General features: G+C 49.1%; 2 protein-coding genes, 1 long non-coding RNA gene and 1 pseudogene across 6 annotated transcripts; 1 reads left to right on the forward strand and 3 right to left on the reverse strand.

Moving 5' to 3' along the window:
* Window positions 1-30,826: 30,826 nt before the first annotated feature.
* Window positions 30,827-34,892, reverse strand: LOC128114285 (H-2 class I histocompatibility antigen, Q10 alpha chain-like). Of its 2 annotated transcripts, XM_052744167.1 has the most exons (8): window positions 34,682-34,892; window positions 34,213-34,482; window positions 33,731-34,006; window positions 31,934-32,209; window positions 31,691-31,807; window positions 31,481-31,513; window positions 31,285-31,332; window positions 30,827-31,146 (listed from the first exon to the last, which is right to left on the reverse strand). In XM_052744167.1, exons 1-8 carry the CDS (start codon window positions 34,875-34,877, stop codon window positions 31,142-31,144), a joined length of 1,221 nt encoding a protein of 406 aa, XP_052600127.1. In that variant the 5' UTR covers window positions 34,878-34,892; the 3' UTR covers window positions 30,827-31,141. The 2 variants fall into 2 exon arrangements, with proteins under 2 accessions (XP_052600127.1, XP_052600128.1); XM_052744168.1 differs by lacking the exon at window positions 31,285-31,332.
* A 15-nt stretch (window positions 34,893-34,907) lies between these two features.
* On the forward strand, window positions 34,908-55,538 carry LOC128114287 (uncharacterized). The gene is made up of 2 exons (XR_008219739.1): window positions 34,908-35,073; window positions 50,624-55,538. It is a non-coding gene; the product is annotated as an uncharacterized LOC128114287 (long non-coding RNA).
* Window positions 45,775-50,116, reverse strand: LOC128114283 (H-2 class I histocompatibility antigen, Q10 alpha chain-like; annotated as a pseudogene).
* Window positions 55,539-60,400: 4,862 nt separating the features above from the next.
* Window positions 60,401-65,192, reverse strand: LOC128114284 (H-2 class I histocompatibility antigen, Q9 alpha chain-like). Of its 3 annotated transcripts, XM_052744164.1 has the most exons (8): window positions 64,512-64,852; window positions 64,044-64,313; window positions 63,568-63,843; window positions 61,610-61,885; window positions 61,359-61,481; window positions 61,150-61,182; window positions 60,955-61,002; window positions 60,401-60,815 (listed from the first exon to the last, which is right to left on the reverse strand). In XM_052744164.1, the coding sequence occupies exons 1-8, from the start codon at window positions 64,705-64,707 to the stop codon at window positions 60,811-60,813; spliced, it is 1,227 nt and encodes a 408-aa protein (XP_052600124.1). In that variant the 5' UTR covers window positions 64,708-64,852; the 3' UTR covers window positions 60,401-60,810. The 3 variants fall into 3 exon arrangements, with proteins under 3 accessions (XP_052600124.1, XP_052600125.1, XP_052600126.1); XM_052744165.1 differs by lacking the exon at window positions 60,955-61,002; XM_052744166.1 differs by lacking the exons at window positions 60,401-60,815; window positions 60,955-61,002; window positions 61,150-61,182; window positions 61,359-61,481; window positions 61,610-61,885 and adding an exon at window positions 61,990-62,903 and having other exon boundaries at window positions 64,512-65,192.
* Between the last annotated feature and the right edge of the window lie 4,551 nt (window positions 65,193-69,743).

Genomic DNA, 69,743 nt, shown 5'->3' on the forward strand with positions numbered 1-69,743 from the left:
CCAACCAGGGACTCCCTGCCCACGCTGTAAGACCTGCACTCAGGCCCGGTTCCCTCACAGTCATTCCTCAGTAGACGAGATCCTCCCTCCCCCCACCGCCCCATCCCAGGCCTCCAGCCTAGTTCCTGGGTGGAGAAACCCAAAGGGTGGGAAGTGTGTAGAAGAAGAAAAAAAATATCTGACTTCAGGTTCAAAGAAACCTGGGAGGGACTGGGGGAAGGGTCAGGACAATGGCCTTGGCTGGACAATCCTGGTCCCCAGAGGGGGCAGCTCTAACCCTAAACAAGTGCTCAACCCTTGAATGGGCCTGGATGGCTCCCCTGGGGACAACTTCCTGCTCCCCAACCCCCCCAGCTCCAGATCCCTCACACAAAATTCCACTCGGAGCTCTCCAGCAAGCTCTCCTCCCCAATCCCTCAAAGACTGAACCTCAGTCGTAGGTACTCAGCTCCCCTTCCTCTAGGACTCTGGTGTCTAGCCTCGTCACCCACCCCTCCCCCAGCTCTCCAGGCCGAGGGATACCTTTGTTTCAGGGGACTCGGCTGGAGGAAAGATGCTGAGGGATGGGATTAGGAGGAGGGGTGCAGGAAGCCTACGGTAGCTCTCCTAGAGGGATTTTCTGGGCCTGGTCTGAGAATCCTCCAGGATCCCATTGCTGGCCTGGTGCTTAGTTGTGTTTGCAAGAGAATAGCCCTCAGAGTGCCTGTCTGCAAGGGATGATGTTTGTCTGTCTGCTCCGACACCTTGCCCTAAATGAAGGCCCCAGGGTGGATCACACAGTCCCCAAAAGGCTCTGGGCCAAAGCACCCCACAGTGTAGACAGCCAGACCAGAATTCTGAGCCTGGGTCCTGACCTCCGCTGGCTACCCCAGGGCCAGCCTGAGTAAAACTACCTGAGGCTGTTTTAGGGTCAGTGGCTCTAGATGCCTTTTGGGGCCTGAGTGTTCCTTGGGGAGTCTCCTGATGGTAGTCTTCGTATTTGTTTGTTTGTTGTTTGGAGATGGAGCCTTACTCTATATAACAAGCTGGCCCTGAACTCATGGCAATTCTTCTGCCTCAGCCTCCCAAGAGCTGTGATAAGTGGGATTACAGCATGAGTAACGACCTCACCCAATTCTCTGAGAGACTTTTTTTTTAATTACATTCTCTGTGTGTGTGTGTGTATGTGTGTGTGTGTGTGTGTGTGTGTGTGTGTGTGTGTGTGTGTGTGTACCACAGTGCACGTGTGGAGATTCCCTCCTTCCACCTTGTAAATCCAGGTTGTTGGGCTTGGTGGTGGCAGGGGCCATCTCTCTGTGACTTTCGATTTACGCTCCCTCCGGAGTCCGCTCATGCCCTTCACTTGCCAGTCTTCCTAGTTCTATACATTCATTGTAGTACTTGTAGACTAGTGTGAAGACCTACCAACCGTGAGGCTGGTGCTGTTTTCACAAGGCAGCCACGAACTGCCTCCTAGGCAGATTCAGGGAGGGTAGGACAAGAGGTGCCCCTCCCCACCCATCTTCTCTGCCCCCAGGACAGAGTCATCACACACCTTTGTCATGCATTTACCTGCCGTCTGCCCTGAAGACTCAGCCTCCCGGGGGGGAGGGGCAGGGGCAGGCTAGAATCCCCCACACCCAGCTCCTCCACCAGCCGGCCTCGACGGCCTAGAGCGCTCTCTCCACCGCAGGCCCAGCTCCTCCCCCGCTGCCCCTTTTCCCCAGCGGCCCATTCCGACTCAACACCAACCGTGTTTCATGGGTTATAATGTGTGGTTGCTCTAGGTGGTGACACCCCCCCACCCCCACCCCATCCCGGACTGGGCAAGAGGCACATTCTGAGTGCTTGGCTGCTTAGTGATGGGCTATCTGAGCCAGGCTGGCCTAAGCATTCCTGGAGTCTAATGCTGACCTTAACAGCAAGTTACGTTTGTCTGAAGTTCCAGAAAGTCTTCTCAGAACTGGCCGGAGTTGAGGCTCTCTCTGGCCTGGCAATGGACCACCAGCCCGTTGGCCCTGGAGATCAGAAGGCTGGTGACTAATCTGACCTGGCTTCTGGCCTCCTGGGTGTGGTGGTATTGTGTTCCCCAAAATATTGTGCACCCCAATAAACTTATCTGGGGTCAGAGACAGAACAGCCACAATATTAAACATAGAAGTTAGGCAGTGGTAGCACACGCCTTTAATCCTAGCATTCCAGAGGCAGAGATCTACCTGTATCTCTGTGTGTTCAAGGATACAACCAAGCATGGTGACTTATGCCTTTAATCCCAGAAAGCAAGCCTTTAATCCTAGGGAGTGATGGTAGAAAGCAGAAAGGTATATAAGGTGTGAGGACCAGAAACTAGAAGCATTTAGCTAGTTAAGCTTCAGGCTTTCAAGCAGCAGTTCAGCTGAGAGCCATTGGGATGAGGACACAGAAGCTTCCAGTCTGAGGAAACAAGACCAGCTGAGAAGTTGGCCAGGTGAGGTTAGCTGTGGCCTGTTCTGTCTCTCTGATCTTCCAGTGTTCACCCCAATAACTGGCTCAGGTTTGATTTTATTAATAAGAACTTTTAAGATTCCTGCTACATCTGGCGCCCAACGTTCATGGTCCGAATTCATGAAAAAGCTGCTTGCCTGTGGCCTTGTGGGCCCCAGCTCAGGTCTGAGTTACACTCGGCCGGTTGTGGTGGTGCACACTAGTTGGATTTGCTGAAGGAGGCAGAGGCAGGAGGATCCCGAGTTTGAGGCTGGCCTAGGAGGCTTGCTAAGAAGAAGCTTCGGCCGGGACCCAGCCACAATGGCGGTGGGACCATGGAGGCAGCGGCTGCTGCTCCGAAATGCTGGCTCCTTCTCATCGTGTTGGTGACTGCGGTGATGCTGCTACCTGGGATGAGGAGTTTACTGCTACTTGTTCAGAGAAAAATCACCAGGACCATCGTGTTACAAGAAAGCATCAGCAAAGGTCAGTTTGGAAAAGTTTGGAAAGACAAATGGTGGGGAGAAATTGCTGTGAAGATTTTTCTCTTCTAGGGAAGAACGTTCATGGTTCCGAGAGACAGATATTTATCAGACTGTGATTGCTCCAAACCACAGAGGAGGCAAAAAAAAATATATATATCTGCAGGGAACCATGACCACACCCAACAGTGACTTTGAAATCTTCAAAAGGAAAACAGGACTCCACAAAGACAATTCCACATGGACTATGGTAAAGCATTAAGCTGATTAACACCATGGAAAGATCGGCTTTGGACTACAAACTACTCAGGACAATTTTGAGATGGCTAGCTGAGATGATCCAGCCTGACAGACTACTCGAGCAAGGACTTGAAACAAGCCCTGCACTTTCTCAATATGCAGAGACTGAACAAATGATACAGGACTTGACAATTAACCCAAAAATTTTCTTTTCAAGATTCCCTAAAGATACCTTCACCCCTAGAAAGCAAAAAGAAAAAGAGAATAAGATATGAGATAGATCATCGAATCTACTCTGAGAAAAAAGATAAAGAAATAATAGGATAAATAGGTAGATCACTGAATCTACACCGAAAAGAAAAAGGAGAAGATATAAAAATGACAAAAGGTAGATTACTGAATCTATTATGAGAAGAAAAAATACTTTTAAAAAGGAACTACTTGTTTTAAATAAGATAAGTAATGAAATTTTTTGTCTGAGTTTATCAAATGTTACTGGACTGGACATTGTTAATATATATAATCGAGTTTTTTGTCTGAATCTGTCAAATGTTAATGGACTAGACATCGTTAATGTAATCCTGACTGTGTATATTGTATATACTTATTGGATATAATTTTTCTTGTATTAGTTATAAGCTTTTTTTTTTTTTTTTTTGGTTTTTTTTTTTTTTTTTTGGTTTTTCGAGACAGAGTTTCTCTGTATAGCTTTGCGCCTTTCCTGGAACTCACTCTGTAGACCAGGCCGGCCTTGAACTCACAGAGATCCACCTGCCTCTGCCTCCCGAGTGCTGGGATTAAAGGCGTGCGCCACCACCGCCCGGCAGCTTTTTTAATTTTAGACAAAAAAGGGGAAATGTTCACCCCAATACCTGGCTCAGGTTTGATTTTATTAATAAGAACTTTTAAGATTCATGCTACACCTGGGTCTTAGAGAATCATTATACTACATATGTATGTTTTCTGAGACAAGGTCTCCCTATGTCACCATAATATCTTAAATCCCCCAAATTTAAACCAAAATGTATTAACTCTCCATGTATACCCTGTTTTAGGATCCAGTCAAGCTCTGTCTAGACAACCAGGGAAGGCAGATGAGGCCCACACTTTCCAAGCCAAGGTAGCCCACTAACAAAAAGGTATGATGGGAAGCCAGATGCAACCCCAGGCCTTAGGAGTCAGAGGCAGTAAGACCAACAGTCCAAGGCCAGGGGCTGGAGAAACAGTTCATCATCATTTAAGAGTGTATACTGGGCCGGGCGGTGGTGGCGCACGCCTTTAATCCCAGCACTCGGGAGGCAGAGGCAGGTGGATCTCTGTGAGTTCAAGGCCAGCCTGGTCTCCAAAGCGAGTTCCAGGAAAAGGTACAAAGCTACACAGAGAAACCCTGTCTTGAAAAACCAAAAAAAAAAAAAAGAGTGTATACTGCTCTTCCGGAGGACCCTTTTAAATTCAGTTCCCAGCTATACCTAACAGTTCCTTGTTGGGTGGCTTATAACCTATAACTCCAGCTCTAGGGGACTCAAGTGTCTGACCTCTGTGGGCATCTGCAGTCACATGTACACATCCACACATGGGCACACACATATACAACGTGTTTTGTTTGTTTGTTTCCAGAAACAAGGTTTCTCTGTATCCTTGGCTGTCCTGGAACTCATTCTGTAGACCAGGCTGACCTGGAACTCACAGAGATCCACCTGCCTCTGCCTCCTGAGTGCTGGGAATAAAGGCAGGTGTGCACCATGACCGCCTGGTTTGATTTTTTTTTAAGAGAGTTTAAGGCCAACCACAAGAGTCTCCAGGCCAGCTTGAGCCACAGGAGACCTTGTCTAAACCAAAATAAACAAAGGCTTTGATGGGCAGCTTTGCTACTGGGAGCCCAGCCAGCCCTCACTGATTCTGAGGTGCAGGGTGACTGGAAACTCAGCTAAAAGGATTCACATGAAGGAGGACTAGACCAGAGCTGGGAAACCGCTTATTTTAGCTTCTGGGTTCTGTCTCCCTATGAAGCAAAAGGAAGAGAAGAAATGGGGAGCTGCAGAGACATGGGCTCAGCCAGGCCTGGCCATGACAGAAAATATTTTCCTTTGATCATTTACCCGGCTTCCTGCTGGTCAGCAGCCGCCCCCTCCAGCTGCCCTGTGGGACCAGCAATTTCTCTTCACAAATCCAGATGTTTCTGTCCTGGTTGTCAGGTGAGTGGGAAAGGGGAAGAAGCCACAGCTCTCACACCAGCTTGGATTCCTTAGCTGACCACATCTCCCTTTTCTTGTCTAGGTTTTCTTGCTAATCAAAAAGTCTTGCGGGGTGCCGGGCGGTGGTGGCGCACGCCTTTAATCCCAGCACTCGGGAGGCAGAGCCAGGTGGATCTCTGTGAGTTCGAGGCCAGTCTGGGCTACCAAGTGAGTCCCAGGAAAGGCGCAAAGCTACACAGAGAAACCCTGTCTCAAAAAAAAAAAAAAAAAAAAAAAAAAAAAAAAAAAAAAAAAAAAAGTCTTGCGGGAGGCTGAAGAGGAGCGTGGAGGTGACTCAGTGACCTTAAAGTAAGTTAGGCACTTACTGAGCCGAACAACCGGGATTTGATCCCTGGGGCCCATATGGTAACAGCATGTTGTCCTCTGACCTCCAGAGGCATGCTATGAAACGTGGGTGTACACACACACCCACCCACACACACACACACACACACATAAAATGAAATAAAAATTTAAAAAGATCTAGAAGGTAAAAGGTCAGTAGCAGAAAGATCGCTTGCGAATGAATGTGCCTGAGTCCCTGAGTTCAATCCCTGGCTCTACAAAAAATTAAAAAAAGGAAGGAAGGAATAGAAGATGGATAAATCCACTTCGAATAAATGAATTCTAGATTTCCTTTCCTTGTTCTGAAACAGAGTTACATATAGTAGAGGCTGCCCATGAACTCCATGTAGCCAAGGACCTTGAATTCCTGATCCTCCTGCCTTCCCAGTACTAGTGAGCATAGTGAAAGAAAAAAAATGCCTTTTAGACATGTAAAAATAGCTCAGTCAGAACCCTACTACACCCAAGGCTGCACCTGACAACCAGCACCCAATGATATCACTCACTCAAGATAACCACCCCCTTGATCTGTTCAGCACCTGGAGAGTCTCCCCCAGGATCCTGACCCTCGAATCAGAGACACTGTTAGTGACTGGACCTGACCTTCAGCTAAGACATGTTGCACAGGTGAGCAGCCTTGGGGAGAGAGGCTTAGGACTGTAGTTAGGAACTCGAGTGTGACCGTTGTGTGATGACCCTTAGCATAATAAAACACAACCTTTGTTATACTAACTACGAATATCTGCCTTTTGCTCTCAACACCAGTGCTGGGATTACATGTGTGTGTGCGCGCGCGCGCGCGCGCGCGTGCGTGCGTGTGTGCACGTGCGTGTGCGTGTGTGTGTGCACTGCAATGCCTGGCCTAACTCACCATTTTCTTCCAACTGCTGTCCCATTGCCACAGACCCCTGCCCCCCCACTCCACATTGGGGGGAGGGGTTCCCTTCGAGCCTGTGTAAAGAGGAATTTGGCTTTGGAGAGATGGGAGGGGTGAGATGAAAGCATCTTCTCTTCTCCACCTTCCACCTCCAGGCAGCCTTCCTGGGAAGGCCGGCAAGGTCTCCTCTCAAGTCTGATCAAGCTAGACACGAGCAGCCTGCAAGCCGGGCGGGTGTGGATTTCGGTTTGGTACTTGGATGCCCATGAGAAACACTTCCCAAACTGGGCAAGATGTCAGAGCCTATAATCTCAGCACTTGGAAACTGAGGCAGGAGTATGAGAAATCAAAGACTAGCCTCAGCTACATGGTAAAACTGCAAAACACAGAGAGGAGAGACTGGGAGAAAGGGGAAGGCTCGGAGGCCATGCCGACAAATGACCTTCACGTGGTATTCAGTTCCAATGCTGTGAACAGAACTACTGCTCCTGCCCTTTTACCTTGATTGACATGCCAGGGATCCGCCCATCTCCACCCATATCCTGTGCATGCAGCAGACATTATAGATACTGTACACAACTTTGGGAGTCTTTTTTTTTTTTTTTTTTAAACAGTGTTTCACTGTGTAGTCCTGACTGACCTAGAACTCACTTTGTACACCAGACTGGCCTCCACCTCCTGGGGATTAAAGGCGTGTGCCATGCCCAACCCAAGTTTTGAGATTCTTGACATAAGAGAATCTTTGGAGGAGTCAGAGTGGAGCGAAGTCAGTTTGTTGATGGAAGGACAGATGGACTCACTTGGGAGTCAAGTTCAGGCTTTAGGGGAGGTGTGCATCCATGTGCTTCAGCCTGTGACCGACTGGAGCCCCTGGAGTCACACTGGCTAAAAGAGGTGGTTACAACTGAGGCTAAGAGAAAAAGGGAAAAAAAAAAAGTATAAAACTTTTATCACAGTTAGGCGTGGTGGTGCATTCCTTTAGAGGCAGGAGAATCTCTGAGTTTGAGAGTGAGTTCCAGGAGAGCCAGGGCTACAAAGAGAAACTCTGTCTTGAAAAACAAAAATAAATAAGTAATTTTTTAATTAAAATTTTATCGTGTGTGTGTGTGTGTGTGTGTGTGTGTGTGTGTGTGTGTGTGTGTGTCAGCAGATGAGGATAATGTTAGGCAATGCTCTGTCTCCTCCCACCAAGTGGGTGCTGGGAATTGAAGTCCTGGTTGTTGGATTTGGCAACAAGAGTCCCTACCCACCATGCCCAGAGGCTGAAAGGGAGGTCCTGTGGCTGGCCTAGGGCCCTGCTCTGGCAGCCCTCCCCTAGAGCCCTCAGTACCTCTATCCCCCCTTCACTATCCCCGCCTGTCACATATTCTGTGTGCCCAGGCCAGAGGGACCCTCCTGGGTCTCTAGAGGGGACTTTCTGCTCTGGGTCATGACAGCATTTCCTGTCCTTCCCTTCTCTGTAACTCTGCCTGTTTCTGATTTGGAAGACTCCATCGTGCCGAGAAGGGCATCCCAGCAGTTATAATTACATGAGGATGTACCCTGGTGCTCTGGTGTCCTGGTGGTTCACAGACAACCTTGGTCTGGAGGGTGTGTGACTCTGTTATAAAAAGCCAGGCTGCAGCTCTTCCCACCTCCCCAAATACCTGGGGTTCCCTTCTCCGCTGATGGACACTCACTCATTCTCCCAGAGACAGCTTCTCGGTCACATGTGTGCCCAGAAAAAGAACCACTCTGTACCCCATCCTGTGTCCCTGCAGCCAGTGGCTCCCTCCTGCATCACCGCAGACCTCCTTCAAACCACCTCCTCACCTTCCTATCCGGGAGAGGGAGATGATAGCTCCTACCCCCAAGGGAAGATCAAGTGAGGCTTGTTTAGAGATCTTCATGCTTAGACTCTCTGATCAACATCCCATCCACAGGGTCTCACTGCATGGCCTAGAACTTTCTATACAGACCAGGCTGGTCTTCCTGTCTCTGCCTCTGAGTGCTGAGACCTAAGTCATGTACCACCATGCCCAACCCTGCTCTGATTTCCTGAGTTATAACTCAGAAAGTGTAACTTTTTTTTTTTTTCCGGCTTGTGCTCTCAAATTCAAGAGAGATGTCCTGGAGTTTCGTTCTGGCAGGGGGTAGGAATGGGGTAAAACTAGATGAGATGGGCTGGGTATAGCTCATTGGAGAGTGTTTGCCTAGGATACAGAAGGCCATGGGTGGGTTCCAGCTCCATCCTACCACTACCATACAAGATTAAAAGGGACAATCCATGCCAGTATATGGGAGTGTGGCTCAGTGGTTGAACACATGCCAAACACACACACATGGCCCTGGATTCAATCCCCAATATTGCAAAGAAAACAACAAAAACTGTACAAGAGAGAATTTGAGGGTTAGGACTGGAGAGATTGCTCAGCCGTTAAGAGCACTGGCTGCTCTTGCAGAGGACCCAGGTTCAATTCCCGACACCCACATGGCAGCTCACAACTGTCTGTGACTCAAGTTTCAGAGTTTCTTCTGTCCCACAGGGTCACACACATATAGGGTATATAAGCTCATGCAAGCACACACACACACACACACATGAGAGAGAGAGAGAGAGAGAGAGAGAGAGAGAGAGAGAGAGAGAGAGAGAGAGAGAAATAATTTAAATAGCACTTGTTGCTCTTGGAGAAGACCTGGGTTCAGTTTCCAGCACCCACATCGTGGCTCACAAACATCTGTAACTTCAGTTCCAAGGGATCCAATGCCCTCTTCTGACCTTTGAGGGGAACAAGTATGCATATAATATACATATATGCAAGCAAAACACTCATACACATAACACAAATAAATCTAAAAGAACAATAATAATAAAAAATAATTTAAGCTGAGTGCATTGACTCACATCTATAATGCTAGGAGGCAGAGGCAAGCAGATCTCTGTGAGCTTCAGGCCAGCCAGTGATGGATAGTGAGACCCTGTCAAAAAGGGGTTGGGGGGGGGGGCGGTTTAGGGGGCTAAGAAAAGGAGAAAAAAGATGTAAGCCAGGTGTGGTGGCATACGCCTGTCATCTCAGTACTGGGGAGGCTGAGGCAGGATCTCTCCTAAGGCCAGGCTGATCTGCAGAGCAAAATTCTGTCTTCCCAACAAAAGTGAAATAAATCGTGAGGGCTAGCAGCTGCCGCTGGGAGGCGCCCCCTACTGGCAGAGTGGCGCAGAAAGGTTATCTGCTAGTTGGAAACAAGGTGATGTGTGCTAGACATAAGCTGTGCTTAGGACCCTGTCTTTACAGCTGCTGGAGCAGGGAGAGGGGACTCCAGGAAGGGGTCGCTCCTGGGTCTGGCTGGATTGGATTTCTTTTCCTATAGGGAAGGCTAGAGGCAATGACTAAAGAGATAGAAACCTATCCTTGAGCAAAGAGGGCTGATCTTATACTTCATCCTACCCTTTCCTGTATCCATAGCCAGGCCTCTGGTAGCACTTGGGGGGAACTAGGGAAATCAGGGATGAAATCCTCAGGCAGAAGAACTGAACCAAGATCTCAGGAAGAGTGGAGTCCAGAGCCCAGCACCAGACCCAGCACAAAGCAGAACAGATCCTATGCAGAGGATGATAAAAACAGATCCACGTATTTTGGGAAGTTTTTGTTTTTTTGTTTTTCTTTTTTCTTTGCATTTTTTTTTAACATAACTACTGGTCTTTCTTTCTTTAAAGATTTACTTTATTATGTATACAATGTTCTGCCTGCATATATGCCTGAATGCCAGAAGAGGGCACCAGATCTCATTACAGATGGTTGTGAGCCACCATGTGGGTGCTGGGAATTGAACTCAGGACCTCTGGAAGAGCAGCCAGTACTCTTAACCTCTGAGCCATCTCTCCAGCCCCTGCTTTGTTTTGTTTTGTTTTGCTTTTATGTTTGTGAGGAGGTTAACTTTTTTTTTCATTTTTTAAAATTTTTGATATAATAATATAATCACCTCACTTCCTCCCCTTCCCTTTCCTTCTTCCAAATCCTCCCAGGTACCCCTTCCTGCTCTCTTTCAAATCCAGGGCCTCTTTCTACAGTAACTGTTGTTAAGTACATATAGATATATATGTATATATTCTTAACTATTACTGCTCAGTCTGTGTGATCTTACTTGTATGTGTGTTTTCAGTGTGGCCATTTGGTATTGGCTAACCAATGGTTGTGCTCGTCCCTGGGGAAGATGGTTTCTCCTGCTCTCAGTGTTCCTGAGTTGCCTGCAGCTCTCTGTGTAGGTTGCGGCCTCCTGGGCTTCCCAGCCACTTCGGCACATCTCTCATCATCCCTGTCCAGCTCGTGTTTAGTCGGCCGTGTTGCTGAAGTTTATGGCATTCCTGGAAGACACAGTCCCACAGCAAACTCCCTGCTCCTCTGGCCCTTTCAGTCCTTCCACAGTGTTTCCGGAGCCGCGGGTGGGTGTGGGAGCTGTTTTGTAGATGTACCCGCTGGGGCTGGGCTCCACCACTCAGCATTTCCACTGGCTGTGGTTTTTGTAATGGTCCCTATCCATTGCAAAGGAAAGTTTCCTTAGTGGGGGTGAGAACTACTTATCTGTGGGTATAAGGACAGATATTTAAAAGGTAGTTAGGGGCTATGCTGTTTGGTAAAGTGCTGGTTGTAGATTCTCCTCCAAGATCCATGACTTGGGTAGTTGGCCAGGCCATCAGTACCAGGCGTGATTTCCCTTTCGTCGAGTGGGTCTTAAGTCCAAGGTAGCCGTTGTTTACCAGCAAGGTGTGTGTGCCATTACTGCACCCTCAGGGTTCCGTGCTGGTTGTGGTTTGTAGGTATCATAGCTGAACTGTTGGTTTCTGAGAGTCTTTAGGGAAGAGCAGTGAGGTCCATTGCAACTCAGGGCCTCTGGGCACCATTAACTTTTTTTTTTGAGACAGGGTTTCTCTGTGTAACAGCTCTGGCTGTCCTGGAACTTGCTCTGTAGACCAGGTTGGCCTCAAATTCATATAGATCTGTGTGCCTCTGCCTCCTGAGCTGGGATTTGTGCTTGGCAACTTTAAAAAAAAAAAAAGAAAGAAGCATTTACTCATTTCACTTCATGGTGATATTTTATTTGTACTGAAATGTGATTTTATTTGTATGTTAATAAATAAAGTTGCCTGGGGGTCAGAGCTAATAGCAAGCCATAGCAGAGCTGGGTGGTCGTGGCGCACGCCTTTAATCCCAGCACTTGGTAGGCAGAACTAGGTAGATCTCTGTGTGGTCAAGGATACAGCCAGCATTGGAGACACATGCCTTTAATCTCAATACTAACCATAGAAGATCTGGAGGTCTGTACAAACAGGCAGTGACGAGGCAGTCTTGTGTTTGGGTTTACATGAGAAGGCAGAACAGAAAGTCTATATAAAGACAAACACTCAGGAAGTAGGTCTCTCTTGGATGAAGAGGCTAGCTGCAGCAGGCGGGTAAGGCTCTTAGCTCTGATCTCTTGGCTTTCTTCTTTGTATTGGTTCTGTGTTTCTTATTTAATAAGACGGTTGGTTACGTCTTATTAATAAGACGGTCTGGGTGGTCTGCCTGTATGTATGTCCACCGTGAGTGTGTGTGACTGGGTGGTCTGCCTGTACGTGCACCATGTGTGTCTGGAGCCCTGGGAGGCTGGACGAGCTGCTCCTACCAGATGAACCATCTCTTCAGCCCTGGCAAGTTCAATGTTTTGTTACTTAAGGGTCTTTATAAAATAAGCAAATAAATATATATTTTTAAATTGGGGGTTGGAGAGGTGGCACTGGCTGCTCCTGCAGAGGACTAATGGGTTCCAGCTCCTACACAAGGCTCATAACTACAGTTCCAGGGGATCCAACATCCTCTTCTGGCCTCTGTGGGCACCAGGCACATGGTCCTTAGACATACACACAGGTAAAACACTGTACATATAAAATAATTTCTCAAAAATTTGCTGGGTATGGTGTACACACCTTTAATCCCAGCAGTCCCTAGGCAGAGCCGGGCACTCGGTGAGAGCCTGAGGCCAGCTTGTTCCGCTTTGAGAGTTCCAGACTTCTGGGGCTGTATACAGAAATTGTCTCAAAAAAGCCCACCTCAGTCTGTATGTGCCCGCCTGAAGTTGCCCACCTCTCCCTGAATGCCAAAACCAGGCTCTCTCAGCCCTCGGTGGATGTGGTTTCTTGGCATCTTGTGGCCCCAAATCCTTGTCCTCTTGTCCTCATCCTCAGCCTCCCTGGGCGGCTCCGGTGTCTGCTGTGACTGCGGGGGTTTTCTTGTGGCTTCTTCAGGGCTTCTCCTGGCTCACACTACAAACACCGCAGGGCATGACAGGCTAAACTCTGAAGCCTTCACTGGGTCGCCTTTCCCTTGACGCTCTACCCTCTCCTGCACACAAATGCCCAAAGGACCCTTTCTGAACTCACCGCCTATACTTTCCAGCAAGGATCCTTCAGTGTGGTCTTCTCACTTCCTGTAATAAGAGTCATTTCTGTGGGCACCAGCATCTGCCTAGGATTTACTAGAAGATTTACTAGAAGTACTAGATAGACAGATATCTCTCATCTCATTCCAGTAGTGTGAGTTCTGGCAATTAAAACTTCTAAGCCAGGGGCTGGAAAGATGGCTCAGTGGTTAGCAGCACTTACTGCTCTTACAGAGGACCAAGGTTCTGTTCCCAGTGCCCACATGGTAGCTCAGAGCCACCTGTAACTTCAGTTCCTGAGATCTGGTGTCCTCTTCTGACTGACCACCTTGGGCACCAGGCACACATACATAGCACACACACACACACACACAAGCAGGCAAAAACAAAACAAAACCCCTACTCATATCCATAAAATTAATAGATCTAAATTTTTTTTCTGTGACTTTACTTTTAAGTTTTCCTTTTACATCTTTGTGTAAAATTAAAGGAACATTTTTTTAAATTTTATAATTAATTTAATTTTACATATCAGCCACAGATTCCCCTGTCCTCCCTCCTCCCACCCCCCAGCCTTCCCCCCAATCCAACCCCCATTCCTATCTCCTCCAAGGTAAGGTCTCCCCGGGGATTCAGTTCGGCCTGGTAGATTTAGTTGAGGCAGGTCCAGTCCCCTCCTCCCTACACCAAGGCTGAGCAAAGTGTCTCAGCATAGGCCCTAGGTTCCAGAAAGCCAGTTCATGCACTAAGGACAGGTCCCAGTCCCACTGCCTGGGTTTGAAAAATAAAACTAAGGAATTTCCCATTTTTTTCTGAGACAGGGTTTCTCTATGTAGCTGTTGTGGAACTCTCTGTAGATCAGGCTGGTCTCAAATTCAGAGATCCACCTGTCACCTGGGATTAAACGTGTGAGCCCCACCTGATTAGGAAACAAAGAACTTCTATTTTTGCTTGTCGGTAACCCAGAGAAATTAGACTTCTAGGAGAGCATGTCTGATTCAGCTGCTCCTTAGTAAATTTTACAGAGCACGACAGGGGAGCCTCTGGTGACCCAGCCTGCACTTCGACCATCCCTCTCCTGTGTTTTCAGAGCCCCACTTTCTGGCTTCCCACTGCCAGGAGAGCCCTCCACAGTCAGCATGGTCAGCCACCTCTCTCAAGCCATTCTGCATCCAAGGCAGAATTCACCCCTGCCTCGGGAAAGAACCCCAAGGGACCGCACAGTTGGCTGCCGAAGGAAGCATCTAGGGCAGCATTTGATGGATCTGCTCAACCGTTCTCCAAGAGAAGACGGCCCCTGAGGTCAGGGCTCATTCATTGTCTTGACCCTTACATTAAGAAAGTCAGTCCCAGCAGGGCGGTGGTGGCACACGCCTTTAATCCCAGCACTCGGGAGGCAGAGCCAGGCGGATCTCTGTGAGTTTGAGGCCAGCCTGGACTACCAAGTGAGTTCCAGGAAAGGCGCAAAGCTACACAGAGAAACCCTGTCTCGAAAAACCAAAAAAAAAAAAAAAGTCAGTCCCATAGAAAACTCATTTCTCTGTTCATTTCTTACCAAACTGAACTGTTGGGAGGGGATCACCTGTGACCTCTCCCCTCCCCCAAACACAGACACTCTGGAAGCTGAGGCAGGAGGATTTCCAGTTCTGGGTCAGTGTGGTGACACACCCAGACCCTGCTCAAACCGCAAACCAACAAAGGCAGGCGTGGTGGAACTCACTGTAACTCCAGTACTCAGAAGGCAGACACCGCAGGAGTGCCCCAAAGTCTAGGCCAGCCTGGTCTACATAGTGAGCTCCAGGCCAGCCGCGACCACAAAGCAAGGCCCCCTTCTCAAACAAACAAAGCCCACACAATGAAGCAAGAGGAGATGGTTGGGCAATCAACGCACTTCTGAGAGGCAGCCAGCCTCTGAGGGACCCTGTCTTCAATGTCTGGGCTCCAGGAAGGCTCACAGCACCCTATAAAGGTTACAGTGTAGAGGAGGGTACTGTTCCCCAGAAGGGCAAGGTTTCTACACAACTGAGCACATTTGAGCCCTTAGCTCATTAGTGCCTTGCGTGGGGACCAGTGGTGGCAGCTGTGGTTCGCTCAGCCTTAGGTTTCCTAGAGCGAGCACCACCTCTCCTGTGAGGCAGGGAACACTGCAGACGTGTGGTGTCCAGCAGTCCCTGGCTTAGCCTCTGCCAAGAGCCGAGGGTGAGCCTGAGTGCCGGGCACCTTGTGCATCTCCCCTGCACCTGGTGTGAGCCTTGGGGACCCCAGCAGCAGGGGTACAGCTTCCCTGAGTGGGGAAGTTGGAGGGGGTGGGGACAGACAGAGTAGCGAGCCCCGAAAGGCCCACCATCTTATTCTGTTGAGACAGGGTCTCTCACGGAGCCCGAATCTCTCCCTTTTGGCTAGGCTCCTGAGGGTGACAGGCAGGTACAGCCAAGCATCGGCCCCTCCTGTGTTCACAGCAACCCTTCTCACCCAGTGAACCATCTCCCTAGCCTCTTGTTTTCTTCTGCGTATTCAGCCTGGGATGCCAGGCCATGGACTAATGCTGCCCACCATCAAGGTGGGTCTTCCCACGTTAATTAGATAATTACTCTCAGGCATGCCCAGAACCTGGCCTAATCAAGACAACCCCTAACTGGCATGCCCAGAGGCTCCTTTCCTAGGTGATACCAGAGCCTGTCACATTGACATCTTTGTTTTTTTTGTTTTTGTTTTTGTTTTTTCGAGACAGAGTTTCTCTGTGTAGCTTTGGAGTCCGTCCTGGAACTCACTTTGTAGCCCAGGCTGGCCTCGAACTCACAGAGATCCTCCTGGCTCTGCCTCCCGAGTGCTGGGATTAAAGGTGTGCACTACCACCGCCACCACTGCCCGGCTGTTATTTTTTTTAGACAGTCTCACGCCATGTAGCCCTGTCTGGCCTGGAATTTGAAATGCTCAAACTCACATAGATCCACCTGCCTCTGCTCTAGAGCCCAGAGTGTGGAGGAAACTGAAAACAGGCATGTGCCTACAATCAATGTTAACCATCCCAGTGGTAAGAAGTCGGCCTGAGCTACACGAGACCCCGTCTCAAAAAAGAAAGAGACTGGGGAGAGGGATGACTCGGCGGTCAAGAGCACTTCCTGGGGACCAGCCCTTTTCCTGCACACCACCTGTAACTCCAAATCAGGGTATCAGATGCCCTGGGGACACCTGCACTCAGGTGTACATACTCACATGCAAGCCCACACCTACAAATAATTAAAAATAAATCTTAGCAAAAGAAAGATAAGATATTTTGGTGGATTGCTGGCTCAGGGCAGAGTGTTTTCATGGGTAGTGTGAGGTCACACTTGGAAGAAGCAGTTTCCAGGGGCCATAGGTTTCTTTATTACCTTCTTGTTTCCAGAAGGGTCTTTCCCCTGCATATTTGTCTGCCATAGGCGTTAGGCCGGCCATCTAGGTCGTAAATAAACCTCGTAGACAGGCTGAAGAGCCTTATCTCCCCCTCAGGCAGGTGACCTGTCCAAGTGTTGCTTGCACTGGCCACACCTGGCTGAGGCTGGCTGTAGGCCCTCCATGCAAGGTGAAGAAGGTCTCCGGCTCAGCAGAGCTGAGAGTTTGGCTCGAAAGAAGCCATGGTGGCCAGTGTGAGCAACAACTCAGTGTCCTGGCTTAATACCTGGTGACCAGAATTCACCCCAGGAGTTTTCCATTTTCTGAAAAGATCTTGCCCATCCCCCAAGAAGATGAAAGAATTTGGTCAAGAGGACATCCGTTGTTTGTTTTTGAGACAGGATCTCCGTACATAGCTCTGGCTGGCCTGAAACTCGCTATATAGACCTGCTGGTGTCAAACTCAAAGAAAATGTTGGGAATTAAAAACAAAATTTTGCCGGGCGGTGGTGGCGCACACCTTTAATCCCAGCACTCGGGAGGCAGAGCCAGGCAGATCTCTGTGAGTCCGAGGCCAACCTGGGCTACCAAGTGAGTTCTAGGAAAAGGCGCAAAGCTACACAGAGAAATCCTGTCTCGAAAAAACAAAAACAAAAAAAAAAAAAAAAATTAAATATTTATTTAATTTATGTGTATGTGTGTGGGCCTGAATATATGTATGTATATATTGGTACCACAGACACACAGGTTCCTGAGGAGGCCAGAAGAGGCACTGAATCTCCTGGAACTTACTGGCAGTTGTGAATTTCCCATGTGGGTGCTAGGAACTGAACTCAGGGCCACTGCAAGAGCAGCAGGTGTGTCAACTCAGAAGCCATCTCTCCAGCCCCTCCCTCCCTCTAGGGCTTTGGATGTATTCTGAGAACAAAGTGGAGCATGTCTGGAGTGTGTAAAGTATTGGGGTTCAATCCCCTGTGCCATAAATAAATAGGGAAAGAAAATACTCCCACTGAAAAATAAAAATTCCCGAAAAAATTACTTTACTTTTTAGCAATGACATCATGGTAGATGAAGAACAAAAGAGGGTGTTGGAAATCAAGTCCGTTTGGGAGGATCAGGCTCAAGGTTCCCAGAATCTCTGAGATCCATGCCAGCCTGGTCTCCAGAGTGATCTCCAGGACAGTCAGGGACACACAGAGAACCCCTGTGTGTGTGCGTGTGTGTGGCGGGTGTTATTCCCAGAATCCTTCGTGTGTCCTCACTTTGTGCACTTGGGCATGGGGTAGGGAGAGATGGAAGAGCTAGGCATGGCCAACAGTCAAGAGAAGAGACCCAACACACCGGGTTTGTGTCTTGGCCCAGAGGAAGGAGGGGCTGAGCAGGTCCCAGCTGCAGTGGGGTCTTCTCAGTGCCTGGGCTTCACGCCTCCATTTTGTCCCTTTCTTAGCTTTGGTGACACAGGGTCTGGCCCAGTGATGGTCTCCCATCACTAAGTATTGTACCTTACCTACTTTAGGGTCCCCATCACAGCCCCCCACCCCTTGTGACTGGGGTTGCCGTTAACCCCCTTCCTCCAGGTCTGTGTATCCACACCAGTGCCTTCAGAGAAACTCCTCCCCGTCCCTCCAGCCGCAGCCCTTGAGGGTGCCTGTGTGGGGTGGGGTGAGCAGCCTGGTCCACAGCAGCTGCTCTGGGGCTGCTTGGCTGGTCTCTCTCCACCATCTTTTCTTCTTGGCTGCCTCTAAGGACCTGCAGGGAGGGAGAAGGAAGCCTTGCTCAGCCTAGAGTCAGCCCTGAAAACCTACTGAATATTTTTTTTAATCACACATTGTAAGAGATGGTGCCCCAAAACTTGAGGTGAGGGGAAGCCCTTTGGCATTTTACAGGATTGTATAAGTCAGAAACTGGGCTGAAGACGTCAGTTTTTCAGAAGGATTTAAGAGTGCTGGTGGAGTTTGATTGTCGGTTTGTAAGACCCCTTTCAGGTCTCTCAAGGCTGAAGGAGCTGAGCCAACAGGAATTCCCTTGTCTAGCTCCAGAGATAAAGAAGAACGCCCAGAACCCAGCCCAGCGTCCACCTCCTTGTCACCTAAGGGCACCTTTCTTCCTCTCTCCCCTCTGTCCACTTTGTTCTGGTTCTGGCTGCAGGCCACATTCCTCTGGGAAGTCATTCTCCTCAAGGTCACTCAGGCTCAGGGGCAGGAAGTCTTCATTGTCCCCTGCCTCGGTGGCTGCTCCACACTGGCTTTATTTGCTTCGCTCAGTTTCTGTGTATTTGCTGATCATGTGTTACTGGGAGGTGGTTCCTCAGTGAAGAAAGAACAGAATTGCAGGAGAGTAATGGGAGCCAGTACGGCGGCCCATGTCTGAAATCCAAACACTCGAGAAGGGGAGACAGGAGGACTATGAATATATGACCAGCCTAGGACACAAGCCAGTTTGCCTTCAAGGGTGTGTGTGTGATATTTTATCTTTTTATTATTATTTATTCTTCTCTCATACATCACATCCTGACCACAGCTAACTTTTTACCTTTTTTTTTTTTTTTTTTGGTTTTTCGAGACAGGGTTTCTCTGTGTAGCTTTGTACCTTTCCTGGATCTCGCTCTGTAGCCCAGGCTGGCCTCGAACTCACAGCGATCCGCCTGGCTCTGCCTCTCAAGTGCTGGGATTAAAGGTGTGTGCCACCACCGCCCGGCAACTTTTTACCTTTTTGAGTTGTTCATTTTTTTTAAAGCCAAAAAAGACAAACCAAACAGAACAAAAAATGAAAACAAACAATTTAAACTGGGATGTGGCTCTTGACAGGCCAGCCTCGGGACCAATCCCCAGCACCAAGACACACAAACACAAAACAAAACACACACACAAAAATGCTAAAAACAATGCTTTTGCTTCATCCATCAAAGTTAAAAATATCAAAGGAGCTGAGCACTGTGCTGGGCATATGTCTATATCCTAGCACTTGGGGGCTGGGGTTGACGCAGGAGGTTAGAACTTAGGGGCCAGCTTGGACTACATGATATACATATACTCAATTAAAAAATTTATTGCTGGGTGGTGGTGGCACACGCCTTTAATCCCAACACTCGAGAGGCAGAGGTAGGCAGATCTCTGTGAGTTTCAGGCCAGCCTGGTCTACAGAGTGAGATCCAGGACAGCCAGGACTGTTTCACAGAGAAAATCTGTCTCAAAAAAACTGAAAAAAAAAAAAAAAGGAAAAGGAAAGAAAGAAAGAAACCAGGGTGCTGGGCAGTTGGCTCAGCAGTTAAGAGCACTGGTGGCTCTTCTTCCTGAGGACCCAGATTCAGTTACCAGCACCCACATGGCAATTCACAACTGTTTCACGAGATCAGACACCCTCACACAGGCATACATGCAAGCAAAACACCAATGTACATAAAATTAAAAGAAAAAGAATCTTAAAGAAAAGAAAGAGCTTGGGGCTGGAGAAATGGCTCAGTGGTTAAGAGCACTGGCTGCTCTTCCAGAGGTCCTGAGTTCAATTCCCAGCACCCATCTGGTAGCTCATAACTATCTGTAGTGAGATCTGAGATCTAGTGCCCTCTTCTGGTATGAATGAAATCAAAAGCAGTCATATACATTAAAAAAAAAAAAAAAACCCAAGTAAATTAAAAAAAAAAAGAGCTTGGTGATGGCGGTGGTGGCGGCGGCGGCGGTGGCGGCGGCGCAGGCCTTTAATCCCAGCACTCGGGAGGCAGGTAGATCTCTGTGAGTTCAAGGCCAGCCTGGTCTACAGAGCGAGTTCCAGGACAGCCAGGACTACACAGGGAAACCCTGTCTTGAAATACAAAACAAACAAAAACCAGAATGAGTGAAGCTGTCTGTGACCATTAGCATCCCTCAGGTAAAGATGCCCCCTACCATTTTGATAGTTTCCCCCCTAATTGCATCATCTCTTTAAATATGGGTTAAAGGGCAAAATAAAGCTGAATGTGGAGACTCACTAATAATCTCAGCATTTGGGAAGTTGAGGCATGATGATCACCTTGGATTTGAGACTAACCTTGAATCACATAGTGAACCGGGCTAGCCTGGGCTACAGGTGAGATCCTTTTTCAGAACCCATTACCCTGCAAAATAAAAGAAAACACAAGGGCTGGAGAGATGGCACAGTGGTGAAGAGCACTCGCTGCTCTCCCAGAGGACTCGGGTTGAGTCTCAGCACCCACAAGCCTGTTCACTCCAGTTCGAGGGAGTCCCATTCTCTCTTCTGGCTTCCCAGGGGCTCCAGACACATATATGAAGGCAAAACATCCATAACCAAAAATCAACAAAATAAATTAATATAGCATAAGATAATTGTCATAATAAATAAATAAATTCAATTCGACCAACCTTTACGAGAGTCTCACCTGGAGGACTCGGTGGCTGCCGAAGGAGTGCGGCTTCCGCGAGCTCAGCGCGCCCTCTAGTGTCCCCCAGGCTCCATCACACCATAGGTAGAAAATGCTGATTGTGCCGGGCGGTGGTGGCGCACGCCTTTAATCCCAGCACTCGGGAGGCAGAGCCTGGCGGATCTCTGTGAGTTCGAGGCCAGCCTGGTCTCCAAAGCGAGTTCCAGGAAAGGCGCAAAGCTACACAGAGAAACCCTGTCTCGAAACAACAACAACAACAACAAAATGCTGATTGTACTTAGGTACACCGGGAGATGTTTGAAGCCAATGCCAAAATTTCAGCATCACTGTGGCCCGTTCTGTTTACCTTGCAGTGTACTCCTGCCCTTCAGACTATGGCATTACATTTGAGGGTGAGAGGAGTCCCAGAGCCCCTCTGGTTACATCATTGTCCTGACAACAGAGCGACAGTACAAGGCCAAACCGAAGGCCCCTACCCAGGTACAGTGCCTGCGCACTGTGCTGATTTCTCTACCTCCTGTAATTAGAGTGGATGGTGTCCTCAGCAACTGGTCTTGTGGGCAACCAGGAGCACTGGCCATTTCCTGTGTTGTTGTTGGGACCCATCTGCCAGACAATTCATGGGGAGATGACTCAGCTCTGGAACTGGGTGACATTTTTCTTTTTCTTTCTTTCTTTCTTTCTTTCTTTCTTTCTTTCTTTCTTTCTTTCTTTCTTTCTTTCTTTCTTTCTTTCTTTCTTTCTTTCTTTCTTTCTTTCTTTCTTTCTTTCTTTCTTTCTTTCTTTCTTTCTCTAACACATGGGTTTGGGGAATAGCCTTTTTGAGACAGCATTATGGTGCAGAACTTGCCATGTAGATCACAGAGATCTGCCTGCCTCTGACTCCTGAGTGTATATTTCTTCTTTTGAGGGATTTCTGTTCATCCTCATGGCCCACTGTTTGATTGGGCTGTTTGCTTTCTTAGTGTCTGGTTTTTGAGTTAATCTCTGTCTGATGTAGAGCTGTCAAAGACTTTCTGTAGGCCTCTCTTCACAGTGTTAACTGTTTCCTTTGCTGTCCAGAAGACTGTGAATTCCATGAGGTCCCATTTGTTGACTGGTGTTTTATTTCCCATGTGACTAAAGTCCTATTTAGAAAGTGCTTTTCTCTGCCTCTGATAGTCTATGTAGTTTTGACTGTCCTGAGACTTGAACTCACAGAGATCCCCGCCTCTGCCCAAAGGCATGTGCCCCTATGCCTGGCCTTTGCCTTTGTTTTAAAGGGTTTCCTCTACTTTTCCTCCCAGCATTCTCAGAGGATTTTTTTTGAAGGTTTTTTAGTGACAGGGTTTCTCTCTGTAGCTTTGCACCTTTCCTGGATCTCACTCTGTAGACCAGGCTGGCCTCGAACTTTCAGAGATCCGCCTGCCTCTGCCTTCCGAGTGCTGGGATTAAAGGCATGTGCCACCACCACCCGGTGGTTTTTGTTTGTTGTTTGGTGTGAGTGCTCTACTTGCACATACACCTGCAGGTCAGAAGAGGGCACCAGATCCCATTATATATGGCTGTGATCCATGTGGTTGCTGGGAATTGAACTCAGAACCTCTGGAAGAGCAGTCAGTGCTCTTAACCGCTGAGCTATCTCTCCAGTCCCTTTTTTCATTTTTCAAGACAGAGTATTTGTATAGTCCTGGCTGTCCTGGAGATCCACCTGCCTCTGCCTCCCAAGTGCTGGGATTAAACACGTGCACCACCAGTCAGTTATGAGTTCCTGGTCTTACACCAGGGTGTCTGATGCATTGGGGGCTGGTTTGAGTGCAGAGTGAAAGATAAGGACTGAGTTTCATTCTTCTATGTGAGACACTGTTTCATCAGCTTCAGATGATAAACATGCTCTCTTTCCTCCAATAAATAGTCTTGGCACTTCTGTCAAAGATTGGGTGACTTGGGGGAGTGGAGAGATTGTTTAGAAGAGCAGTTCTCAACCTTCTTAACACTGTGACTCTTTTTTGTTGTTGTTTTTTGTTTTCCTTTGGAGCTGAGGACCAAACTCAGGGCCTTGTGCTTGCTAGGCAAGCGCTCTACCACTGAGCTAAATCCCCAACCCCAACACGGTGACTCTTTAATACAGTTCCTCATGTTGTGACCACCAACCATATAGTTATTTTCATTGCCACTTCATAACTGTAATTTTGCTACTTTTTTTTAAAAAGATTTATTTATTTATTATGTATACAGAAGAGGGTGCCAGATCTCATTGCAGATGGTTGTGAGCCACCATGTGGTTGCTGGGAATTGAACTCAGGACCTCTGGAAGAGCAGCCAGTGCTCTTAACCTCTAAGCCATCTCTCAGCCCAATTTTGCTACTTTTATGAATTGTAATTTAAATACCTCAGATACAGCCTCTATGGGGTCATAACCCACACGTTGAGAACCACTGGTTTAGAGGTTAACAGTACTTACAGCCCTTGTAGAGGGCCTGGGTTCTAATCCTGGCACATACGTGGCAGCTCACAATCATCCATGACTCTAGTTCCAGAGGAGCTGAGGTCTTCTTCTGACCTCCGAGGGCACTAGGCACACATGTGGTCACATACACACCTGCAGGCAGAACACTCACACACATGAAAGATTTGATTAATGCCATGCTGACTATATATTGCTATTGAAAGGATGATAAACGGCGCTGGTTGTGGCGTGCAACACTGGTTGCCGCAGAAAGGTCACGGTCACAATAGACCCTGGTGTTAGTTTTCAGAGTTTTATTAGGAGGGAAAAGGGGGAGGGGAGAGAGAGAAAGATGGCGGGGTGGGAGGAGAGGGGAGCAGAGCAGAGAGAGCAGAGGGAGCGTGGGGTCTGCATTCGACTTTTAAAGCACAGATTGTGTGACCACGCCGTGCATACATAGTCACTGATGACATAAGACGCAAGACCCTGAACTGCGCATGTGCAGTCACGTAGCTGGAGTGTCGCAGAATCCTAACAGCTATGCCTGTGAACTTGAAATGAGATATGGTGATACATCCAGCAGTGTTTTTGCTGTTGTTTTGTTTGTTGTTGTTTTTGTTTTTTGAGACCGGGCTTGTTTGTGTTAGCCCTGGCTGTCCTGGAACTCACTTTGTAGACTAGGCTGGCCTTGAACTCACAGAGATCAGCCTGACTCTGTCTCCAGAGTGCTGGTATTAAAGGCATGCGCCACCACCTCCTCCTGGCTTGTTGTTGCTGTTTTGAGACAAGGTCTCACTGTGTAGTCCTGGCTGGCCTGGAACTCTGTTTGCAGACCAGACCAGACTGCCTCAAAGTCACAGAGATCCACCTGCCTCTGTCTCACTAGTGCTTGGTTCCAGCACTAATCCAGTGCTCAGGATTGCTTTGGCTGTCTAGGGTCTTTCTGCTTTTGTTTAACTTTCCCCTATATCCGTGAAAACGGCACCAAAATTCTGACTGGTGGCTTTAGCTCTGTAGATCGCTTTTAGTAGGATGGGCATTTCAAATATTAACTCTTCCAATCCATGAGCAGGGCAGGTCTTTCTGCCTTCTAGTCTCTTCCTCAACTGTCTTCTTCAGTGGATTTTTCATGTTGTTTATTCCAAGATTTTTTGGTTTTGGGTATCATGACAGAATTTTCCCCTTGTTTTCTTCCTCAGTATGGTTTTCCGTAAACAAGCTGGATACTGATGTCTGCATGTTGATTTTGTGACCTGCCATTGTGCTCCAGGTGGTCATCAGCTGTGGCGTTTTCTGAAGGAGTCTTCTGGTCTTTTCTAAATAGAATCATATCACCTGCAGGTAAAATGCTTTTTCTTCCTCCCTATGGGTGCATCCTCGTTATCTCCTCCCTTTGCCTCATTGCTGAACCCAAGACAAGCGCTGTGTTGAATAGGAGTGGGGGGAGGGGTTACTAACTGGAGTGTGGGAGTGGAGTTACTTACAGCAGCAGGAATAACTGACAGTCCATGGCATCCCTGAAAAGCCCACCCCAACACAGGAAGTGACTCATGAGCTTCCTCCCTGGGGCTCTCTGTACAGCTTCCAGGCAGCTCTCCACAGCTGGCTGGACAGTCCCTTCCCCCAAGATGCATAACTCTTTTTATACTTCTGGAAAGGGGTCCTTGAGACATTTCTAAGTTTTTTTTTTCTTTCAAGGCAGGGTTTTTCTGTGTAGTCCTGGCTGTTCTGGAACTCACTCTGTAGACCAGGCTGGCCTCAAACTCACAGAGATCTGCCTGCCTCCTTAGTGCTGGGATTAAAGGAGTACAACACCACCACCTGGGCCAATTTTTAAAAATTGTTTTATTTTACATGTATGGGTGTTTTCTCTGCATGTGTGTATATGTACCATATGTGTGCAAAACTCACTGAGGCGAGAGAAAAGCATTGGATCTCTTGGAACTGGACTTACAGATGCTGTAAACAGTTGTGTGGGTGCTGGCAATTGAACTCCATCCAGTAGAAGAGCAGCAAGTGCTCTTAACCACTGAGTCATCTCTCCAGCCCCTCTTCCAACTTGCTGTTCTCCCAGACACGGGACCTTTCATTACCTCCTAAGTCTCATGGGCCTCTCTGTCCCCGAAAGAGGGAATGTTTCAACTCAGAAGAAACTGCTACAGAACAGTTGGATGCTTCCCAGGCCTCATGGTGTAGACAGACCCTGTCTGCCCCAGGCAGCCTGGTTCTCCTTCTCCTTCTCCTTCTAGAAGAGTTTCTCTGTGTAGCTTTGCGCCTTTCCTGGAACTCACTTTGTTGACCAGGCTGGCCTTGAACTCACAGAGATCCGCCTGGCTCTGCCTCCCGAGTGCTGGGATCAAAGGCGTCCGCCACCACCGCCTGGCTGGTTATATTTAGAACACACAGACATGCTCCTACCTCAGTGCATTTTCACTGCAGGATCCATGGTCTGGAAGGAACTTGGTTCGGCACCCTTGAGAATGATTCTTACAGTCTTCAAATCTTTCCTCAGATGTCACCCTCTGAATGACACCACACTGAACACCAATTTAAACAGTGTCCTTAGGGCAGGGTGGATGACTGAGACTCTGAGAACACCTTCTGCTCCTGACAGAACCAAGTTCAGTTCCCAGCACCCACACCCAGGGGATCTGACACCCTCTTCTGACCTACAGGAGCCCTGCACTCACCTGACCACACCCACCCGGATGCCACTGTGGTGGATTCCGTGAGAAATGTCCCCATAGTGCTGGATAGTTGAACTTTGTTCCCAAGTTGGTGGTGCTGTTTGGGGAGGTTGAGGTTTAAGAGCTGTGGCCTCGCTGGAGGAAGTGTGTTACTGAGGGAGGGTGGGGCTGTGAGAGTCAAACCGTCTGCCTCCATGTTGCTCTCTCTGCTTCCTGTTTGCCACTGAGGATGTGAGTGCTCAGCTTCCTGCTCCCCCACCATGCCTGCAGCTCAGTGCTCTGCTTGTCTGCCGTGACGCACTCTTATCCACTGGAGCTGTAGCCCAAAGAAACCCTTCTGAATGTTGCCTTGGTCATGGTGTTTTACCAAAGCAATAGAAAAATTACTAATGCACTGCATACACATGATTTTAAAAAATACTTTTTTTTTTTTTGGTTTTTTGAGACAGCGTTTCTCTGTGTAGTTTTTGGTGCCTGTCCTGGATCTCGTTCTGTAGACTAGGCTGGCTTCGAACTCACAGAGATCCGCCTGGTTCTGCCTACCAAGTGCTGGGATTAAAGGTGTGAGCCACCACCACCTGGCAAAAATACTTTTTTGAGATATGATTTTACTTTGTAGACCAGGTTTGCCTTGAACTCCCAGAAATTCATCTGCCTCTGTATTCAGAGACTTGGCAAAAAAACAAAACAAACAACACCACAATAAATCTCTTAAAAACAATAACTCTCTGCCCTGTTCCTCTCCCCTGCACTCTGGACACCTTCCCTTCGGCCCTCCACCTCCTGACACAACCTGTCCTTGTTTATTCCCTTACACTGTATCACAGGCATCTTCCCACCACAGCGCTTGCTCCAGGAGACCAGCAACATTGTATCACTTCCTAGTGTGTCTTAGAAACAGGACTTCATCTCACATCTGGAACAGACTCTGTGGGCTGATCACAATGGACACTGCTCTGTCCCCTGCTTGAGGAGTGGATTTCCTCCACCCCAGATGGAGACAGAAAGCAGACCAAGGAAACATCCATCCAGGGTCAGCTCAATGAACCCTGAGCTCACTGGTCACTCACAGGAGCCTGGGTGAGTCGGGATAACCACTGACCTGCCCACCCCAGTGTGCATGTCACTCACACAGCTGCATCACTGCAGTCCCCTGCACAGCTCCCAGCAACTCCACTCAACAGTCTCCTCTCCCTCAGGAGCTGCAGCTGGTTTAACCCTGAGAGGGAAGCGCTACATTGTGTCAGCTCCAGGAACCTGTAGCTTCTTGTGTTTCCTGAGCCTCATCAGCTCCTCCTGGCTCCAGCAGGGATGTTTCAGTCTAGAGGAGAATTCACACACTCACCTCCCTCTTCTATAGAAGCTCCCTTGATTAACACAACCTCAGGCCAAATGCTGGTGTGTGGAGTGCAGCACCAGGTCCCCTCACACTGAGGTCAGAGTCACCTGAGCTTTCCCTCAGCCAAGCCCTCCCTCCCTCTCCACCTGCCTTTCTGTCTTTGATCCATGATCCTATTTATTTTTTTACTCATTCATCAAACATTTATTGGGTATGAATGTTTGCTGGATCCCAGGCACTGGAAGTCACCATCCCTCACAAGACAAAGATGGCAGCATCATGACAGAGATTGTCACCTTCTTGATCTTCAAACATCTCAGTTAAACTCCTGGAGCTCCTGACTTGAGGTCACAAACCTAGAAGAGAAAACTGCAGGGGCCGGAACCTGGAGCAGGGGTGAAGTAATTTCCACCTCTGGTGTTTCCACAATCTATTTTTTAAAAGATTTATTAGGGGCTGGAGAGATGGCTCAGAGGTTAAGAGCACTGACTGCTCTTCCAGAGGTCCTGAGTTCAACTCCCAGCAACCACATGGTGGCTCACAACCATCTGTAATGGGATCTAATGCCCTCTTCTGGCATGCAGGCAGAACACTGTACACATAACAAATAAATAAATCTTTAAAAAAAAAATTATTACTTTTACACCGGGCGGTGGTGGCCCACGCCTTTAATTTCAGCATTCGGGAGGCAGAGCCAGGCGGATCTCTGTGAGTTCGAGGCCAGCCTGGTCTCCAAAGCAAGATCCAGGACAAGCATCAAAACACCACAGAGAAATCCTGTCTCGAAAAAACGAGAAAAAAAGAGATTTATTACTTTTACATTGATGAGTGTTTTTCTTGCCTGTATATATGACACCAGGTGCCTGTCTGGTGTTCCCAGGGGCATTGGAAGCTATGAAACAGGAGTTATGGATGGTTGTGAGCCACCATGTGGGTGCTGGGATCTGAACCTGGGTCCTGGGTAAGCACAGCAAGTATTCTCAACCCCTGAGCCATCTCTGCAGTCCCTACACCATGGTTTATATGTTTGTTTTCTAATAAACATAAATCTCCAGTAGGCTCAAACCATAAATCCTTGAGTCACTACTGGGGGCAGCACCAGGATTCCCAGAGCCAGGGAGGGAGAGGGGACCTTGGGCAGAACACAGATCCAACAGGACAGACTGAGATGAGACCCTGTGGATCCCTCCTCTCTGCTCATCCTACAACCCGGGTTAGATTCTGAAAGATGCGAAAGAAGGAGAGAACCTCCAGGGAGGGTCCTGGAAGGAGGCAGGAGCTTAGGAAACTGAAGTTCATGTTCTCAGCCCACAGTCTCCTGAGTACAGAGGCTTAGGTGGGCCTTGGGGGACAAGGATGGAAAACACCTCTTAATGCTGTCACTCAGGGACCTCAAGGGATAAGGAGGCAGGGTGCCACACCAACTCCAGTGTCGTCCGTGTGACATGAACAATTATGTCAATAATAGCGGATGGGAGATACATGTCCCATGGGACTAAGCTCCCTGGAGGTCCCTGGCAGAGTGCCCGTGTTATGCCTCCTTCTCGGAGACATGCTTCACGGATCATGAGCTCCCTGGGCTATGGGTTCTGTATAACTGCTTTTCTGATAATGTTCTAATTAATCTATAAAACACAGCCAAAATTAATGAATGCTTGGGTTGTGAACTATGGAGGAAAGGGGAAGCTGGACATGGACCTTATTTAGATATAGCAAAATGAGCGATTCCTTAAAGACCCCAAGCCACTAGAAAATAGAAAGTATAATAGTTCAGGCACTTCTAGGGAATGAACACTCACCCACTAGGAATCCTTTAGAAATCCCAACTAAAGTGATTTATGGTAGAAAACATTATCTCATAGGAGGCAGATGGTGGGCCCCTCCATTGAGGAAGTTCAATACGGGAAACTTAAGGACTACAGCAGAACCCCTTCCCCTTACAGACGTAAAAGTATAAGAGTCCATATTTCAGCAGGTAAAAAGGTTTTATATTAAAAGAGATATGTGATAAAAGAACTGAAGACTTAGGGAGGATCTGCAGCATCCAAACTGGCTAAGTGGGTCATGAGAACCAGAACAGTAGAAGTGCATAATAAACTAGCGAGCGGCTGAGATAAGATGAAGGACACGGCCGCAAGAAGCCCACATAAGTCTAGGGACCGTACTAAGTTTAAAAAACACAGACTGTGGGGCTGGAGAGATGGCTCAGAGGTTAAGAGCACTGCTTGCTCTTCCAAAGGTCCTGAGTTCAACTCTCAGCAACCACATGGAGGCTCACAACCATCTGTAATGAGATCTGGTGCCCTCTTCTGACCTGCAGGGATACATGCAGGCAGAATACTGTATACATAATAAATAAATAAATCTTAAAAAAAAAAAAACAGGGGCTGGAAAGATGGCTCAGAGGTTAAGAACACTGGCTGGTCTTCCAGAGGTCCTGAGTTCAATTCCCAGCAACCACATGGTGGCTCACAACCATCTACAATGAGATCTGGTGCCCTCTTCTGGCCTGCAGGCTGAACACTCACTGTATACACGATAAATAAATAAAATCTTTAAAAAAAAAAAAAAAAAAAAAAAACCACAGACTGCTCTTTGGGTCATAAAGTTCTTGTGGGTGAAGGGATATGTCTAGTGCCGATTAATAACTGTGTGCTTGCTGTTTTTTTAAAGATGATGTAATTGAATTATTGCCAAGCTCTTGTTGTTCCTTGTATGACTTGATAGTTTTCTGTATATAAACTACTGATTTGCAGAAGTAAAATTGCAGCAGATTCAAACCACTTCTGAGTGTGTTGTCTGTCTGTCATTCGCCGAATCCTTGCCTTCCTGAATACCCAAGCCCTGGTTCTCCTACGGTCGTGGTACTCCCGGTGGGCCAGTCCATGGCAGCAGGGACCACTCACAGGAACAAGAACAGGCCTAGTCCTCCATACAAACTAAAAAGACAAGAAATAAAGAGAAGACAGGGTGAAGAGCCATGGCCAGGTCAGAGCCCAGGCTGACCTGTCACAGCTGCCCTGGCTGCTCACAATCCTGGGGACAGGACAAGGCTCTGTCATCCCAGTGTCCCTGTGATCACAGACTCTCAGCATGTGGTTCAAGTGATGAAGAGAACAGAGCCAGGTGACAGAGCTGAGGAGTGACCCATGTCACAGCCAACAATGGACTGAGCTCCACCTGGGCACAGTCCTGTTCACACTCAGCTCCCACAGCCTCATCTTGTCCACCAGATACACACAGCACAAAGAACACAGATTCTGGAAGGTTCTCCATAATGCCATTTATTTCCTCCACAAACTCTAAGTATTTCTTTTTTTTTTTTTTTTTTTTTTTTTTAGTATTTTTTTTTTTTTTTTAAAGATTTATTTATTTATTATGTATACAGTATTCTGCCTACATGTAGGCTTGCAGGCCAGAAGAGGGCGCCAGATCTCATTACGGATGGTTGTGAGCCACCATGTGGTTGCTGGGAATTGAACTCAGGACCTCTGGAAGAACAGCCAGTGCTCTTAACCTCTGAGCCATCTCTCCAGCCCCCAACTCTAAGTATTTCAATCATTTAATTTACCCATCAATCCACCTGTCAGATCAAGGACATGAACAATCCAGTTCACATTCAGATTCTTATTTTCAGTGAGGAGTCAGGGGCTGCAGCTCAGGGCAGCATGGAGGTGACAGGAAGGAGATGTCCCCTCCTGTCTGCTGGACCAGGAAGGTTGGCTGTGGAAGGGAACACAGGCAGTGCAGGGACAGGGTCCTGGTGTGCAGGGGGGGCTGGGCTCCCCAGTTCTTCACATGGAGCCCCTAGGGTCACAGCGAACATCAGACACTGTTGCTGAGAGTGAACTGAGGGGCTCAGGATGTCACAGGAGAGACCTGAGCACATCATCTGTCACTCTGTCAGGCCGAGCAGCTGTCTTCACGCTACAAAAAAGAGTCATGAACAATCACTGTGAAGACAACATCCCAACACCCACCACTCACTCAGAGGGGATTCTGGGAGTCCCTGAACCCCAATCATGTCCACTTTGCCCCTCCCCAAATCAGTCCCCAGAGTGTCACCTTTACAGTCTGGGAGAGACACATCAGAGCTCTGGACACTCTCCCTGCCTAGGGTAAAATTATATATAGTCACAGGAAGGTGAAAACATGGCCGCTAGAAGATTTCACTGGAGGAGGTATTATGGGTTGGCAGACCTCCCCAAATACTCTAGCTTTACCTTAAGGGCCTCAGGACAATCCTGCTCCCCACACTTACCTGGAGCCGGAGTATACTTCCTTTTCTTTGAACCTGTGAGAAGAAAAGCTGTGAGAGACCAGGGAAGACCCTGATCCTAGGAAGGTTCCAGAACTGACTGCAGACCCAGGTCAGAGACAGGAGCAATGAGGGGTGTGGATGTTTCCCATTAATGAGGCAGAGCACACTTCTAAAAGGGGCTGAGAGAGAACCAGACCTGCCCTTTCCTACCTGTGTTTCTCCTCATCTTCCTCACAACAGCCACCACAGCAACAATGGCCACAGCTCCAAGGAGAACCAGAACAGCAATGATGATTGCCATGATGGGGACAGTGGACTGAGGAGGCTCTGGAAGGGAAGGACAGGAGGGGAAGTTGAGGGTCATGACCCCAGCTCTCAGCCCTGACCCTGCTCAGGGTCTGCAGAAGGCTCTAGCTTCCCCTAACCCCAGCTCTGTACCCACACCCTCCTTACCCCATCTCAGGGTGAGGGGCTGAGGCAGACCATCATGGTGCACATGGCATGTGTATCTCTGCTCCTCCCCAGAAGGCACCACCACAGCTGCCCACTTCTGGAAGGTTCCATCCCCAGAAGGTCTGGTCTCCACCAGCTCCATGTCCTGAATCAGATCCTCCCCATCCCTCTGCCAGGTCACGGAGATCTCAGCAGGGTAGAAGCCCAGGGCCCAGCACCTCAGGGTGCCGTCTCCTTTCAGTATGGGGTGATGGGTCACATGTGCCTTTGGGGGATCTGTGTGGAAAATTTAAGAAATCCCACAATTAACAAGATAAACAGAAATCTGCAAAGACACAGTTAAACCAATGATGACACTAAACTGTGTCTGTTTGGACAATTCTGTCATCACACTAGTGACCTCAGGTAGAGCTGGTCCCCTCATCACAGAGCTGCACATTTTCCTGGGGGGACTCAGCAGCTAAGAGGGAATCCACATGAGCCAGCAGGTCAGCATGGTCTTCCTCATGTGATGTTCTACAGCGTTAGTTAGGTAGTAAAAGAATGAAGGAATGGAAAATAATTAATGTATATGTTATTAATTCATATCAAAATAAGAAATCAGGTACAAGGGCTCCATGAAGGGTGCCACCAACTCCTGCTGCCACCATTGAGGCAAAACCACTGTGGCCATCTTGCTGACCAGCATAACTGTCTGTCCAAGTGAACAGCCATCACCAAAGTGTGCAGCAGAAATGTGGTGAACCTCTGACACTCAGTCAGAGAAAATGACTCCCCAAGTCCCACCTCTGGGGGACAAGACATAAGGTATTGTCACCAGGACCCCTGGAAGTGTGCTGTGGAGCCCAGTGCAGCACTCTCTGGGACACAGCAGTGCTCACAGGGTGTGTGGATCTTCCCTGTCACTCCTGTCCTGGAGCTGCAGAAGACCCTGTCTCTGAGGAAGTTCAATTCCTAATCCACTGGGACAACACTGTGACTTGTTGGGGCCGAGGGAGAGCAGGAGGGCTCTGGATGTTAATATGGCAGAAAACAGTCTAAGCTCACAGGAACCTTTCTAGTTTAAAGGAAACACTGACTTGTCTAATTATCCAGATTAGCAGTTCCCCCTGGCTCCTGTGGAGACGGATACAGATGATAATAAAGGGGAAAAGAGAGAAACAATATCACCCCAGTGAGGAAGAAAAACTGACTAAAAGCAAAATGACAACTTCAAAAAAAAAAAAAAAAAAAGGAAGGAAGAAAAAAAAGAAAAGGCCCCCCACAATGTAGTATTCACCCAGGGCACCCCATAAGTGCACACGTGACTATTCTAGGAATAGACGTAATTGGGGTGTGAGGGATGTAAACCTCACCCACAGGAATCTGGGAGAATGTATCTTTGGAAAGTTCTAGAACCTATGGAACCAGCCTAGGGTAGGGGCGTCCATGTCTCCCATCAGGTAAAGGAGACTTCCGGTCCTGTCGTGTAAGGCTGACACTCAGATGACAGGACTCAGTTTCCACAGACCCTGGTGTGGGCAGAGACCCCGGCCTGGGAGAGGCCATGGCTGACAGCGGCTGCAGACTGCAGGAGCCACTGTGGTGATGTCGGCATCTCCTCTCCTGACACAGATTTGCAACTGTCCAGGGAGAAGGCTGAGCCTGGGGTCAGTGCGGCCCCTGCCATGCTGGATCAGGAGACCCAGGGACACTGTCTGCCCTGAGACAGGGGCATGACCCCAGCTGAGGGGTTTCTTCTTCCTCAGGACTGAGCCCAGCCCGAGGCAGAGGGAGGAGCTGCCCGCGGCCCTGCACCTGTGCGCTGCAGCGTGTCCTTCCCGATCTCCAGGTAGCTGATCAGCCAGTCCACGCACTCGCCCTCCAGGTAGGCCCTCTGTCTCTCTGCATAACCATCCTGCTCCCACTTGCGCCGGGTGATCTGCGCCGCCGTGTCCGCCGCCGTCCACGTCGTCAGGTCGTCGTTCAGGGCGATGTAACCGCGGCCGTCGTAGGCGAACTGATGGTACCCATGGAGGAGGCGCCCGTCCGACCCCACGTGACAGCCGTACATGAGCTGGATGGTGTGAGAGCCTGCGGGGCCCCGCGGTCAGCCCCGCCCCGGCCCCGCCCACCCGCCCCGGCCCGGCCCCGCCCACCGGCGGACTCCTCTAAACCGAAAGGGAAACCGGGTCCCGGTCCCCGACTCTCCTCCGGAACCTCGGACCCGGGACCCGGGGCGACTCCGGCCCGTACGTAGGGACGTGGAGGGGTCGTGACCTCCGACCCGCGTCACTCACCGCCCTCGCTCTGGTTGTAGTATCGGAGCGCGGTCCTCAGGTTCACTTGGAAAGTCTGCTCGTGGCCCTTGGCGTTCCGTGTGTTCCTCTCCCAATACTCCGGCCCCTCCCGCTCCACCCACGGCGCCCGCGGCTCCATCCTCGGGGTCTCCGCGTCGCTGTCGAAGCGCACGAACTGCGTGTCGTCCACGTAGCCGACTTCCATGTACCGGGGCTCCCCGAGGCCGGGCCGGGACACGATGGTGTAGAAATACCGCAGCGAGTGCGAGCCTGGGGGCGGCGCGCGGTGAGACCCCGACCCTCCTCCCGGACCCCGGGCGGGTGCGCGGGCCGGGAGGGGAGCAGGGCGCGGGGCTCGGGACGCGGTGGAGAAGGGCGGGAGGGTCTGGCCGGGCGACGGGGACGCGGCTTCCCCGGGGCCGCCCCCGCCCTCCCCGCAGGGTCGTTTCCCTCCCGACCCCGCACTCACCCGCGTGGGTCCGGGTCGGGGCCAGGGCGGCCGCCAGCAGCAGGAGCAGCGCGCGCGGAGCCGTCGCCCTCATCTCGGATCTGGGGCGTCTGAGTTCCGCGGGCTGCGTGGACTTTATAACCCGTGACCGCGGCGACGCTGATTGGTTCTCCGCGATCTCGGCACCCAATGGGGGTGAGAACAGGACACTCGTCATCAGTGTCCGGGCAGAAGGACCCGACCCAGGTCAGGAGCTGGAGAAGTGAAACTGGGGACCTGGGGATCCCCAGCCCTGGGCTCCCACCCCAGACCTCACTGCCTGGGGACTGAGATTTTGCTGAACCCTGTGCTGCGGGACGGAGCGATGTTTGTCGTGGTGTCTCTGAGCCGCCTAAGGACAACTGTCTCCTCAGGTTCGTCAGGATGAAACCTAAGAGCACGAAGTGTCCAGGGAAAACACACACAGCACTTGAAATGAATGTTCAGGAAACAGGTGCTGTCGGAGTCCTGGTGACGGTGCGGGGCTGCCGTGGACACCGTCATCGGGAGGTGACTGGAGTTTTCACAGCTCTGGTCAAGGGCTTTTGACACACTGTGTTATCTGTGACTCTCTCCGTGCTGGAGTCCCTACTCACCTCTGCTTTCACTTTCTACTTCTGTTATGTGTGGCTGGGATTTGAAAATACCAAGTCAAAATCCACAGAAAGGAAAGATTTATAAACTTAATTTTTCTCCACATTATTGAACAGGGATGAAACCTCTAATCCCCAGTGTGTACCTCTGCCATGAGAATTACCTCTGCCCGGTGTCCACCCTGCACAGGCCTGAGGAACTCAGGAGCCAACTGTTCTCAGACCCAGGGCTCCACAGGCCTGTGACATTCATCTCCCTCATCTCATTAGTTCATAAAGTGGGAGCGAAGGTTGTAGCTAGTCTTTCTCTGTCCCGCCAGCCTGCTCCCAAACCAGACATGGAGACTTATTAATTATGAAAGCTCACTTGATAGCTTAGGCTTGTTTCTAATTAATTCTTATAACTTAAATTCACTCATATATTTTAATCTACATAACTTTTCCTGGCTTGGTTACCTTTACCTTGTAAGGTCCATGAATGCTGCTTGCTCTGCATCTCTAGCATCTCTAGCTTCTCCTATATGTTATGCTTCCTCAAGTCTCCTGGTGACTCTGCCCTTCTTCCCAGAATCCTCTGTGCCTGGAAATCCTGCCTAGCTATTGGCTGTTCAGCTTTTTTTTTTGGTTTTTCGAGACAGGGTTTCTCTGTGTAGCTTTGCGCCTTTCTTGGAACTCACTTGGTAGCCCAGGCTGGCCTGGAACTCACAGAGATCCGCCTGGCTCTGCCTCCCGAGTGCTGGGATTAAAGGCGTGCGCCACCACCACCCGGCTCTGTTCAGCTTTTTATTAAACGAATGAAAGTGACGTTTCTTCACAGTGTATGAAAAGATTATTTCACAACATTCCCCCATTTCGTCTAAATGAAGAGGAAAGATTTAACTCTAAGGATGGAATATGCATACAGTAAGACCAATTACCAAGTAAGAAATACATTTACAATGTCCGTTCCATTGATATTTGGCAAATTTATATGAAAACATTCCATTATCTATCCTCTCTTGATGAATCCAAACCTTTGTACCTAATTTACTTTCTATCATGACTAAGGGAAACTGTAACTGTAACTATAACTATCTAGTCTTCAACTCCATCAAAGCCCTGAGAAGGATATAATATCACCTGAGTAAACAGGAAGTGCTGAGCAAGCAACTTCCAAAACTATGAAATGACAGAGACATCTGGCTGCCTGGTCAGTCACCCCAGGGTTCTTCTGTAATGCTAGGACATCCATCTTCAGCCTACAGGCCCAGATTATCTGACAGACTTTTCTGTGAAGCAGGAATTTTTGAAGGACTGTCCCGCCTTGTCTTGGCAAAGTTCAACAATCTTTTCCTTTGTGTCCTGCTTGTCCAGTTTGTACAGCACACTGTCAGTAGTTAAGACAAGAGCAGTTTCTTGCCCAAATGGCTGTTCTTGCTCTAGGTGGAAGTTTCTGTGTCCAGCCAACAACTCAAATACCAGGCAGCTGCTTCCCAAATAATTGACTTAGGGGCTTAATATTACTTATGAATTCTTGGCCAATAGATCAGGCTTAGTTCTAACTAGCTCTTACATTTAAATTAACCCATAATTCTTATCTATATTTAGCCATGTGGCTTGGCCCCTTTTCTCAGTACAACATTCTCATCTTGCTTCTTCTGCATCTGGCTGGTGAGTCCTTGACTCCACCCTTCCTCTTCCCAGATTCACCTAATCAGCCCACCCTGCTTATACTTACTGCCTGGCTGCTGGCCAATCAGCATTTAATCAAACCAATCAATTAACAAATCTTTACAGTGTACCAGAGCATTATCCTACAGCTCTTGCCACCTTGAAAGCAAACTCTACATGGAGTTTCTTCGATACCCATCATCTTCTCTGAAGTAAATTTGTTCTGCCAGGAGCAGATGTGTCTCATCATGAAAAGCGTTATGTTATTATAACATTTTAAATGTCATATTCTGTAGGTCTTTGAAGTGTTTGAAGATCACTATCTATCTAAAACCTATCTCTGTATGACCTTGAAAGCATACCTACCATGACCATAAGTTTGATTGTTATAGATGTCTAAGTTAAGGCATTCCTAAGGTATATAGGTTGGTTTAATTCAGGAGTGCCTTCCACAGTCCAGTGTCTCTCAGCAGCTGTAGTTCATTAGCATTCAAAAAAATCAAAATTAACAAGTACCATATAACTCCTTGTGTTATAATATTTCCCATCTTTTCAAGATTTATTCTTTTTTATTACTTCTCTCTTTAAAGACTATTTTTTAAAACTGCTTATTTTTTTGTGACTGTATTCTTTTCTTTATTTTTCTTAAACTTAAGCATACTGATAAACACACTGTAACCTGTTAAGAGGTTTTGTCTGTCTGAACCTGCTTTACTGTGTATCTGTAACCTTTTCTGTCTGCATGAGCAAAACCTTAAACCATTGAGTAGCTTAGCTCATGGTTCACTGGTGGCTCAAGCCTGCATGTAGTGTCCACGAGATGCATTTCTGTACCATGTGAGAGACTGCAGGACTAAGGAGCCGTGTTTGACTCCATTTTTGTATGTTTGGAAACTTTTTTAAAGCTGTCTCAGATCTTATGTAGAAATATGTGCCTGGAGGTTGAGCATCATTTATAGTGAGACTTTCTCTGTCCCTGCTGTCAAATCACAACATGGATACTTATTATTTATTATGGATGCTCACCCTATAGCTTAGGCTTGTTTCTAACTAGTTCTTATAACAAATTAACCCAAATACTTTAATCTAATGTCTTACTTAGGGTTTACTGTTGCTGTGAAGAGACACCATGACCATATATTTCTTATAAAGAAAGTATTTAACTAAGGGATGCTCACTTACAGTTTCAGAGGTTCAGTCCATTATGATCATGAATGGGAGCATGGCAGCATGTTGGCAGACATAGTGCTGGAGCTGTTAGTCCTACATCTTGCTGGCAACAGGAAAGTGACCAACTGTCTCATGGGGGAAGCTTGAGAAAAAGAGACCTCACAGCCTGCCCTCACAATAACACACTTCTGCCAACAGGGCCACACCTCCAAACAGTGCCACTCCCTTTGGGGGCCATTTTCTTTCAAACCATGGCATCTATGTTCTGTTTCATTTGGTTTGTCAAGACAGGGTTTCTCTGTGTAGCCCTGCCTGTCCTGGAACTTAATCTGTAGACTAGGCTGGCCTCCAACTCAGAGATCTCTCTGCCTCTGCCTCTTGAGTGTTGGGATTAAAGGCGTGCACCACCAGGCCTGGCTCTCTTTGTTTTATGAGACAGGTTTTCACTGTGAGACCTGACATATGTGGGCTTCATGGAATCGGTTGTTTGTCGGGCACTGTCTGGACACCCTCAGGCCCTGGTGCCACTGTGGAGCTGGTGCCACTGGCTTAGTTTTCCAACAGCCTCCTTCTGTGTACTTCAGATCACTCTCCTCACACTTGGCCTTGATGCTCACACTGGCACAGCAGCCTGCACCATCCCAGTCCCCAGCAGTGGGCTTCGGACCAATCACTGTCACGCTAGAGTCGTCACATACAAGATGGAACATGATCTCCCACACGGATGCCTTCAGAGGGTCCTGTGTGGAATTCCCACGGGGCAACCATGACCTTGTCATCAGTCATGTTTCTTGACTCTAGCTACAAAGAAAGTTAGTCTGCCTCAGCCTCAGATCCCATAGCACAGTAATGCTGACCTAGGAGCTCAAGGAAGCCATGGACAGGACAAAACACTGAGCCTGTCTTTTCTATGACAGTGAGTCCCTGCTGTGTCCTACATTGGGCTGCTGTCTGCCCTCCATGTTCATTACCTTTGTACAGAGTACACATGTGCCTCACATGGACCTCAGAGGCTCCTGGTTTTACTTGAAAACCTCACAGGACACCAGCCTGTTGGAGTCCTTGCAGACGGGGTCCTGAAATGTGGTGGCAGAGGTGACACACATCCACTGTTGTCCCCTCAGACTGAAAAGTGCTGAGCACTGGGACACTCTTCTCACCCTCACCGTCCGGTGTGCCAGGCTTGCACATGAGGAGAGCAGAATGCATGCCTGGAGCCCTTGAAGGTCAGAAGAGATGTCAGATCCCCTGGAGCTGGAGTTTTGTGTGGTTGTGAACCACCATGTGGGTGCTGAGAACTGAGCCCAGGTCCTCTACGGGACAGGTGCTCTGAACCACACAGCCGACTCTCCAGTCATTCCAAATTAATTTTTTTTTTTTTGGTTTTTCGAGACAGGGTTTCTCTGTGTAGCTTTGCGCCTTTCCTGGAACTCACTTGGTAGCCTAGGCTGGCCTCCAACTCACAGAGATCCGCCTGGCTCTGCCTCCCAAGTGCTGGGATTAAAGGCGTGCGCCACCACCGCCCGGCGCAAATTAATTTTTAAATAATTATCTTTTTTTGTTGTTGTTGTTTGTTTGTTTTTGTTTTTGGAGAAAGGGTTTCCCCGTGTAGTCCTGGCTGTCCCGGAACTCACTCTGTAGACCAGGCTGACCTGGAGCTCAAGAGATCCTCCTGCCTCTGCCTCCTGAATGCTGGGATTAAAGGCGTGCCCTACCCCTGCCCGCTTTAAATAACTATCTTATTGTGTGTTAACAGAAACAATATTTTGTCTGAGAAATAACTATTTTGCAAAACAAGACAACAGAGCAAGAAAAATGCATTTTTTTACACTTCATATTTTCCCACATCCTCTTTTGTCCATTTTGTTTGAAGATCACAGCACTCTCCCGTCTACTTTCACATTTAACCATCATTTTGGTTGAAGTTTATGGAGAAACATCAACTTCATGGCACTGCACAAGAGCTGTTGAAGGAACCAGGCTGACATCATAACAGGCTGTCAGTCTTCTCTCAGAGATCAGGCCTCCAGTTCAGTTTCTTGAGACTTGAGCAAGCAGTTTCTGGGAGGGCCGTGAACAAAAGACATAGTCCTTGCAGTAGCGCCCTTTCTGTACGTACTCTGACTGCTCAAGGTTCAGCCAGGTGTTTACTGTCTGGGACCCCTCACCAACTTAGAGCTACATGAATGGCTCAATGTGAAAATGCCAGGCCAGCCAGCCTCCATGGCAGCTCAAGGACAGAGTCTGGGCCACTGAGTCAGCCCCCATAGTCAGTTCGTGCAAGGCCAGCCAGCCCCCATGGCAGCTCAAGGACAAAGCCCGGGATTTGTCCAGATCTGCCCAAAAATGATAATTGTAACCCCCAACCAATAAATTCAAAGGTTACACACCCTCGCTCAAATCATATGACACCAAGACTCGTACCACCCTGTTTGTGCATTTTCCCTTTAAAAAACCCCTCACCCTGAGAGCTTAGGGCCATCCTCCTCCACTCACTGTGTTGGATGTTAGACGCGGACCAAGCCCGGGCTTGTTATCAATAAACTCTTGTGTGTTTTGCATCAGATATCGGCTCTGTGGTGGTATTGTTTGGGGGTCTTGCGACATGGCCACAACACTGTTATACTTAAAGTCTTCAAATGTTCATGGACCATCAGTTTTGATATAACAATAAAATAACACCTTTAAGCTTTTTCTAAAAAAAAAAAAAGATGTATTTTACTTTATGTATGTGTTTTCCTGTATGTAGGTATGTACAACACATGGTACCTGCTGCCCTAGGAGGTCAGAAGAGAGCATCTGATGCCCTGGAGCTGTACAGGTGCTTGTGAGCTGCCTCATGGGTGCTGGTCCAGGAAAAGGAGGGATGGGTTGATCTGAGGAGAGGGTGGTGCCTGCAGGGAGCAGAGTGAGGCCCATGTGCCCCTCAGTCTTAGTTATATATTGCTGTGATAATCAAAATGAACCTGGTAGAGAAAGGGTTTATTTCATCTTACACTTCCACATCTCAGTCCATCATTTAAGGGATTCAGGGCAGGACCTTGTGGCAGGATCCTGGAGGTGGGAACTGAAGCAGAGGCCATGGAGGGTGCTGCTTACTGGCTTGTTCCTCATGGTTTGCTCATCCTGCTTTCTTATACAAACCAGGACCACTGCCTAGCTGTGGCACCGCCCACAGTCGGCTGGGCAGTCCCATATTAATTATTAAAGAGAAATTTGTCATAGAGTCTTGCCTAAAGGCAAGATGGATGGAGGGATTTCTTCAATTGAGGTTCTTCTCCCCAAATATGTCTAGGTTTATGTCAAAACAAACAAAAACCGCCGGGCGGTGGTGGCGCACGCCTTTAATCCCAGCACTCGGGAGGCAGAGCCAGGCGGATCTCTATGAGTTCGAGGCCGGCTTGGGCTACCAAGTGAGTTCCAGGAAAGGCGCAAAGCTACACAGAGAAACCCTGTCTCGAAAAACCAAAAAAAACAAACAAACAAACAAAAAACAAACAAAAACCAAACAGCACAACCTCCCACTGCCGGGTCACGGGGACTGAGGATTGCCTGGAGGAGTTTGGGGAGGAGTTTTGGGGAGGTATGAGCCCCTCCCCTACCGGAGCATCAGAAACACCCTCCTGGGGGGAGGACCCACTGTTAGGATAGCTGGACTGCAGAGAAGGGGACACAGTGGGTCCCAAATCCATCCTTGTCCCTCAGTCCTGAGGACCTTTCTCTCCCTTGCCTGATGGGTGATGCTGCTGATATAATCACAGGAGACTGATAAAGACAGGGAAAGTGGAGATGTGGGAGAGAAGTGGGATAATTTTCTTCCTTCAGAATGAGCAAATCTGATTTCTGAGGGACTGAGGAGAAATAAGCAGGTAGGTAGAGAGAGATAGGGATAGAGATTGATAGATATGTAGTTAGATGATAGATAGATGGATGATAAACTGATGATAGATCATAGATATATGATAGGAAGGAAGGAAGGAAGGAAGGAAGAAAGAAAGAAAGAAAGAAAGAAAGAAAGAAAAGAAAGAAAGAAAGAAAGAAAAAGAAAAAGAAAGGAAGGAAGGAAGGAAGATAAAGACAGATAATTAAAGAGAATCAGAAGGAGCATTCTTCCTCTCTTTGGACATTCACAATTTCCCTGCTTGCCCAGAGTTCATAAACTTCAGGTCCTGCACAAAGAGACACCAATGGCCTGCACAGCTGGGACAGCATTCAGGGCTGACCTGTGGGGCTGGTCTGTTCTGAGAGTGACATCGGGGAGGACAGGGATGGGGCCTTGGGTCTGGTCTTACTTAGCGTTAGGGTCCATCCCACTTCTAGGTGAGGTGGCTTCTGTATGGAAGGGGATGTAGAGGACAGAATAAGCAATGATAAGATGTATCTTAGTCACTGGTCTACAGCTGTGCAGAGACACCATGGCCAAGGCAACTCTTATAAAATAAAGCATTTAAATAGGGTTTGCTTCCAGTTTTGGAGGCTTAGTCCATTATCATCATGGGGAGCATGGCAGCACACATGCAGGCCTGGTGCAGAACCTGAGGCCTACATCCCCCCATCCCCCACCCCCCCCACCCCCCACCCCCCGAGAAAAGGTTTCTCTGTGAAAAAGTCCTGGCTGTCCTGGAATTCACTCTGTATGTAGATCAGTCTGGCCTGGAACTCACAGAGATCTGCCTGCCTCTGCCTCTGGAGTGCTGGGATTAAAGGCATGCGCCACCAGCGCCCAGCTGAGGGCTACATCCTGATGGAAAGGCAGCTGAAAGAGTTAGACTGGGCTGACATGGGCTTTTGAAACCTCAAAGTCCAGCCACAGTGACACACTTCTTCCAAGAAGGCCACATCTCTAATCCTTCTCATCCTTTCAAAGATGCCCGCTCCCTAGTGACTAAAGATTTCAAGTATGTAACCCCATGGGACCCTTATGGACCCTTTGCCTGCTTGCATGTCTGTGCAGCACGTGACTGCAGTACCCAAGGAGGCCAGAAGAGGACACCAGATCTCGCTGTAGATGGCTATGAGCCACCCTGTTGTTGCTGGGAATTGAACTGAGGACCTCTGGAAGAGCAACCAGTGCTCTTAACCTCTAAGCTATCTCTCCAGTCCCTCTGGTTACATCTTTATTCCAATTTTTTTTTTTTTTTTGGTTTTTCGAGACAGGGTTTCTCGAGACAGGGTTTCTCTGTGTAGCTTTGCGCCTTTCCTGGAACTCACTTGGTAGCCCAGGCTGGCCTCGAACTCACAGAGATCCGCCTGGCTCTGCCTCCCGAGTGCTGGGATTAAAGGCGTGTGCCACCACCGCCTGGCCCACATTTTTATTATGAGCCTTTGAAATAACCACAAAACCTTGTCCTTTGAGATTTTTCCACACATTTACTGAGCCACATTGGGGGGTAAATAGAGTGCCCACCTTGTACACCCCAGGTCCTGGGTTCGATTCCTCAACACCTCCAAAACTAGGGTGGTGGCACACAGGCTGGGCAGTGAGATGACTCCGTGGGTACAGGGGCTTGCCACCAAGTCTGACCATGTGAGTTCAGTCCCCAGAACCCACAGTGGAAAGAGAGAACTGGCTCCCTAAAGTTGTCTTCTGACACTCACCCACAAACACACACACACACACCACGGCTCACCTCATTTGCACACCATACACCTACAGTAATGTTATACATACATAAAATAGTTTAAATTTTTCCTTGACTTTCTTTGCATGGCTTGACCTTAAATCCCTCTGACAGTTTCTCCTCACAATGTGGGTTTTGGACACAGGCAAATCCACCCATTGGAAAGACTGGAGGAAAACTAGACACAATGTATTATTTGTGTTTCTGTGTTCTTTAACATGAAATCTTGTTTCCTCTTTTGATTTTCGTTACATTGATTTACTGATTATGTGAGGGGATGCGTGTGTCATGATGCCTGTGTGAGACCCAGAGGATAACTTCTGGGAGTTGGTTCTTCCCTTCATGTGCCTTCCGTGGGTCGAACTCAGGTCATGAAGCTTGGGGGCAAGTCCCTTCACCCCCTGAGCCGTCTCGATGGTCCCCTTGGAGACCAGTGGGCTTGGACTTTTCCTTTTGAAGGTTCCCTGCATTCCTGGGTTTGGCACACAGGAGATCCGGCCACCCTGACATTAGAAAAGGCATTTCCTGGCCTCACATGCAGCAGCGTTGCTTTGGGTGGCTCTGGAGAACCCCGCCTTCTTGTCCAGGTCCCAGCTGCAGGAGTGTCAGCCAGCTGCTGCCTGGAAGATCCCGTATTTGCACGAGAGCTTGGGTGTCACTGTGTGTTAGTCACTGTGGTCTTTTGAGTGAGATGACCCCTACATCTTGGTCATTTGAATACTCAGTTCCCAGCTGGTGCTGTTTGGGGAGGCTTGGGAGGTGTGGCCTTGGAGGATTGTGTCACTGGGGGGTGTGGTTGGAGATGTGAGTCCTCAGCTGTCCCTGCTGCCAGGCTGTCACTTGCTGCAACACTTCCCTGCCGCGATGGTGATGGACTCTTAACTCTGGAACCCTAAGCCCCAGACAAACCCTTCCTTCTGTGAGTTGTCCTGGACGTGATGTTTATCACAGCAGCAGGTTAGTAACTGATACAGTTGCTTTCCCATTACTGTGATGTAATGCCAGACAGGAAGCCACTTAGGGAGGAGGTTTTATCCTGGCTTATGGTTCGAGGGGATACAGTCCGTCATGGTGGGGAGGCTAGCAGCAGGAGGGGGCTGGTCACACTGAGTCTGCAGTAGGGGATGTTAGTACACAGCCCGCTTTTTCCTCTTTATTCTCTCCAAGACCCTTGCTATGGTATGGGATGGAGCCATCCACACCCAGGGTGAGTCTTGTCTCAGTTAAACCTCCTCTTCTCTCCGCCCACCCACCCTGCCTCCTCCTCCCAACCCAACACCCACTCCCACCCACAAGAAGGCAAACATTCCTTTTAAATAAACTTAGTTCTACAATAGACTCAGCCTGCAAATCCCTGAGTCACCACTGGGGGCAGCACCAGGATTCCCAGAGCCAGGGAGGGGGAGGGGACCTTGGGGAAAACATAGATCCATCAGGACAGACTGAGATGAGACCCTGTGGATCCCTCCTCTCTGCCCATCCTACAACCTGGGTTAGATTCTGAAAGATGGGAAAGAAGGAGAGAACCTCTAGGGAGGGGCCTGAAAGGAGGCAGGACCTAGGGGACTGAAGTTCATCTCCTCAGTCCACAGTCTCCTGAGTTGGACCTTGGGAGACAAGGATGGACAGACACATCTTAATGCTATCACTCAGGGAGCCCAAAGGATAATGAGACAGGGACCACTCACAGGAACAAGAACAGGCCTAGTCCTCCATACAAACTAAAAAGACAAAACAGAGAAGACGGGGTGAAGAGCCATGGCCAAATCAGAGCCCAGGCTGACCTGTCACAGCTGCCCTGGCTGCTCACAGTCCTGGGGACAGGACAAGGCTCTGTCATTCCAGTGTCCCTGTGATCACAGACTCTCAGCATGTGGTTCAAGTGATGAAGAGAACAGAGCCAGGTGACAGAGCTGAGGAGTGACCATGTCACAGCCAGCAATGGACTGAGCTCCACCTGGGCACAGTCCCGTTCACACTCAGCTCCCACAGCCTCATCTTGGCCACCAGGTACACACAGCACAATGAACACAGATTCTGGAAGGTTCTCCATGCTGCCATTTATTTCCTCCACAAGCTCTAAGTATTTCTATCATTTAATTTACCCGCCAATCCACCTGTCAGATCAAGGACATGAACAACCAAGTTTACATTCAGATTCTTATTTTCAGTGGGGAGTCAGGGGCTGCAGCTCAGGACAGCATGGAGATGACAGGATGGAATGTACCCTCCTGTCTGCTGAACCAGGAAGTTTGGCTGTGGAAGGGAACAGGGCAGCAGGGACAGGGTCCTGGTGTACAGGGGTGGCCGGGCTCCTCAGTTCTTCACATGGAGCCCACAGGGTCACAGGGAACATCAGACATTGTTGCTGAGAGTGAACTGAGGGGCTCAGGACGTCACAGGAGAGACCTGAGCACATCTCTGTCACTCTGTCAGGCCGGGCAGCTGTCTTCACGCTACAAACAAGAGTCATGAACAATCACTGTGAAGACAAAATCCCAACAACCCACCACTCACTCAGAGGGGATTCTGGGAGTCCCTGAACCCCAATCATGTCCACTTTGCCCCTCCCCAAATCAGTCCCCAGAGTGTCACCTTTACAGTCTGGGAGAGATACATCAGAGCTCTGGGCACTGTCCCTGCCTAGGGTAAAATTATATATAGTCACAGGAAGGTGAAAACATGGCCTCTAGAAGATTTCACTGGAGGAGGTATTATGAGTTGACTGAGCTCCCTAAATACTCCAGCTTCATTCCAAGGACCTCAGGGACAATCTTGCTCCCCACACTTACCTGGAGCCAGAGCATAGTTCCCTCCTTTTCCACCTGTGAGAAGAAAAGCTGTGAGAGATCAGGGAAGACCTGACCCTAGGAAGGTTCCAGAACTGACAGCAGACCCAGGTCAGAGACAGGAGCAATGAGGGGTGTGGATGTTTCCCATTAATGAGGCAGAGCACACTTCTAAAAGGGGCTGAGAGAGAACCAGACCTGCCCTTTCCTACCTGTGTTTCTCCTCCTCTTCCTCACAACAGCCACCACAGCAACAACGGCCACAGCTCCAAGGAGAAGCAGAACAACAATGATTGCCACAATGGGGACAGTGATGGGGACAGTGGACTGAGGTGGTTCTGGGAAGGTAAGGGGGAGGAAGGGAAAGTGGAGGTCATGACCCCAGCTCTTGGCCATGACCTCATGGTCTGCAGAAGGTTTCAGCTTCCCCTGACCCCAGCTCTGTACCCACACCCTCCTTACCCCATCTCAGGGTGAGAGGCTCAGGCAGGCCCTCATGGTGCACATGGCATGTGTAATTCTGCTCCTCCCCAGAAGGCACCACCACAGCTGCCCAAATCTGGAAGGTTCCATCCCCAGAAGGTCTGATCTCCACCAGCTCCATGTCCTAAGTCTGTTCCTCCTCCTCCCTCTGCCAGGTCAGGGTGATGAAGGCAGGGTAGAAGCCCAGGGCCCAGCACCTCAGGGTGACTTTCCCTTCAGGGCCAGGATGATGGGTCACATGTGCCTTTGGGGGATCTGTGTAGAAGATTTAAGAAATCCCTCACTTAGCCGGGCGGTGGTGGCGCACGATTTAATCCCAGCACTCGGGAGGCAGAGGCAGGCAGATCTCTGTGAGTTCGAGGCCAGCCTGGTCTACAGAGCAAGATCCAGGAAAGGCTCAAAGCTACACAGAGAAACCCTGTCTTGAAAAACAAAAACAAAAACAACAACAAAAAAAATCCCTCACTTAACAAGATAAAGTGAAATCTGCAAAGACAAAGTTAAACCAATGATGACACTAAACTGTGTCTGTTTGGACAATTCTGTCATCACACTAGTGACCTCAGGTAGAGCTGGTCCCCTCATCACAGAGCTGCACATTTTCCTGGGGGGACTCAGTAACTAAGAGGGAATCCACAAAGCCAGCAGGTCAGCATGGTCTTCCTCATGTGATGTTCTACAGCGTTAGTTAGGTAGTAAAAGAATGAAGGAATGGAAAATAATTAATTTATGTTATTAATTCATATCAAAATAAGAAATCAGGTACAAGGGCTCCATGAAGGGTGCCACCAACTCCTGCTGCCACCATTGAGGCACAAGCACTGTGGCCATCTTGCTGACCAGCATAACTGTCTGTCCAAGTGAACAGCCATCACCAAAGTGTGCAGCAGAAATGTGGAGAACCTCTGACACTCAGTCAGAGAAAATGACTCCCCAACTCCTGCCTCTGGAGACAAGATACAAGGCATTGTCACCAGGACCCCTGGAAGTGTGCTGTGGAGCCCAGTGCAGCACTTCCTGGGACACAGCGATGCTCACAGGGGTGTGTGGATCTTCCCTGTCACTCCTGTCCTGGAGCTGCAGAAGACGCTGTCTCTGAGGAAGTTCAATTCCTAATCCACTGGGACAACACTGTGACTTGTTGGGGCTGAGGGAGAGCAGGAGGGCTCTGGATGTTAATATGGCAGAAAACAGTCTCACAGGAACCTTTCTAGTTTAAAGGAAACACTGACTTGTCTAATTATCCAGATTAGCAGTTCCCCTGGCTCCTGGAGACTGAAACAAATGATAATAGAAGAGGAGGGAGAATACTATCCCAGTGAGGAAGAACTACTGACTAAAAGCAAAATAATATCAGGGAGAGAGTGGCGGGGAGAGAAATTTCCACAATTTAGTAATCACTCAGGGCACCTCATAAGTGCACATGTGACTATTCTAGGAATAGACGGAATAGGGGTGTGTGAGGGATGCAAACCTCAGCCACAGGGATTTGGGAGAATGTACTCTTGGGAAAGTTCTAGAAACTATGGAACCAGCCTAGGGTAGGGGCGTCCATGTCTCCCATCAGGTAAAGGAGACTCCCTGTCCTGTCGTGTAAGGCTGACACACTCAGATGACAGGACTCAGTTTCCACAGACCCTGGTGTGGGCAGAGACCCCGGCCTGGGAGAGGCCATGGCTGACAGCGGCTGCAGACTGCAGGAGCCACTGTGGTGATGTCGGGATCTCCTCTCCCTCCTCCTGACACAGATTTGCAACTGTCCAGGGAGAAGGCTGAGCCTGGGGGTCAGTGCGGCCCCTGCCATGCTGGATCAGGAGACCCAGGGACACTGTCTGCCCTGAGACAGGGGCATGACCCCAGCTGAGGAGGTTTCTTCTTCCTCAGGACTGAGCCCAGCCCGAGGCAGAGGGAGGAGCTGCCCGCGGCCCTGCACCTGTGCGCTGCAGCGTGTCCTTCCCGATCTCCAGTTATCTGCGCAGCCACTCCACGCACGCGCCCTCCAGGTAGGCCCTGTATCTCTCTGCCTCACCAGTCTGCTCCCACTTGCGCCGGGTGATCTGCGCCGCCGTGTCCGCCGCCGTCCACGTCGTCAGGTCGTCGTTCAGGGAGATGTAATCGCGGCCGTCGTAGGCGTACTGACTGTACCCGCGGAGGAGGCGCCCGTCCGACCCCACGTGACAGCCGTACATCCACTGGAAGGTGTGAGAGCCTGCGGGGACCCCGCGGTCAGCTCCGCCCACCCGCGGTCAGCCCCGCCCACGCGCGGCCAGCACCGCCCCGGCCCCGCCCACCCGCGGACTCCTCTAAACCGAAAGGGAAACCGGTTCCGGTCCCCGACTCTCCTCCCGAACCTCGGACCCGGGACCCGGGGCGACTCCGGCCCGTACGTAGGGACGTGGAGGGGTCGTGACCTCCGACCGGCGTCACTCACCGCCCTCGCTCTGGTTGTAGTAGCCGAGCGCGGTCTTCAGGTTCCCTCGGAAAGTCTGCTCGGTGATCTTGACGTTCCCTGTCTCCCTCTCCCAATACTCCGGCCCCTCCCGCTCCATCCACGGCGCCCGCGGCTCCATCCTCGGGGTCTCCGCGTCGCTGTCGAAGCGCACGAACTGCGTGTCGTCCACGTAGCCGACTTCCACGTACCGGGGCTCCCCGAGGCCGGGCGGGGACACGATGGTGGAGAAATACCGCAGCGAGTGCGAGCCTGGGGGCGGCGCGCGGTGAGACCCCGACCCTCCTCCCGGACCCCGGGCGGGTGCGCGGGCCGGGAGGGGCGCAGGGCGCGGGGCTCGGGACGCGGTGGAGAAGGGCGGGAGGGTCTGGCCGGGCGACGGGGACGCGGCTTCCCCAGGGCCGCCCCCGCCCTCCCCGCAGGGTCGTTTCCCTCCCGACCCCGCACTCACCCGCGCGGGTCCGGGTCGGGGCCAGGACGGCCGCCAGCAGCAGGAGCAGCGTGCGCGGAGCCATCGCACCCATCTCGGATCTGGGGCGTCTGAGTTCCGCGGGCTGCGTGGACTTTATAACCCGTGACCGCGGCGACGCTGATTGGTTCTCCGGGATCTCGGCACCCAATGGGGGTGAGAACAGGACACTCGTCATCAGTGTCCGGGCAGAAGGACCCGACCCAGGTCAGGAGCTGGAGAAGTGAAACTGGGGACCTGGGGATCCCCAGCCCTGGGCTCCCACCCCAGACCTCACCGCCTGGGGACTGAGACTTTGCTGAACCCTGTGCTGCGGGACGGAGCGCTGTTTGTCGTGGTGTCTCTGAGCCGCCTAAGGACAACTGCTCCTCAGGTTAGTCAGGATGAAACCTAAGAGCACGAAGTGTCCAGGGAAAACACACACAGCACTTAAAATGAATGTTCAGAAAACAGGTGCTGTCGGAGTCCTGGTGAGGGTGCGGGGCTGCCGTGGACACCGTCATCGGGAGGTGACTGGAGTTTTCACAGCTCTGGTCAAGCGCTTTTGTCCCTGTGTTATGTGACTCTCCGTGCTGGAGTCCCTACTCACCTCTGCTTTCACTTTCTACTTCAGTTATGTGTGGCTGGGATTTGAAGACATCAAGTCAAAATCCACAGAAACAAAAAAGACTAATTAATTTTTCTCCGCACTACTCAACAGGGATGAAACCTCAAATCCCCAGTGTGTACCTCTGCCATGAGAATTACCTCTGCCCGGTGTCCACAGTGCACAGGCCTGAGAAACTCAGAAGCCAACTGTTATCAGACCCAGGGCTCCACAGGCCTGTGACATTCATCTCCCTCATCTCATCGGCTCATAAAGTGTGAGTGAAGATTGTAGCTAGTCTTTCTCTGTCCCGCCAGCCTGCTCCCAAACCAGACATGGAGACTTATTAATTATGAAAGCTCACTTGATAGCTTAGGCTTGTTTCTAATTAATTCTTATAACTTAAATTCACTCATATGTTTTAATCTACATTCCTTTTCCTGGCTTGGTTACTTTTACCTTGTAAAGCCCATGAATGCTGCTTGCTCTGTGTCTCTAGCTTCTCCTATATGTTATGCTTCCTCAACGTCTCCTGGTGACTCTACCCTTCTTCCCAGAGTCCTCTGTACCTGGAAATCCTGCCTAGCTATTGGCTGTTCAGCTTTTTATTAAACAAATGAAAGTGACGTTTCTTCACAGTGTATGAAAAGATTATTGCACAACATTCCCCCCTTTTGTCTAAATGAAGAGGAAAGATTTTAACTCTAAGGATGGAATATGCATACAGTAAGACCAATTACCAAGTAAGAAATACACTTACAATGTCCGTTCCATTGATATTTGGCAAATTTATATGAAAACATTCCATTATCTGTCCTCTCTTGATGAATCCAAACTTTTGTACCTAATTTACTTTCTATCATGACTAAGGGAAACTGTAACTATAACTATCTAGTCTTCAACTCCATCAGAGACCTGAGAAGGATATAATATCACCTGAGTAAACAGGAAGTGCTGAGCAAGCAACTTCCAAAACTATGAAATGACAGAGACATCTGGCTGCCTGGTCAGTCACCCCAGGGTTCTTCTGTAATGCTAGGACATCCATCTTCAGCCTGCAGGCCCAGATTATCTGACAGACTTTTCTGTGAAGCAGGAATTTTTGAAGGACTGTCCACCTTGTCTTGGCAAAGTTCAACAATCTTTTCCTTTGTGTCCTGCTTGTCCAGTTTGTACAGCACACTGTCAGTAGTTAAGACAAGAGCAGTTTCTTGCCCAAATGGCTGTTCTTGCTCTAGGTGGAAGTTTCTGTGTCCAGCCAACAACTCAAATACCAGGCAGCTGCTTTCAAATAATTGACGTAGGGGCTTAATATTACTTATGAATTCTTGGCCAATAGATCAGGCTTAGTTCTAACTAGCTCTTACATTTAAATTAACCCATAATTCTTATCTATATTTAGCCATGTGGCTTGGCACCTTTTCTCAGTACAACATTCTCATCTTGCTTCTTCTGCATCTGGCTGGTGAGTCCTTGACTCCACCCTTCCTCTTCCCAGAATTCTCCTAGTCAGCCCACCCTGCTTATACTTACTGCCTGGCTGCTGGCCAATCAGCATTTAATCAAACCAATCAATTAACAAATCTTTACAGTGTACCAGAGCATTATCCTACAGCTCTTGCCACCTTGAAAGCAAACTCTACATGGAGTTTCTTCGATACCCATCATCTTCTCTGAAGTAAATTTGTTCTGCCAGGAGCAGATGTGTCTCATCATGAAAAGCGTTATGTTATTATAACATTTTAAATGTCATATTCTGTAGGTCTTTGAAGTGTTTGAAGATCACTATCTATCTAAAACCTATCTCTGTATGACCTTGAAAGCATACCTACCATGACCATAAGTTTGATTGTTATAGATGTCTAAGTTAAGGCATTCCTAAGGTATATAGGTTGGTTTAATTCAGGAGTGCCTTCCACAGTCCAGTGTCTCTCAGCAGCTGTAGTTTGTTCATTAGCATTCAAAAAAATCAAAATTAACAAGTACCATATAACTCCTTGTGTTATAATATTTCCCATCTTTTCAAGATTTATTCTTTTTTATTACTTCTTTCTTTAAAGACTATTTTTTAAAACTGCTTATTTTTTTATGACTGTATTCTTTTCTTTATTTTTCTTAAACTTAAGCATACTGTTAAACACACTGTAACCTGTTTAGAGGTTTTGTCTGTCTGAACCTGCTTTACTGTGTATCTGTAACCTTTTCTGTCTGCATGAGCAAAACCTTAAACCATTGAGTAGCTTAGCTCATGGTTCACTGGTGGCTCAAGCCTGCATGTAGTGTCCACGAGATGCATTTCTGTACCATGTGAGAGGCTGCAGGACTAAGGAGCCGTGTTTGACTCCATTTTTGTATGTTTGGAAACTTTTTTAAAGCTGTCTCAGGTCTTATGTAGAAATATGTGCCTGGAGGTTGAGCATCATTTATAGTGAGACTTTCTCTGTCCCTGCTGTCAAATCACAACATGGATACTTATTATTTATTATGGAAGCTCACCCTATAGCTTAGGCCTGTTTCTAACTAGTTCTTATAACAAATTAACCCAAATACTTTAATCTAATGTCTTACTTAGGGTTTACTGTTGCTGTGAAGAGACACCATGACCATATATTTCTTATAAAGAAAGTATTTAACTAAGGGATGCTCGCTTACAGTTTCAGAGGTTCAGTCCATTATGATCATGAATGGGAGCATGGCAGCATGTTGGCAGACATAGTGCTGGAGCTGTTAGTCCTACATCTTGCAGGAAACAGGAAAGTGACTGACTGTCACATGGGGGAAGCTTGAGAAAAAGAGACCTCACAGCCTGCCCTCACAATAACACACTTCTGCCAACAAGGCCACACCTCCAAACAGTGCCACTCCCTTTGGGGGCCATTTTCTTTCAAACCATGGCATCTATGTTCTGTTTCATTTGGTTTGTCAAGACAGGGTTTCTCTGTGTAGCCCTGCCTGTCCTGGAACTTAATCTGTAGACTAGGCTGGCCTCCAACTCAGAGATCTCTCTGCCTCTGCCTCTTGAGTGTTGGGATTAAAGGCGTGCACCACCAGGCCTGGCTCTCTTTGTTTTATGAGACAGCTTTTCACTGTGAGACCTGACATATGTGGGCTTCATGGAATCGGTTGTTTGTCGGGCACTGTCTGGACACCCTCAGGCCCTGGTGACAATGTGGAGCTGGTGCCACTGGCTTAGTTTTCCAACAGCCTCCTTCTGTGTACTTCAGATCACTCTCCTCACACTTGGCCTTGATGCTCACACTGGCACAGCAGCCTGCACCATCCCAGTCCCCAGCAGTGGGCTTCGGACCAATCACTGTCACTCCAGAGTCGTCACATACAAGATGCAACATGATCTCCCTCACGGATGCCTTCAGAGAGTCCTGTGTGAAATTCCCACTGGGCAACCATGACCTTGTCATCAGTCATGTTTCTTGACTCTAGCTACAAAGAAACTCAGTCTGCCTCAGCCTCTGATCCCACAGCACAGTAATGCTGACCTAGGAGCTCAAGGAAGCCATGGATAGGACAAAACACTGAGCCTGTCTTTTCTATGACAGTGAGTCCATGCTGTGTCCTACATTGGGCTGCTGTCTGCCCTCCATGTTCATTACCATTGTACAGAGTACACATGTGCCTCACATGGACTTCAGAGGCTCCTGGTTTTACTTGAAAACCTCACAGGACACCAGCCTGTTGGAGTCCTTGCAGACGGGGTCCTGAAATGTGGTGGCAGAGGTGACACACATCCACTGTTGTCCCCTCAGACTGAAAAGTGCTGAGCACTGGGACACTCTTCTCACCCTCACTGTCCAGTGTGCCAGGCTTGCACATGAGGAGAGCAGAATGCATGCCTGGAGCCCTTGAAGGTCAGAAGAGATGTCAGATCCCCTGGAGTTTTGTGTGGTTGTGAACCACCATGTGGGTGCTGAGAACTGAGCCCAGGTCCTCTACAGGACAGGTGCTCTGAACCACACAGCCAACTCTCCAGTCATTCCAAATTAATTTTTAAATAATTATCTTTTTTGTTGTTGTTGTTTGTTTCTTTTTGTTTTTGGAGAAAGGGTTTCCCCGTGTAGTCCTGGCTGTCCCGGAACTCACTCTGTAGACCAGGCTGGCCTGGAGCTCAAGAGATCCTCCTGCCTCTGCCTCCTGAATGCTGGGATTAAAGGCGTGCCCTACCCCTGCCCGCTTTAAATAACTATCTTATTGTGTGTTAACAGAAACAATATTTTGTCTGAGAAATAACTATTTTGCAAAACAAGACAACAGAGCAAGAAGAATGCATTTTTTTACACTTCATATTTTCCCACGTCCTCTTTTGTCCATTTTGTTTGAAGATCACAGCACTCTCCCATCTACTTTCACATTTAACCATCATTTGGTTGAAATTTATGGGGAAACATAAACTTCATGGCACTGCACAAGAGCTGTTGAAGGAACCAGGCTGACATCATAACAGGCTGTCAGTCTTCTCTCAGAGATCAGGCCTCCAGTTCAGTTTCTTGAGACTTGAGCAAGCAGTTTCTGGGAGGGCCGTGAACAAAAGACATAGTCCTTGCAGTAGCGCCCTTTCTGTACGTACTCTGACTGCTCAAGGTTCAGCCAGGTGTTTACTGTCTGGGACCCCTCACCAACTTAGAGCTACATGAATGGTTCAATGTGAAAATGCCAGGCCAGCCAGCCTCCATGGCAGCTCAAGGACAGAGTCTGGGCCACTGAGTCAGCCCCCATAGTCAGTTCGTGCCAGGCCAGCCAGCCCCCATGGCAGCTCAAGGACAAAGCCCGGGATTTGTCCAGATCTGCCCAAAAATGATAACTGTAACCCCCAACCAATAAATTCAAAGGTTACACACCCTCGCTCAAATCATATGACACCAAGACTCGTACCACCCTGTTTGTGTATTTTCCCTTTAAAAAACCCCTCACCCTGAGAGCTTAGGGCCGTCCTCCTCCACCCACTGTGTTGGATGTTAGACACGGACCAAGCCCGGGCTTGTTATCAATAAACTCTTGTGTGTTTTGCATCAGATATCGGCTCTGTGGTGGTGTTGTTTGGGGGTCTCGCGACATGGCCACAACACTGTTATACTTAAAGTCTTCAAATGTTCATGGACCATCAGTTTTGATATAACAATAAAATAACACCTTTAAGCTTTTTCTAAAAAAAAAAAAAGATGTATTTTACTTTATGTATGTATTTTCCTGCATGTAGGTATGTACAACACATGGTGCCTGCTGCCCTAGGAGGTCAGAAGAGAGCATCTGATGCCCTGGAGCTGTACAGGTGCTTGTGAGCTGCCTCATGGGTGCTGGTCCAGGAAAAGGAGGGATGGGTTGATCTGAGGAGAGGGTGGTGCCTGCAGGGAGCAGAGTGAGACCCATGTGCCCCTCAGTCTTAGTTATATATTGCTGTGATAATCAAAATGAACCTGGTAGAGAAAGGGTTTTTTTCATCTTACACTTCCACATCTCAGTCCATCATTTAAGGGATTCAGGGCAGGACCTTGTGGCAAGATCCTGGAGGTGGGAACTGAAGCAGAGGCCATGGAGGGTGCTGCTTACTGGCTTGTTCCTCATGGTTTGCTCATCCTGCTTTCTTATACAAACCAGGACCACTGCCTAGCTGTGGCACCGCCCACAGTCGGCTGGGCAGTCCCATATTAATTATTAAAGAGAAATTTGTCATAGAGTCTTGCCTAAAGGCAAGATGGATGGAGGGATTTCTTCAATTGAGGTTCTTCTCCCCAAATATGTCTAGGTTTGTGTCAAAACAAACAAAAACCAAACAGCGCAACCTCCCACGGCCGGGTCACGGGGACTGAGGATTGCCTGGAGGAGTTTGGGGAGGATGTGTATGAGCCCCTCCCCTACCGGAGCATCAGAAACACCCTCCTGGGGGGAGGACCCACTGTTAGGATAGCTGGACTGCAGAGAAGGGGACACAGTGGGTCCCAAATCCATCCTTGTCCCTCAGTCCTGAGGACCTTTCTCTCCCTTGCCTGATGGGTGATGCTGCTGATATAATCACAAGAGACTGATAAAGACAGGGAAAGTGGAGATGTGGGAGAGAAGTGGGATAATTTTCTTCCTTCAGAATGAGCAAATCTGATTTCTGAGGGACTGAGGAGAAATAAGCAGGTAGGTAGGTAGGTAGAGAGACATAGGGATAGAGATTGATAGATATGTAGTTAGATGATAGATAGATGGATGATAAACTGATGATAGAGCATAGATATATGATAGGAAGGAAGGAAGAAAGAAAGAAAGAAAGAAAAAGAAAAAGAAAAAAAGAAAGGAAGGAAGAAAGGAAGATAAAGACAGAGAATTAAGGAGAATCAGAAGGAGCATTCTTCCTCTCTTTGGACATTCACAATTTCCCTTCTTGCCCAGAGTTCATAAACTTCAGGTCCTGCACAAAGAGACACCAATGGCCTGCACACCTGGGGCAGCATTCAGGGCTGACCTGTGGGGCTGGTCTCTTCTGAGAGTGACATCGGGGAGGACAGGGATGGGGCCTTGGGTCTGGTCTTACTTAGCGTTAGTGTCCATTCCACTTCTAGGTGAGGTGGCTTCTGTATGGAAGGGGATGTAGAGGACAGAATAAGCAATGATAAGATGTATCTTAGTCACTGGTCTACAGCTGTGCAGAGACACCATGGCCAAGGCAACTCTTATAAAATAAAGCATTTAAATAGGGTTTGCTTCCAGTTTTGGAGGCTTAGTCCATTATCATCATGGGGAGCATGGCAGCACACAGGCAGGCCTGGTGCAGAACCTGAGGCCTACATCCCCCCATCCCCCACCCCCCCACCCCCCACCCCCCACCCCCCGAGAAAAGGTTTCTCTGTGAAAAAGTCCTGGCTGTCCTGGAATTCACTCTGTATGTAGATCAGTCTGGCCTGGAACTCACAGAGATCTGCCTGCCTCTGCCTCTGGAGTGCTGGGATTAAAGGTATGCGCCACCAGCGCCCAGCTGAGGTCTACATCCTGATCTGAAAGAGTTAGACTGGGCTGACATGGGCTTTTGAAACCTCAAAGTCCAGCCACAGTGACACACTTCTTCCAAGAAGGCCACATCTCTAATCCTTCTCATCCTTTCAAAGATGCCCGCTCCCTAGTGACTTAAGTATTCAAGTATGTAACCCCATGGGACCCTTATGGACCCTTTGCCTGCTTGCATGTCTGTGCAGCACGTGACTGCAGTACCCAAGGAGGCCAGAAAAGGGCACCAGATCTCGCTGTAGATGGCTATGAGCCACCCTGTTGTTGCTGGGAATTGAACTGAGGACCTCTGGAAGAGCAACCAGTGCTCTTAACCTCTAAGCTATCTCTCCAGTCCCTCTGGTTACATCTTTATTCCAATTTTTTTTTTTTTTTTTTGGTTTTTCGAGACAGGGTTTCTCTGTGTAGCTTTGAACCTTTCCTGGAACTCACTTGGTAGCCCAGGCTGGCCTCGAACTCACAGAGATCCGCCTGGCTCTGCCTCTCGAGTGCTGGGATTAAAGGCGTGTGCCACCACCGCCCGGCCCACATTTTTATTATGAGCCTTTGAAATAACCACAAAACCTTGTCCTTTGAGATTTTTCCACACATTTACTGAGCCACATTGGGGGGTAAATAGAGTGCCCACCTTGTACACCCCAGGTCCTGGGTTCGATTCCTCAACACCTCCAAAACTAGGGTGGTGGCACACAGGCTGGGCAGTGAGATGACTCCGTGGATACAGGGGCTTGCCACCAAGTCTGACCATGTGAGTTCAGTCCCCAGAACCCACAGTGGAAAGAGAGAACTGGCTCCCTAAAGTTGTCTTCTGACACTCACCCACAAACACACACACACACACCACGGCTCACCTCATTTGCACACCATACACCTACAGTAATGTTATACATACATAAAATAGTTTAAATTTTTCCTTGACTTTCTTTGCATGGCTTGACCTTAAATCCCTCTGACAGTTTCTCCTCACAATGTGGGTCTTGGACACAGGCAAATCCACCCATTGGAAAGTCTGGAGGAAAACTAGACATAATGTATGTATTTGTGTTTCTGTGTTCTTTAACATGAAATCTTGTTTCCTCTTTTGATTTTCGTTACATTGATTTACTGATTCTGTGAGGGGATGCGTGTGTCATGATGCCTGTGTGAGACCCAGAGGATAACTTCTGGGAGTTGGTTCTTCCCTTCATGTGGCTTCCGTGGATCGAGCTCAGGTCATGAAGCTTGGGGGCAAGTCCCTTCACCCCCTGAGCCGTCTCGATGGTCCCCTTGGAGACCAGTGGGCTTGGACTTTTCCTTTTGAAGGTTCCCTGCATTCCTGGGTTTGGCACACAGGAGATCCGGCCACCCTGACATTAGAAAAGGCATTTCCTGGCCTCACATGCAGCAGCGTTGCTTTGGGTGGCTCTGGAGAACCCCACCTTCTTGCCCAGGTCCCAGCTGCAGGAGTGTCAGCCAGCTGCTGCCTGGAAGATCCCGTATTTGCAGGAGAGCTTGGGTGTCACTGTGTGTTAGTCACTGTGGTCTTTTGAGTGAGATGACCCCTACATCTTGGTCATTTGAATACTCAGTTCCCAGCTGGTGCTGTTTGGGGAGGCTTGGGAGGTGTGGCCTTGGAGGATTGTGTCACTGGGGGGTGTGGTTGGAGATGTGAGTCCTCAGCTGTCCCTGCTGCCAGGCTGTCACTTGCTGCAACACTTCCCTGCCACGATGGTGATGGACTCTTAACTCTGGAACCCTAAGCCCCAGACAAACCCTTCCTTCTGTGAGTTGTCCTGGACGTGATGTTTATCACAGCAGCAGGTTAGTAACTGATACAGTTGCTTTCCCATTACTGTGATGTAATGCCAGACAGGAAGCCACTTAGGGAGGAGGTTTTATCCTGGCTTATGGTTCGAGGGGATACAGTCCGTCATGGTGGGGAGGCTAGCAGCAGGAGGGGGCTGGTCACACTGAGTCTGCAGTAGGGGATGTTAGTACACAGCCCGCTTTTTCCTCTTTATTCTCTCCAAGACCCTTGCTATGGTATGGGATGGAGCCATCCACACCCAGGGTGAGTCTTGTCTCAATTAAACCTCCTCTTCTCTCCGCCCACCCACCCTGCCTCCTCCTCCCAACCCAACACCCACTCCCACCCACAAGAAGGCAAACATTCCTTTTAAATAAACTTAGTTCTACAATAGACTCAGCCTGCAAATCCCTGAGTCACCACTGGGGGCAGCACCAGGATTCCCAGAGCCAGGGAGGGGGAGGGGACCTTGGGGAAAACACAGATCCATCAGGACAGACTGAGATGAGACCCTGTGGATCCCTCCTCTCTGCCCATCCTACAACCTGGGTTAGATTCTGAAAGATGGGAAAGAAGGAGAGAACCTCTAGGGAGGGGCCTGAAAGGAGGCAGGAGCTAGGGGACTGAAGTTCATCTCCTCAGTCCACAGTCTCCTGAGTTGGACCTTGGGAAACAAGGATGGACAGACACCTCTTAATGCTGTCACTCAGGGACCCCAAGGGATAAGGAGGCAGGGACACTCACAGGAACAAGAACAGGCCTAGTCCTCCATACAAACTAAAGAGACAAGAAATAAACAGAGAAGACAGGGTGAAGAGCCATGGCCAAGTCAGAGCCCAGGCTGACCTGTCACAGCTGCCCTGGCTGCTCACAGTCCTAGGGACAGGACAAGGCTCTGTCATCCCAGTGTCCCTGTGATCACAGACTCTCAGCATGTGGTTCAAGTGATGAAGAGAACAGAGCCAGGTGACAGAGCTGAGGAGTGACCATGTCACAGCCAGCAATGGACTGAGCTCCACCTGGGCACAGTCCCGTTCACACTCAGCTCCCACAGCCTCATCTTGGCCACCAGATACACACAGCACAATGAACACAGATTCTGGAAGGTTCTCCATGCTGCCATTTATTTCCTCCACAAGCTCTAAGTATTTCTATCATTTAATTTACCCGCCAATCCACCTGTCAGATCAAGGACATGAACAACCAAGTTTACATTCAGATTCTTATTTTCAGTGGGGAGTCAGGGGCTGCAGCTCAGGACAGCATGGAGATGACAGGATGGAATGTACCCTCCTGTCTGCTGAACCAGGAAGGTTGGCTGTGGAAGGGAACAGGGCAGCAGGGACAGGGTCCTAGTGTGCAGGGGTGGCCGGGCTCCTCAGTTCTTCACATTGAGCCCACAGGGTCACAGGGAACATCAGACACTGTTGCTGAGAGTGAACTGAGGGGCTCAGGACGTCACAGGAGAGACCTGAGCACATCTCTGTCACTCTGTCAGGCCGGGCAGCTGTCTTCACGCTACAAACAAGAGTTATGAACAATCACTGTGAAGACAACATCCCAACAACCCACCCCTCACTCAGAGGTGATTCTGGGAGTCCCTGAAACACAATCATGTCCACTTTATCCCTCCCCAAATCAGTCCCCAGAGTGTCACCTTTACAGTCTGGGAGAGATACATCAGAGCTCTGGGCACTGTCCCTGCCTAGGGTAAAATTATATATAGTCAGGAAGGTGAAAACATGGCCTCTAGAAGATTTCACTGGAGGAGGTATTATGGGTTGACTGAGCTCCCCAAATACTCCAGCTTCATTCCAAGGACCTCAGGGACAATCTTGCTCCCCACACTTACCTGGAGCCAGAGCATAGTGCCCTCCTTTTCCACCTGTGGAGAGGAAAGCTGTGAGAGATCAGGTAAGACCCAACCCTAGGAAGTTTCCAGAACTGACAGCAGACCCAGATCAGAGACATGAGCAATGAGGGGTGTGGATGTTTCCCATTAATGAGGCAGAGCACACTTCTAAAAGGGGCTGAGAGAGAACCAGACCTGCCCTTTCCTACCTGTGTTTCTCCTCCTCTTCCTCACAACAGCCACCACACCAATGATCACAGCTCCAAGGAGAAGCAGAACAGTAATGATTGCCATGATGGGGACAGTGATGGGGACGGTGGACTGAGGTGGTTCTGGGAATGTAAGGGGAAGGAAGGGAAAGTGGAGGTCATGACCCCAGCTCTTGGCCATGACCCTGCTCAGGGTCTGCAGAAGGCTTCAGCTTTCCCTGACCCCGGCTCTGTACCCACACCCTCCTTACCCCATCTCAGGGTGAGAGGCTCAGGCAGACCCTCATGGTGCACATGGCATGTGTAATTCTGCTCCTCCCCAGAAGGCACCACCACAGCTGCCCAAATCTGGAAGGTTCCATCCCCAGAAGGTCTGATCTCCACCAGCTCCATGTCCTGAGTCTGTTCCTCCTCCTCCCTCTGCCAGGTCAGGGTGATGAAGGCAGGGTAGAAGCCCAGGGCCCAGCACCTCAGGGTGACTTTCCCTTCAGGGCCAGGATGATGGGTCACATGTGCCTTTGGGGGATCTGTGTAGAAGATTTAAGAAATCCCTCACTTAGCCGGGCGGTGGTGGCGCACGATTTAATCCCAGCACTCGGGAGGCAGAGGCAGAGGCAGGCAGATCTCTATGAGTTCGAGGCCAGCCTGGTCTACAGAGCAAGATCCAGGAAAGGCTCAAAGCTACACAGAGAAACCCTGTCTTGAAAAACAAAAACAACAACAACAAAAAATCCCTCACTTAACAAGATAAAGTGAAATCTGCAAAGACAAAGTTAAAACAATGATGACACTAAACTGTGTCTGTTTGGACAATTCTGTCATCACACTAGTGACCTCAGGTAGAGCTGGTCCCCTCATCACAGAGCTGCACATTTTCCTGGGGGGACTCAGTAACTAAGAGGGAATCCACATGAGCCAGCAGGTCAGCATGGTCTTCCTCATGTGATGTTCTACAGCGTTAGTTAGGTAGTAAAAGAATGAAGGAATGGAAAATAATTAATTTATATGTTATTAATTCATATCAAAATAAGAAATCAGGTACAAGGGCTCCATGAAGGGTGCCACCAACTCCTGCTGCCACCATTGAGGCACAAGCACTGTGGCCATCTTGCTGACCAGCATAACTGTCTGTCCAAGTGAACAGCCATCACCAAAGTGTGCAGCAGAAATGTGGAGAACCTCTGACACTCAGCCAGAGAAAATGACTCCCCAACTCCTGCCTCTGGAGACAAGATACAAGGCATTCTCACCAGGACCCCTGGAAGTGTGCTGTGGAGCCCAGTGCAGCACTTCCTGGGACACAGCGATGCTCACAGGGGTGTGTGGATCTTCCCTGTCACTCCTGTCCTGGAGCTGCAGAAGACGCTGTCTCTGAGGAAGTTCAATTCCTAATCCACTGGGACAACACTGTGACTTGTTGGGGCTGAGGGAGAGCAGGAGGGCTCTGGATGTTAATATGGCAGAAAACAGTCTCACAGGAACCTTTCTAGTTTAAAGGAAACACTGACTTGTCTAATTATCCAGATTAGCAGTTCCCCCTGGCTCCTGGAGACTGAAACAAATGATAATAGAAGAGGAGGGAGAATACTATCCCAGTGAGGAAGAACTACTGACTAAAAGCAAAATAATATCAGGGAGAGAGTGGCGGGGAGAGAAATTTCCACAATTTAGTAATCACTCAGGGCACCTCATAAGTGCACATGTGACTATTCTAGGAATAGACGGAATAGGGGTGTGTGAGGGATGCAAACCTCAGCCACAGGGATTTGGGAGAATGTACTCTTGGGAAAGTTCTAGAAACTATGGAACCAGCCTAGGGTAGGGGCGTCCATGTCTCCCATCAGGTAAAGGAGACTCCCTGTCCTGTCGTGTAAGGCTGACACACTCAGATGACAGGACTCAGTTTCCACAGACCCTGGTGTGGGCAGAGACCCCGGCCTGGGAGAGGCCATGGCTGACAGCGGCTGCAGACTGCAGGAGCCACTGTGGTGATGTCGGGATCTCCTCTCCCTCCTCCTGACACAGATTTGCAACTGTCCAGGGAGAAGGCTGAGCCTGGGGGTCAGTGCGGCCCCTGCCATGCTGGATCAGGAGACCCAGGGACACTGTCTGCCCTGAGACAGGGGCATGACCCCAGCTGAGGGGTTTCTTCTTCCTCAGGACTGAGCCCAGCCCGAGGCAGAGGGAGGAGCTGCCCGCGGCCCTGCACCTGTGCGCTGCAGCGTGTCCTTCCCGATCTCCAGGTATCTGCGCAGCCACTCCACGCACGCGCCCTCCAGGTAGGCCCTCCGTCTCTCTGCATAACCAGCCTGCTCCCACTTGCGCCGGGTGATCTGCGCCGCCGTGTCCGCCGCCGTCCACGTCGTCAGGTCGTCGTTCAGGGAGATGTAATCGCGGCCATCGTAGGCGTACTGATGGTACCCGCGGAGGAGGCGCCCGTCCGACCCCACGTGACAGCCGTACATGAGCTGAAAGGTGTGAGAGCCTGCGGGACCCCGCGGTCAGCCCCGCCCACCCGCGGTCAGTCCCGCTCCGGCCCCGCCCACCCGCGGACTCCTCTAAACCGAAAGGGAAACCGGTTCCGGTCCCCGACTCTCCTCCCGAACCTCGGACCCGGGACCCAGGGCGACTCCGGCCGGACGCAGGGACGTGGAGGGGTCGTGACCTCCGACCCGCGTCACTCACCGCCCTCGCTCTGGTTGTAGTATCGGAGCGCGGTCCTCAGGTTCCCTCGGAAAGTCTGCTCGTAGTTCTTGACTCCCCGTGTCTCCCTCTCCCAATACTCCGGCCCCTCCCGCTCCATCCACGGCGCCCGCGGCTCCATCCTCGGGGTCTCCGCGTCGCTGTCGAAGCGCACGAACTGCGTGTCGTCCACGTAACCGACTTCCATGTACCGGGGCTCCCCGAGGCCGGGCCGGGACACGGCGGTGTGGAAATACCACATGGAGTGCGAGCCTGGGGGCGGCGCGCGGTGAGACCCCGACCCTCCTCCCGGACCCCGGGCGGGTGCGCGGGCCGGGAGGGGAGCAGGGCGCGGGGCTCGGGACGCGGTGGAGAAGGGCGGGAGGTCTGGCCGGGCGACGGGGACGCCGCTTCCCCGGGGCCGCCCCCGCCCTCCCCGCAGGGTCGTTTCCCTCCCGACCCCGCACTCACCCGCGCGGGTCCGGGTCGGGGCCAGGGCGGCCGCCAGCAGCAGGAGCAGCGTGCGCGGAGCCATCGCCCCCATCTCGGATCTGGGGCGTCTGAGTTCCGCGGGCTGCGTGGACTTTATAACCCGTGACCGCGGCGACGCTGATTGGTTCTCCGCGATCTCGGCACCCAATGGGGGTGAGAACAGGACACTTGTCATCAGTGTCCGGGCAGAAGGACCCGACCCAGGTCAGGAGCTGGAGAAGTGAAACTGGGGACCTGGGGATCCCCAGCCCTGGGCTCCCACCCCAGACCTCACCGCCTGGGGACTGAGACTTTGCTGAACCCTGTGCTGCGGGACGGAGCGCTGTTTGTCGTGGTGTCTCTGAGCCGCCTAAGGACAACTGTCTCCTCAGGTTCGTCAGGATGAAACCTAAGAGCACGAAGTGTCCAGGGAAAACACACACAGCACTTGAAATGAATGTTCAGGAAACAGGTGCTGTCGGAGTCCTGGTGACGGTGCGGGGCTGCCGTGGACACCGTCATCGGGAGGTGACTGGAGTTTTCACAGCTCTGGTCAAGGGCTTTTGACACACTGTGTTATCTGTGACTCTCTCCGTGCTGGAGTCCCTACTCACCTCTGCTTTCACTTTCTACTTCTGTTATGTGTGGCTGGGATTTGAAAATACCAAGTCAAAATCCACAGAAAGGAAAGATTTATAAACTTAATTTTTCTCCGCACTACTCAACAGGGATGAAACCTCAGATCCCCAGTGTGTACCTCTGCCATGAGAATTACCTCTGTCCAGTGTCCACCCTGCACAGGCCTGAGGAACTCAGGAGCCAACTGTTCTCAGACCCAGGGCTCCACAGGCCTGTGACATTCATCTCCCTCATCTCATCAGCTCATGAAGTGTGAGTGAAGATTGTAGCTAGTCTTTCTCTGTCCCACCAGCCTGCTCCCAAATCATGATATGGAGACTTATTATTAATTATGAAAGCTGACTTGATAACTTAGGCTTGTTTGTAATTAATTCTTATAACTTAAATTCACCCTTATATTTTAATCTACATTCCTTTTCCTGGCTTGGTTACTTTTATCTTGTAAAGCCCATGAATGCTGCTTGCTCTGCATCTCTAGCTTCTCCTATATGTTATGCTTCCTCAAGTCTCCTGGTGACTCTGCCCTTCTTCCCAGAGTCCTCTGTGCCTGGAAATCCTGCCTAGCTATTGGCTGTTCAGCTTTTTATTAAACGAATGAGAGTGACGTTTCTTCACAGTGTATGAAAAGATTATTTCACAACATTCCCCCCTTTCATCTAAATGAAGAGGAAAGCTTTTAACTCTAAGAATGCAATATACATACAATAAGACCAATTACCAAGTAAGAAATACACTTACAATGTCCAGTCCATTAATATATGACAAATTTAGAGGAAAACATTCCATTATCTATCCTCTCTTGATGAATCCAAAGTTTTGTACCTAATTTACTTTCTATCATGACTAAGGGAAATTGTAACTGTAACTATCTAGTCTTCAACTCCATCAAAGCCCTGAGAAGGATATAATATCACCTGAGTAAACAGGAAGTGCTGAGCAAGCAACTTCCAAAACTATGAAATGGTGGAGACATCTGGATTTCTGGTCAGTCACCCCAGGGTTCTTCTGTAATGCTAGGACATCCATCTTCAGCCTACAGGCCCAGATTATCTGACAGACTTTTCTGTGAAGCAGGAATTTTTGAAGGACTGTCCCGCCTTGTCTTGGCAAAGTTCAACAATCTTTTCCTTTGTGTCCTGCTTGTCCAGTTTGTACAGCACACTGTCAGCAGTTAAGACAAGACCAGTTTCTTGCCCACATGGCTGTTCTTGCTCTAGGTGGAAGTTTCTGTGTTCAGCCAGCAACTCAAATACCAGGCAGCTGCTTCCCAAATAATTGATTTAGAGACTTAATATTGCTTATGAATTCTTGGCCCATAGCTCTGGCTATTACTAACTAGTTCTTACATTTAAATTAATGCATAATTCTTATCTATATTTAGCCATGTAGCTTGGCACCTTTTCTCAGTCCGACATTCTCATCTTGCTTCCTCCCCATCTGGCTGGTGAGTCCTTGACTCCACCCTTCCTCTTCCCAGAATTCTCCTAGTCTCCCCGCTGCTGGCCAATCAGCATTTAATCAAACCAATCAAGTAACAAGTCTTTACAGTGCAAGAGCATTATCCCACAGCTCTTGCCACCTTGAAAGCAAACTCTATATGGAGTTTCTTCGATACCCATCATCTTCTGTGAATTGGTTCTGCCAGAGCAGATGTGTCTCATCATGAAAAGCATTATGTTATTATAACATTTTAAATGTTATATTCTGTAGGTCTTTGAAGTGTTTGAAGATCACTATCTATCTAAAACCTACCATGACCATAAGTTTGATTGTTATAGATGTCTAAGTTAAGGCATTCCTAAGGTATATAGGTTGGTTTAATTCAGGAGTCCCTTCCACAGTCCAGTGTCTCTCAGCAGCTGTAGTTTGTTCATTAGCATTCAAAAAATTCAAAATTAATAAAGTACCATATAACTCCTTGTGTTATAATATTTCCCATCTTTTCAAGATTTATTCTTTTTTATTACTTCTCTCTTTAAAGACTTCATTTTTTTTTTTTTTTTTGGTTTTTCGAGACAGGGTTTCTCTGTGTAGCTTTGCACCTTTCCTGGATCTCGCGCTGTAGACCAGGCTGGCCTCAAACTCACAGAGATCCACCTGCCTCTGCCTCCCGAGTGCTGGGATTAAAGGCGTGCACCACCACCGCCCGGCAAAGACTTCATTTTTTAAAACTACTTATTTTTTATGACTGTATTCTTTTCTTTATTTTTCTTAAACTTAAGCACATTGTTAAACACACTGTAACCTGTTTAGAGGTTTTGTCTGTCTGAACCTGCTTTACTGTGTATCTGTAACCTTTTCTGTCTGCATGAGCAAAACCTTAAACTACTGAGTAGCTTAGCTCATGGTTCACTGGTGACTCAAGCCTGCAGGTAGTGTCCACGAGATGCATTTCTGTACCATGTGAGAGGCTGCAGGACTAAGGAGCCGTGTTTGACTCCATTTTTGTATGTTTGGAAACTTTTTTAAAGCTGTCTCAGGTCTTATGTAGAAATATGTGCCTGGAGGTTGAGCATCATTTATAGTGAGACTTTCTCTGTCCCTGCTGTCAAATCACAACATGGATACTTATTACTAGTTATGGAAGCTTGGCCAATAGCTCTGGCTTGTTTCTAACTAGTTCTTATAACAAAAACCCATATACTTTAATATAATGTCTTTGTTAGGGTTTACTGTTACTGTGAAGAGACGCTATGACCATGGCAATTCTTTCCTTTTTTTTTTTTTTTTTCCTTTTTTTTTTTTTTTTTTTTGGTTTTTCGAGACAGGGTTTCTCTGTGTAGCTTTGCGCCTTTCCTGGAACTCGCTTTGGAGACCAGGCTGGCCTCGAACTCACAGAGATCCGCCTGGCTCTGCCTCCCGAGTGCTGGGATTAAAGGCGTGCGCCACCACTGCCCGGCCGACCATGGCAATTCTTATAAAGAAAACATTTAGGGCTGGAGAGATGACTCAGAGGTTAAGAGCCCTGGCCGCTCTTCCAAAGGACCTGGGTTCAACTCCCAGCACCCACATGGCAGTTCACAACTGTCTGTAACTCAAATTCCAGTGGATTTGGCCTTCTCACACAGACATACATGCAGGCAAAACCCCAATGTACATAAAACAATAATAAGGCCGGGCAGTGGTGGCGCACGCCTTTAATCCCAGCACTCGGGAGGCAGAGCCAGGCGGATCTCTGTGAGTTCGAGGCCAGCCTGGGCTACCAAGTGAGTCCCAGGAAAGGCGCAAAGCTACACAGAGAAACCCTGTCTCGAAAAACCAAAAAAAAAAAAAAAAAAAAAAAAAAAAAAAAAAAAAAAAAAAAAAAAAAAAAAAACAATAATAAAAAATCTTTAAAAAAAAAAGAAAAAGAAAACATTTAACTAAGGGATGCTCGCTTACAGTTTCAGAGGTTCAGTCCACTATGATCATGAATGGGAGCATGGCAGCATGTTGGCAGACATAGTGCTGGAGCTGTTAGTCCTACATCTTGCAGGAAACAGGAAAGTGACTGACTGTCACATGGGGGAAGCTTGAGAAAAAGAGACCTCACAGCCTGCCCTCACAATAACACACTTCTGCCAACAGGGCCATACCTCCAAACAGTGCCACTCCCTTTGGGGGCCATTTTCTTTCAAACCATGGCATCTATGTTCTGTTTCATTTGGTTTGTCAAGACAGGGTTTCTCTGTGTAGCCCTGCCTGTCCTGGAACTTAATCTGTAGACTAGGCTGGCCTCCAACTCAGAGATCTCTCTGCCTCTGCCTCTTGAGTGTTGGGATTAAAGGCGTGCACCACCAGGCCTGGCTCTCTTTGTTTTATGAGACAGGTTTTCACTGTGAGACCTGACATATGTGGGCTTCATGGAATCGGTTGTTTGTCGGGCACTGTCTGGACACCCTCAGGCCCTGGTGCCACTGTGGAGCTGGTGCCACTGGCTTAGTTTTCCAACAGCCTCCTTCTGTGTACTTCAGATCACTCTCCTCACACTTGGCCTTGATGCTCACACTGGCACAGCAGCCTGCACCATCCCAGTCCCCAGCAGTGGGCTTCGGACCAATCACTGTCACTCTAGAGTCGTCACATACAAGATGCAACATGATCTCCCTCACGGATGCCTTCAGAGGGTCCTGTGTGGAATTCCCACGGGGCAACCATGACCTTGTCATCAGTCATGTCTTCTTGACTCTAGCTACAAAGAAACTCAGTCTGCCTCAGCCTCAGATCCCACAGCACAGTAATGCTGACCTAGGAGCTCAAGGAAGCCATGGGCAGGACAAAACACTGAGCTTCTTTTCCATGACCATGAATTCATACTGTCTTCTGTAAAGGGCTGCTGTCTGCCCTCCATGTTCATTACCTTTGTACAGAGTACACATGTGCCTCACATGGATCTCAGAGGCTCCTGGTTTTACTTGAAAACCTCACAGAACACCAGCCTGTTAGAGTCCTTGCAGACGGGGTCCTGAAATGTGGTGGCAGAGGTGACACACATCCACTGTTGTCCCCTCAGACTGAAAAGTGCTGAGCACTGGGACACTCTTCTCACCCTCACTGTCCAGAATGCTGAACTTGCACAGTCCTGCTCCAGTCCCATCAGTCAGGATACACGCA

Source organism: Peromyscus californicus, unplaced genomic scaffold, assembly GCF_007827085.1.
Source record: "Peromyscus californicus insignis strain IS unplaced genomic scaffold, ASM782708v3 Scaffold_19__1_contigs__length_69161282, whole genome shotgun sequence".
Lineage (NCBI taxonomy): Eukaryota > Metazoa > Chordata > Mammalia > Rodentia > Cricetidae > Peromyscus > Peromyscus californicus.

Coding starts and splice junctions, on each gene's coding strand:
- LOC128114284 (XM_052744164.1), bottom strand. CDS start 64,707: ATGACAAGTGTCCTGTTCTCACCCCCATTGGGTGCCGAGATCGCGGAG. Junction 61,886..63,567: donor GGACACGCTGCAGCGCACAG/GTGCAGGGCCGC, acceptor TCTTCTACACAG/ATCCCCCAAAGGCACATGTG. Junction 61,003..61,149: donor GCACTATGCTCTGGCTCCAG/GTAAGTGTGGGG, acceptor ATTTTACCCTAG/GCAGGGACAGTGCCCAGAGC.
- LOC128114285 (XM_052744167.1), bottom strand. CDS start 34,877: ATGACGAGTGTCCTGTTCTCACCCCCATTGGGTGCCGAGATCGCGGAG. Junction 34,483..34,681: donor CCCGACCCGGACCCACGCGG/GTGAGTGCGGGG, acceptor CGCCGCCCCCAG/GCTCGCACTCGCTGCGGTAT. Junction 31,808..31,933: donor GCCCCTCACCCTGAGATGGG/GTAAGGAGGGTG, acceptor CTTCCCTTCCAG/AGCCTCCTCAGTCCACTGTC.